Below are 71584 nucleotides of genomic sequence, written 5' to 3'. Positions count from 1 at the left end.
AAGACCCAACTAAAGACCCTCTAATCATAGCTTTCGGTCTTCCTGGTGACCAGCTCCCATTCTGAAGCTATCTGGTGAGTCATCTCTTTAACTTAATGATAGTGTAGTGACCCACAGGGCTCATGAGTAACAAAGGCACTTGTATCACTCGGGAAATCCCAAGGATGTTAGAAGCTCCATGCCAGGAACCTGGGGGCAAAAATCACACAAATTGTTCATGACATAACAAATTCTTTTTTTTTTTTTGTAGCATTTATTCATTTTTTGAGAGGCAGAGAGAGACAGATCATGAGTGGGCAAAGGACAGAGAGGGAGACACAGAATCCGAAACAGGCTCCAGGCACAGAGCCTGACGCAGGGCTCGAACCCACGAACTGTGAGATCATGACCTGAGCCGAAGTCGGACGCTTAACCGACTGAGCCACCCAGACCCCCCATCTATCTATCTGTCTTTCTATTTTTTTCTTTCTTTCTTTCTTTCTTTCTTTCTTTCTTTCTTTCTTTCGTTCGTTCTTTCTTTCTCTTTCTTTCTTTCTTTCTTTCTTTCTTTCACATTTGTTTATTTTTGAAAGAGAGACAGAGAGACAGAGCACGAGCAGGGGAGGGGCAGAGAGAGGGAGACACAGAATCCAAAACAGGCTCCAAGCTCTGAGCTGTCTGCACAGCTGATGTGGGGCTTGAACCCACGAACCATGAGATCATGACCTGAGCCGAAGTCAGATGCTTAACCGACTGAGCCACCCCTACAAATTCTTTTTTTTTTTTTAATGTTTATTTATTTATTTATTTATTTTTATTTATTTATTTAAAAAAATTTTTTAACGTTTATTTCTTTCTGAGACAGAGACAGAATGTGAGCTGGGGAAGGGGCAGAGAGAGAGGGAGACACAGAATCCGAAGCAGGCTCCAGGCTCTGAGCTGTCAGCACAGAGCTCCATGCAGGGCTCGAACCCACAAACCGTGAGATCGTGACCTGAGCCGAAGTCGGATGCTTAACCGATTGAGCCACCCAGGTGCCCCACAAATTCTTTATACCAACTAAGGTAGGCTGGGCAGAAAATGTTATCGAGTGATGGAGAGTTGCTCCAAGTGTAGATTTGAGGGCCACCGGCCTACACTGACCAAAAACTAAGTTGAAGATTTCCCTTGGTCCCTGTACCAGGTAGCAGGTGAACTTCACGTGGATTAAAGATAGCACGAGTCGCCTCTGTTTGTTCTCTCCCTCTTCTTCAGTCTTGATCTCCCCCTCCTTCTGCTGCTGTTCCTTTCCATCAGCTCCCTCAACCTTCCCTGCCTGAATTGCTTAAAGTCATGGCACAAAGCCCCAAACTTCACTGGCATCAGCATTACATCAGAGAGCCCTCATTTCTAACTGCACTCTTCCCCAGGGCTGCGACTTAGATGTCAACCCCCGGAGCCCCATCGCTGCATCTCACACCAGCAGCCGGAGGTGAAATCGTGTGGCAGTCACCGTGGCTCGGATTCTACACTCTTGAAAGTGGCCACAACTCAGAAAGAAAAATCTGGAGCTTTTTACAGAAACCTTAGAAAGAAGGTAGAAAATGACATCCCCCCAGGATCTCTGTGATGTGAGCTCTGTCTCTCCTCGCACTCTCCTCTGTCACTGGATTCTCCCTGTCCTCTTCTGGGAGGTGGTAAGGAATCATCACTGTCCTTGCCTTGCAGATATAAGATTTGTCCCAAAGGATGGCTCTGACAGAAAGAAGGATTCCTGTGATAGCGCACACGCATCCGTGAATTCTCTCTCTCTCTCTGGGGGGTTGCAGTGCTGTTACGGAAAAATTATGAAAAGGGGGGTAAGGTTCGAACTATAAGCAAATAAAATAATTTCTCTCCAGGAGATAAAGATTTTACATCAAAATTCTCATTCTTGGGGCGCCTGGGTGGCGCAGTCGGTTAAGCGTCCGACTTCAGCCAGGTCACGATCTCGCGGTCCGGGAGTTCGAGCCCCGCGTCGGGCTCTGGGCTGATGGCTCAGAGCCTGGAGCCTGTTTCCGATTCTGTGTCTCCCTCTCCCTCTGCCCCTCCCCCGTTCATGCTCTGTCTCTCTCTGTCCCAAAAATAAATAAATGTTGAAAAAAAAATTTTTTTTAATTAAAAAAAAAAAAATTCTCATTCTTCCCAGAGGCATTGTGAGATTGGGTAGGGGAGGAGGAAGGTTTTGTTCTGTTTTCTTTTTTTTTTTTTTATGTTTATTTATTATTGAGAGACAAAGAGACACAGAGCGTGAGCAGGGGAGGGGCAGAGAGAGGGGGAGACACAGAATCCGAAGCAGGCTCCAGGCTCTGAGCTGTCAGCACGGAGCCCGACGCGGGGCTCGAAGTCACCCACCATGAGATCAAGACCTGAGCTGAAGTCGGTCGCCTAACCAACTGAGCCACCCAGGCGCCCCAGAAGAGACTCTGGGGACAGTCTCTTCAATAAACGATGCCGGGAAAACTGGACAGCCACATGCAAAAGAAAGAAACAGGACCACTTCTTACACCATACGCAAAATTAACTCAAAATGGATTAAAGACCTGAATGCAAGACTCAAAGCCATAAAACTCCTAGAGGAAAACAGGCAGTGAGCTCCTTAACATCAGCCGATTTTCATTTTTCGAATCCGACGCCCAAAATAAAGGCAACAACAGCAAAGCTAAACAAGTGGGACTACGTCAGACTTCAAAGCTTCTGCACAGAGAAGGAAACCATCAACAAGATGACAAGGCACACTACCGAGAAGGTATTTACAAATCAAATATCCATTCGGGGCTTACTACCCCCAAAACGTAGAGAACCCATACGATTCAACAGCATAAAAGCAAACAATCTGATTAAAAAGATGGGCAGAAGGTCTGAACGGACGTTTTTCCAAAGAAGACATACATATAGCCCACAGGTACGTGAAAAGGTGCTCAGCATCACTAATTCGCGGAGAAGTGCAAGTCAAAACCACAGTGAGAGATCACCTCACGTCCGTGAGGAAATGGCAAGCGTCAAAGAGACAAGAAACAGCAAGTGTTGGCGAGGGTGTGCAGAAAAGGGAACCGTTGTGCGGCGTCGCTGGGGATGCAAACTGGTGCAGCCGCGGTGGAAGACCGCGCAGAGGTTCCTCAAAAAGTTAAAAATAGACCTACCGTATGATCTAGCATTTCCCCTTCCGGGTATTCCTCTGAAGAAAACAAGAACACTAACTTGAGAAGATCTGTGCACCCCCATGTTTATTGCGACGTTATTTACAACAGCCAGATGATGGAAACAACCAAAGAAACAAACCAAATGATGCGTGAATCGATAAAGAAGTTGTGATAAAGAGGATAAAGATAAATAGATAAAGAAGTATGTAAATATACATACATATAGGTATCTCTATATATGTATATACTTGTATGCGGAATCTAAAACCAAATTAAAAAACCTGAACTCACAGATAGATTGGTGGTTGCCAGAGGTTGGGGGGGGGGTAGGGTGAATTGGGGGAAGGGGTCAGAAGGTACAAATTTCCAGTTATAAAATAAGTAGGTAATAGTCTAAGGTACAGCACGGTGTTAATGCTATCTTGCGTATTTGAAAGTTGTCAGCCCGATAGATCTTAGAAGTTTTCATCACCATAAAAAAATTTTTCTATAACTGTGTATGGTGATGGATATTAACTAGACGTATTGTGGGGATCATTCCGTGATGTTCACAAATAATCATTATGTTGTACACCTGAAATTAATATAACGTTAGCTGCCAATTATACCTCAATTTAAGAAAAGAAGAGAAAAAAGAGGGGCGCCTGGGTGGCTCAGTCGGTTGAGTGTCCGACTTCAGCTCAGGTCATGATCTCACGTTCATGGGTTCGAGCCCCTCCGCATCGGGCTCTGTGCTGACAGCTCAGAGCCTGGAGCCTGCTTTGGATTCTGTGTCTCCCTCTCTCTCTCTCTGCCCCTCCTCTGCTTGCACTCTGTCTCTGTGTCTCTCAAAAATGAAATATAACATTACAAAAAAGTTTTAAAAAGAGAAAAAAGAAAGAAAATGTCAGATAATATACTTTAACAATTTCCAAGATGTTACACAGATACCTTAGGCAGAGCTGAGTTAATCACTGACACATTAAAAAGAAAACACAGAGAGTTTCAGATGTTTATATTAGTAAAGTGAAATAATCCTATATATCCTACCTCCTAGGATATTGCTTTTATTTCTGTAGTAGTTAGTTTTGCAAATGCTTGGGTTCCATGTATTTTTAAAGTTGAAATAAAAATTTATAGTAATAAAAAATAAAAAGGAAATCTCCTGTGCTGGTGAAGCTTACATGCCTTGGAGGGAAGAAAAACAAACTAAAAACCATGATATGGCAGGTGGTGATAATGGCTATGGGGAAAAATAGACCGGTTAAGGGATTAGAGAATGATGAAAAGGTGTGAATTTTATAGAGGGAGATCAAAACAGCCTCACTGTGAGGTGACATTTGAAGTGAGTTGAGACAGTAACAACATTGAGGAGAGCGAGTTCTTAGTGGAGGTGACCAATGCAAAGGCCCTGAGGTAGGACCTAACACAATCCTAGAAAGTCAGTACTATCTTTTTTTCTTTAAGTTTTTTTTAGTTACATACAGTGCAATACTGGTTTCAGGAATAGAGTTCAGTGATTCATCACTTACATACGACACCCAGTGCTCATCACAAGTGCCCTCCTTAGTACCCATCACCCATCTAGCCCATCTCCCACCCACCTCCCTTTATCAACCCTCAGTTTGTTCTCTATTGTTAAGAGTCTGTTGTGGTTTGTCTCCCTCTCTTCTCTTTCCCCTCTTCCCATATGTTAATCTGTTTGTTTCTTTTTTTTTTTTTTAATTTTTTTTTCAACGTTTTTATTTATTTTTGGGACAGAGAGAGACAGAGCATGAACGGGGGAGGGGCAGAGAGAGAGGGAGACACAGAATCGGAAACAGGCTCCAGGCTCCGAGCCATCAGCCCAGAGCCTGACGTGGGGCTCGAACTCACGGACCGCGAGATCGTGACCTGGCTGAAGTCGGACGCCCAACCGACTGCGCCACCCAGGCGCCCCAATCTGTTTGTTTCTTAAATTCCACATATGAGTGAAATCATATGGTATTTGTCTTTCCCTAATTGACTTATTTCACTTAGCATAACACATTCTAGCTCCATCCACATCATTGCAAATGGCAAGATTTCATTCTTTGTGATGCTCGAGTAATATTCCAGTGTGTGTGTGTGTGTGTGTGTGTGTGTGTGTGTGTATACACCACGTCTTCTTTATCCATTCATCAGTCGATGGACATTTGGGCTCTCTCCATAGTTTGGCTATTGTTGATAATGCTGCTATAAACATCGGGGTGCAGGTGCCCTTTCAAATCTGTGTTTTTGTATCCTTTGGGTAAATACCTAATAGTGCAATTGCTGGATCATAGGGTCATTCTATTTTTAGTTTCTTGAAAAATCTCCATCCTGTTCTCCAGAGTGGCTGCACCAGTTTGTATTCCCACCAACAGTGCAAAAGTGTTCCCTTTTCTCTGAGTCCTCACCAACACCTGTTGTTTCTTGTGTTGTTAATTGTACCATTCTGATAGGTGTCAAGTCATATTTCATCGTGGTTTTGCTTTTTACTTCCCTGATGATGAGTGATGTTGAGCATTTTTTCATGTGTTTGTTAGCCATCTGGATGTCTTCTTTGGAGAAGTGTCTGTTCATGTCTTTTGCCCATTTCTTCACTGGGCTATTTGTTTTTTGGGTGTTGAGTTTGATAAGTTCTTTATAGATTTTGGACACTGACCCTTTATCTGATATGTCATTTGCAAATATCTTCTCCCATTCCACCGGTTGCCTTTTCGTTTTGCTGATTGTTTGCTTTGCTGTGCAGAAGCTTTTTATTTTGATGAGGTCCCAGTAGTTCATTTTTGCTTTTGTTTCCCTTGCTTTTAGCCACGTGTCTAGTAAGAACTTGCTCTGGCTAAAGTCAAAGCAGTTTCTGCCCATGTTCTCCTGTAGGATTTTGATGGTTTCCTGTCTCACATAAAGGTCCTTCATCCATTTTGAATTTATTTTTGTGTATGGTGTAAGCGGTCCAAGTTCATTCTCTCGCATGTCGCTGTCCAATTTTCCCAACACCATTTGCTGAAGAGACTGTCTTTTTTCCATTGGATACTCTTTCCTGCTTTGTGGAATATTAGTTGGCCATACATGTGTGGTTCCATTTCTGGGTTCTCTGTTCTATTGATGTATACGTGTCTGTGTTTGTGCCCTGACCGTACTGTCTTGATGACTACAGCTTTGTAGTACAGCTTGAAGTCTAGAATCGAGATGCCTCCAGTTTTGTCTTCCTTTTTCAGGGTTGCTTTGGCTGTTCAGGGTCTTTTGTGGTTCCATGCAAAATTTAGGATGGTTTGTTCTAGCTCCGCGAAGAATGCTGGTGACAGTACTATTGTTATCTTCCCACCTGCCCCCCGCCCATCTTTTTTTCTCCCACCTCTCCCACAACTTTTCCTCCTTCCTTTCCTTCCCTGATTTTCTCCTTCTTCACTTACCCTGGAGTAAGCCCGGTCTCGTCCAGAAAAGCTAAACTTTTTACAAAGTAGGGGAAAAGAACAGAAGGAGAAAAACCTGTCTCGGTGAGTGACACTCAGTCCGCACATAGCCGCCATGTGACCATAACTCGCTGAGAAAGCCCTGCCCTGGCTCAGGGCCACCTGCAGAGCAAACTTCAGCTCTTCAAACGTGGGGCTACACTCTGCCAACGGTCAATGTCTACTGCCAGCTCTGAAGAACATGGGAAGCAGGACAGGGTATGGGGAGGAAGAGACCGCAGAAAATACGTTTCTCTGTCAGCAGCCAAACTGAAAACTCACGACGATCTGCCGCGACAGACTTCCTGGTTCGTGAATTAAAGTCAGAACGCTTAACCGCTCAGCCACTTCCATGAGAGAGGAAAACCGAAGTTGTTTAGTTTGTATACAGTTTGAGAAAATGCATTACATGTTATAAAACAGAGAAAAACAGCTTTTAACAATGGCGTAATTTCTCCATCCCGTTCTCCTTAAACTTATGCTGGAAGATACGCCGTGATCAGAGTCTCTCTAAGAGCAAGCCCCATTCAGGGGCGCCTGGGTGGCTCAGCCAGTTAAGCGTCTGGCTTCGGCTCAGGTCGCGATCGCACGGTTTGTGAGTTCGAGCCCCGCATCGGGCTCTGGGCTGACAGCTGGGAGCCCGGAGCCTGCTTCAGATTCTGCGTCTCCCTCTCTCTCTATCCCTCCCTGACTAGTGCTCTGTCTCTCAAAATAATAATAATAATAATAGTAAATGTAAAAAAAATAAGAAAAAAAAGAAAAAGTCCCATTCTTATGTGCAAAGATCAACATAGCCACGAATACGTTCGGAGCGTCTTTGAAGACTTTGGCGGGGGGAACCCCTGGTGGAGGTGGTTCCTGCCTCAGATGGGGACAGAAGACGAACGGACGACCGCCCTGTGTCGTTTATTTCCTCTTCTCCTTTCTCCTGTTCCTGGCCCCTCCTGATCTCATCTTCAAGCCACCAAACCCACCCAGTCTCGTGTCACTCCCGCTGAGCATCCCACACGCACCCCCGTCTGTACTGGCCGCACTTTGTGTCTCTGCTGACGCCCTCCTCACACTGTGGCACGACAGCCCCTTTCCACGTGGCCTCCCCTACCTGCCTGCAGGCCCCTGTCTGTCAGCCTTCGGGTGTCTGTCATTTCTGGGGGGCCCCGTCCACTGTGCGGGCCCGGAGATGGTACGTGAACGGCTGAGGGGTTGAGCAGGCCTCACTTCTGAGGGGGAATTTGTAGCCCTGTTGGTCTTACCTCTGAAGTTCTCGTGTCACTGCAATAGCTTTTCCCGAGGCATTTCTTGCCCTTGAACTTACTAGTGTCCACCACCCCTGCCTCCCTCACGATCCTCCCCTCATCTTTGTGTTTTGTCTGATTTACGCGAAGGAGCCTGCGTTCTGCCTTGGTACGGCGCTTGATGCGTGTCAAATGGCAGAGCCCAAGTCTGAGTTTACACAGTCAGTGGCAAGGGCTTAACCCCCAGTAGGTGTGGAACCCTCTGCCGGAGTTGGAACGGTGCCCTCGAGGTCCCAGAGGGAAAAAAGGAAGGAAGAATGGGGACTCTTTACAAAGGAAACAGCTGGAAAATGAGTCCCATTTCTTCATTCGCTCGTTCGTGTACTAGTTGAAGAGAAAACGTATTCGCTGAGCCCCCGTTGTCCTGGATATAAGGCACGTAGGAGTGGACGTGGCTTAGGTGGCTGTAGGCCTCAGTGTTTGTGGGCTAGCGCCCCTCAGGAGGCTGGGGACTATGCCTGGCCCAGGTCCCATGGCTGGAATACCTAGCAGCTTTCCCCGGTTACCATGGAGACCCCAGGGAGGAGAGGAGGGAGGTCCTCTCTGGTATCATCCAGCAGCTTCTAATGTTCTTTCCTCTTGGTCTAAGCTGTGGCCCTTCGCCCAGCTGCCAATGCCACCCACACTGGGCCCCTGGCGGAGGAAAGAGGAGCTCTTGACCTCTGGGGGCTTCGGGCTGCAGGTGACCCGCGGCCACAGAGGAGGAGGGAGCGGGCTGTGCCTCGCGGCTGGCCGGGCAGAACTGCCATGAAGAAAATTATGAGGTGAATTAAACTTTAATTTGATTTTTATTTGGCTTCAGCAACCAATAAAGGGACAGCAATTTTCCAAGTCCTGTCAGCGGTTGGAGGAATGCTTTGAGAACATCTGTTTTATTAACAGCGGCAACAATAAAAGCCTTTCCCATGTTTGTAGAGGAGCTCCCTTCTCAGAGCTTCGCAAGGTACGTGGCGATGTGTGGTCGCGGGAAACGAGTGGGAACGCGTTTCTGGTTGGCAGAGAATTCCACCTTTCTGAAACAATAGAAAAATACAGAAATTTCCTATTGGCCCCCAAGCCTTTTCTCGCTTTCCTCCCCTATAAATTGCGGAAGTGCCCGAATTGTTTAAAAAATAGACATCATTTGGGGCGCCTGGGTGGCGCAGTCGGTTAAGCGTCCGACTTCAGCCAGGTCACGATCTCGCGGTCCGTGAGTTCGAGCCCCGCGTCGGGCTCTGGGCTGATGGCTCGGAGCCTGGAGCCTGTTTCCGATTCTGTGTCTCCCTCTCTCTCTGCCCCTCCCCCGTTCATGCTCTGTCTCTCTCTGTCCCAAAAATAAATAAACATTGAAAAAAAATTTTTTTTAAAAATAGACATCATTTATTCTAACTACTCGACAGAAACTATATAGAACAGCAATTTCCAAGTTGACTGTAGGCACTGGAAGTGATGTGCTTTTGCTTCAGAGGTCAAATGGGGTCCACGAAATACTGGATATCCCTGCAGTGAAATACTGTTTGGCCGGGAAAAGGAGTAACATACATGCTTTCTCGTGGATGCCACTCGAAAACACTATGCTAATTGAAAGATGCCAGTCACAAATGACATCACGTTAACTGTCCAAGTTAGGAAACAAGAAGGGTTTAGTTTAACGATGGGATCAATTCTTCCAAACACTGAGTTGGATGAGCAAGGTCATAGAACGCATATGCATGCTGTGGGGGTACACATCTTGGGTCTGGGTTGGAATGATGGTCAGGGATGAGGGGAGGGGTCTTAAATGCATTAAAGATGATAATATATCAGAACTGTGGGGTTTGATTACCTTCGAAGGTTATTAAAATATTGCCAAAAAGATTCTTAGGAAAGAAACTGGGGTGACAAACCATGTAAAGAACAAAATAACGGGACGCCTGGGTGGCTCAGTCGGTTAAGCGTCAGACTTCAGCTCAGGTCACGATCTCACCGTTCGTGAGTTCGAGCCCCACGTCGGGCTCTGGGCTGACGGCTCAGAGCCCGGAGCCTGCTTCGGATTCTGTGTCTCCCTCTCTCTCGGCCCCTCCTCTGCTCGCACTGTGTCTCTCTCTCTTTCTCATAATTAAATATTAAAAAATTTTAAAAAAGAACAAAATAAAGCAAAACGTAACCAAGAATCATGTGTTTCTCAGGTTATAAGTCAACTTTTTACAAAAATTGAAATTATTTTCTCTATTGAAGAGTATTATATGAATTAAAAGTATGAATAAATGAATATTCCGTTGTTTATTTTTATTTATTTATTTTTAATTTTTTAATGTTTATTTATGTTTGGGAGAGAAAGAGAGAGACAGACCACGAGGGAGGGAGGGGCGGGGAGAGAGGGAGACACAGAATCCGAAGCAGGCTCCAGGCTCTGTGCTGTCAGCACTCCTGGGTTATTTTTAAAGTTATTCTCACGGTGCAACCCATATTATAACACACACTTTTCGGTTCAGGTTATAAGAAGGATTTATCCACGTTATTGCAAATTCTTACTAAATATCCCATTAATCGGGCAACTTTCTGATTATGCGTATTGTGAGAAGGGAACAGATTCAAAATGACCGGTAATAAAAAAAAAAAAAATCGTCTCCACAAAGAGCTAGACGAACTTTGATTAGTCTGACTACTTACAGAATTAATTCTCATTTATAAAATAAGTCTCTGCCTTCAAAATCATGCAGTGTTCTAACCAGGGAAACGGCAAATACAATCAAGAGGCACAACAGCACAAAGGTATCAATATTAGCTTTGCTTCACCGGCCTCTCGGGCAATGATCTTTTAAAAAACTGTTCTTAGGATAGCCGGCAGATACGGAATGGGACAAAGGAGTCAATTGGATGGTCGAATGAGGTTGTTTTAAAGTCGCAGCTGAAACAATAGTCTGGAAAGGCAAGGTACCAGAGAGGGGAAAGGGTTTTTAAATTCCAAGAGCTGGCTTTGAACACCAAAAGCCAAACCGGAAGGAGGCTGGGCAGAAGGTTCATCCACAAGCCACAGCATAGGTAGGAATGCGGGACCCCATAGGCTGCCTCCTGAGAACTGTTTATGACTGAGAGAAAGAGCTCAGAAGAGAACGTAAATCACCTTTATCGCCGTGAACACGGTTGGGTTCAGTGGGCACTCTTTTTTTTTTCCTTTTGGTAGCCAGACTTCTTTGATGCGGGAAACAGTGTGGTGATTCATGTGCTAGCATAGCATCGTTCTCTTGTCGTTAACCAGCGCTTTGAGCAGCTTGAGTGCGAAGAGAGAGCTTGCGATCCCACAGCGCGGAGGGAAGAGAGAGACCTGGGCAAGGAGAATCGGAGGAGAGGCGATGGTGCCGCTTCCCCATGAGAACGTTCGGAGTCCTGATCACCACCCCTGCTCCTCTCTCCTTAGGCTTAATCCCGGCGACTGAGCGTGGAACAAGATGGACGGGCCCCTCTGATAAGGTTCAGGGAGGTGGGGCCGGAGCGGGGCAGGCATTTGTGCCTTGCTCCCCAAGGGGTAGCTTAGGGAGGTGGTGAGGCTCTAGAGATAGTTCCCACCACCCCCCGCAGCGTGGCATGGTGCCAGAGCGGTGGTCACGGCCCATGACTAAAGTACTTGAGGACGGCCTCCCAGCCTCTTAAAGTCCTCGAGATCCACAGCTCTGGCACGAGGGGAGGAGAGCTGTTGGGAGAGGGCAAACGGATGCCAGAGGCCTTGGGTTGGGATGAGGAGGGGCCAGAGCGGTGCATCTGGTGTTGGGAGGTCTTGGCTGGTGCTGGACATCCGCTACAAAGGGTGGGAGGACAGTCGCATGGCCCCGTGGGCCCGCAGATGAGAAGGCAAAGGTATCCCCCTGGGCGCCTCTTCCACGGGGGCACTTACCTACTCTTCCTACTCCCTCCACCCCCCGCCAACTGAGATTGCAAACTGGCAAGCAAACCGACCACAGACTTAGATATACTGTCCCCCTTCCCCACTGGACCAGGAGGGGAGCAGAACCTTGAGCTTACCCAGCATTCCTCCCTCAAAAAATGGCTGACCATCCCGTCGAAAGTGAGCAGAGTGGGGAAAGACCCGATCTCTACATTGGTAGAAGTGAGGCCTTGACCGTCAAGCTCAGTCAAGAGGAAATAAAGGTCCGTGCTCGTACTCTCCAGGTCGTTTCAGCCAGGGTAGGCCGGACTGTGCTGCAATATCGACCCCTAAATGTCCACAACACATCTACCGTGGGTCCGCTGGTAGATGGGTACTTGGTTCCTGCTGTTCTCACTTCAGGAGCCGCCGGAGCTGGTCGGGGGGCCGTGCACAGAAGGGGAGAAGGCTCTGGGAGGCCCCATTTCCATTGTTTCCACTCTCAACTCCTGGGCCTGAATGGGTCACAGGGCCTCACTCAACCCTGGGGCGGGGAGGGGGGGGAGTGTGGGGGGGGGGGGCAGGGGGGGCGTCAAGAAGTCTGCGCCCAAAACGTGGAGATCTGAAATATTTGGTGAGCACCACTGATAACTACCCCTGTGGGTGTAAAATTCTCACCCACTATTTGGTTTAGGGCATAAATACAAAAACTAAACTAAACTAACATAACATAACATAAAAAAAAAACAAAAAACAAGATAAACATAGCATAGCTGTTTAGAGCATGGAACCTAGGGTTGACTTCTGGGTCTCCCACTTGCAAATAGTGATAGGATCGTGTCTAGGTTTCTTAACCTCTTTGACCTTCGGGTTTCCCTCAGGTCGGTGCAAAGGTTACTTAAAGCAACTTCCTGGAACAGAGAAGCGACTCAAGAAATGGCTGTTACTTTCATCTGTTTTGTTAACATTTTGCTTCTTTCTTGCCTTTGTAGTTTACAATCCTAATTAAGTAAGAACTCTAGTTAGTTGGATTCCAGCCAATTGAAGTGGTCTTTTTAGGTTTGTTTTCTCCTAAAAATACCGTCAGACTCTCCCGTGTATTTACAGTGCTAGCCTTTGGGGTCACTCTGCATGATAAATATCTTGACCCCCCCCCACCTCCCATCCTGGAATGGCTGTATGCTGTTGGGTGGCACCAGTGGTCAGTGACTAAGGAGTGGTCTGCCTTATGTGCTTTATGGTTGGCAGTAATTGGGAATAATGACCCACCCCCACCCGGCCTGACAGATGTGACATTAAGTAGAAGATAAACAATGTGGGGGGCACACTCCCGTCTCCACTGTGTTCACCTTACACCAGTATTGACGTGATTTGCAGTTAACCCTGAGAGGATTTCCATGAACAGGGGGTCCTGTCGCTTCTTTAGAATGAAGCCAGGGGCACCTGGCGGGCTCAGTCGGTTAAGCGTCGGGCTCTTGATTTCAGCTCAGGTTGTGATCTCATGGTTTGCGTATTCGAGCCTCGAGTCAGGGTCTGTACTGAAAGTGTGGAGCCTGCTTGGGATTCTCTCTCTGCCCCACCCCCACTCGCTCTCTCTCAAAATAAAAATAAATAAACTTAAAAAAATAAAAGAAAATTATTTAGAATGAACCCAGAGAGGCCACCTGCTATAGTCTGGGGTATGAAAAGGTCGCCAGCAGAAATGTGGAAACAGCAGCACTGTTTTTACTTATTTATTTATTTATTTATTTTATTTATTTTGGGGACAGAGAGAGACAGAGCATGAACGAGGGAGGCGCAGAGAGAGAGGGAGACACAGAATCGGAAACAGGCTCCAGGCTCTGAGCCATCAGCCCAGAGAGAGGGAGACACAGAATCGGAAACAGGCTCCAGGCTCTGAGCCATCAGCCCAGAGCCTGATGCGGGGCTCGAACCCAGGGACCGCGAGACCGTGACCTGGCTGAAGTCGGACGCTTAACCGACTGCGCCACCCAGGCGCCCCTGGAATGACGTTCTTTGTAGAGAGCCTTGCTAGCATTTAAGGATATCCCCTGCTAACCCCGATTGTGTTGTAAACTAAGCTCGACCAGCGTGAGGGCACTCCCTTCCCTTAGTAGTGTCACCAGGTTACAGCATTCCCCCAACCACCCCAAGAATAAAACAAAAGACAGGTCTAGAAAGAATTTTTTTTTCTATAGACCAATCCCCAGTACACATTCTGCAGAGGGAATACAAAATGTCCTTCAAGGAAGGACAGCCTCAGAAATTGCATTCTCTTTCAAAATTAATTTTAAAGCCCCGTGGCAGGGGTGGGGAGAAAATCCTTTAGCATACCTTACAAAACGCAGGATAAGGTCAATCACAAATAGCAGAGTCCCTCTCCTAACTTGGTTTGAAAGAAGAGTGAGGCTGAGACTAAAAGATTCCACAAGAAAGGGAACGCTGAAATTAATTAGAGGTACCTGCAGAATGAGAATTTAGACCTCCCTGAGGACACAGATGTCCTCCATGAATCCTGTCTGGAAATGATGTTGGGAAGGTGGGATTCCGGGCTGATCAGAGGCTCTCTGCTTCTCAGAGCAACAGAGCAGAACCAGGGAAAATGTTTCCGTTTGCAAGGTGGAGCCTGCGGCGAGCAACTATCAATCAGGAAGCCAGTAGCGGGGTTGACCAGCGGCCTTGGAAATCACCGGGGTCAAGAGCAAAACGTGTGCTCGTGGGTGAGCACGTGGGGGGGGGGGGGTGGGGGCGCACGGGACCATGCATAGATACGTGACGAGGGAGAGAGGGGTTGAAAAGTCCTTGATCCCAGAAATGGAACCCTACCCACCCTGGTGGACATAAATCTAAATGTGCGTTAATAAAAAGGGCAGGACCAAACCCTACCGAGGTCCCATTCTGAAGGTGCAAACACGGAGATCTTTCCCTGGCCTGACCCCTCGGGGTCGTGGAATCTTGGATGCAACTGTTAGTTGGGTCCAGTCACATCTGGTGTCTCCCGACACCACCTAAAGGGTTTGTGACTTTAAGGAGACAGCAGAAGGACTCATTGACGATGACTGTACCCACACTGCTGTGGGACTGCTGGTGGCAGTGGTCATACCTGACCGTGAGCATCAAGCTACACAAATGAACGTATCCTTTTGTTACAGTGATAGTTTGAAATGCTCGCTCTCTCTCTCTCTCTCTTTTTCATGATTATAAAAGTGGCCTATGTTCTTCCGTGTGGTTTTGGGGCTAGTCCTCGCTTCCACCTCTCTCCAGATTGGTAGGACAAAATATATACGAAAAGCATTTTATTCCCTCTGCCTGCAGCTATTTTGGTTCCCCTTTGTAAGCCTAGAGCCTTCCGCAACTGTTTGTATAGAATATAGACATGTAAAATAAAGCTTCGGAGCCAACTGGATGAATCCAGAGCAGACCTGGGTCCAGCCATTACGCACAGACACTGAAAAATTAATCTCACCAAGGTCCCAGGGGTGATCAGACGCGGTGGCTTTGACCCACACTTTACAAAGCTCATAAAATACAGATGGCGGAAAAAAGATGCCCTGTGATTAATGCACATTTCGATTTATGTCCACCAAGGTGAGTAAGGTGCTCCTGACCCTTGACCTACAAATTCTCTCCCTGAGGGAAAACCACCGGAGAAGCTCGTTTATAACCAGAAGCATTCCAGAAGGATTGGCCGAGACTCACCTGTCCTGCCTGAGGCGGTGGCCGTCTCCACAGTGGGGATGATGTGCAGGCCAGGCTGAGAATGAGACGTCAGCATGACTGAGCGGTGCTGAGAGGGGTTCTCCCCGTGCTCCCTTTTGTCACTCTTATTTCCAACCCCCTTCTGCTTATCACATCTTTTTTTTTTAAGTTTATTTATGTATTTATTTTTTAATGTTTATTTATTTTTGAGAGAGAGAGAGAGAGAGCACGAGTGGGGCAGGGGCAGAGAGAGAGGGAGACACAGAATCCGAAGCAGGCTCCAGGCTCGGAGCTGTCAGCACAGAGCCTGACGTGGGGCTCGAACTCATGGACCGTGAGATCATGACCTGAGTCAAAGTTGGACGCTCAACCAACTGAGCCACCCAGGCGCCCCTTACGTTTATTTTTGAGAGAGAGAGAGAGAGAGGGAGCAGGGGTAGGGGCAGAGAGAGGGAGAAAATCCAAAGCAGGCTCCACAGTCACCAGAGAAGGCTACATGGGGCTCGAACCCATGAACCCACCAACCGTGAGATATGACCTGAGCCTAAACTAAAACCGGACGCTTAACAGACTGAACCACCCAGGCGCCCCTATTGCATCACTTCTTAAGGGAAGCCAAGCAACTTTCCAAAAGCCACTAGACCAGTTTGCTAAAAGCCATGTGCTGGATGACCAATCACTGCAATTTGCTGAGTGACCAACTTACCACATTATTGATTCGCCAAAACCTTGATTCTGTTAACTGCTTACGGAGCTCGCCACAGATTGTATGACGTTGTTTGGATTTGAGGCATCATTTGCGGTGTCTGTGTGGACAGACATTCGTCCAACTCTTCTAGCAATTTGTCAGGCCGGCCCGGTTGAGTTTGGTTTTATGTTTTTTTCCTTTTCAGATCTTTAGTGCACAGCATTTTATATGTTAACGGGTGAGCCCACTCTTCAGCACAGTCTATTGCCTTTCTCTAGTTGTGAGGCCCTTATGCCTCAACTAGGTAACTTAGATTTTATAGGCCACGTGCCTACATTTATACAGACGACTCATTTTCTGAAAAGAACTTTGCTCGTTTCCGCATCGGTTGCGGATAAGCAAAATTAACGAGGAGACAAAAATCTTTTTCCAAAGACTGATAAAGTCGGCAAAAATAGGAAAGGACACATTGTTATAAAACTGGGTTCAAAGGGCAAACCTTTAACCATATTCTCTCGCGTATACGATATCAAAAGTGAAGGGAGTCTGGGGGCGCCTGGGTGGCTCAGTCAGTTAAGCGTCCGACTTCGGCTCAGGTCACGATCTCGCGGTCCATGAGTTCGAGCCCCACGTCGGGCTCTGGGCTGACAGCTCAGAGCCTGGAGCCTGCTTCGGATTCTGTGTCTCCTTCTCTCTCTGCCCCTCCCCCGTTCATGCTCTGTCTCTCTCTGTCTCAAAAATAAATTGGGGTGCCTGGGGGGCACAGTCGGTTAAGTGTCTGACTTCAGCCAGGTCACGATCTCGCGGTCCGGGAGTTCGAGCCCCGCATCAGGCTCTGGGCTGATGGCTCAGAGCCTGGAGCCTGTTTCCGATTCTGTGTCTCCCTCTCTCTCTGCCCCTCCCCCGTTCATGCTCTGTCTCTCTCTGTCCCAAAAAAATAAATAAAAACGTTGAAAAAGAAAAAAAAAATTAAAAAAAAATAAATAAATGTTAAAAAAATTTAAAAAAAAAAAAGTGAAGGGAGTCTGAAATTTGAAACATGCACAAAATATTTGAGCTTATTCACAAGGCCGTGATTAACAATAATAGGAAAAGCAATGGGCTAAATGTAGTTGCAGAGAGAAACCTACCTTACTATTGATCAAATCCTTGACATTGGAGATGTGCGCACTGCATGAAATTTGAAGTATACCAGATCGTCTCATCGCTTAAGGACGTAGACCCAGAGTGCCAACTACACTACCAACTGGCCAGCCTCAGTGACACAACTCTAGCAAACAGTGATCTATCGCAGAGGTCTAAGTTTTAAGGTCCCAGATTTGGCAGTTTGGGGTAAGTTAATCGTTCAGCAAATTAATTTTCAATGCATTGGATTTCGATGAATTGGCCATTGAGTGACTTACCTGTCGGTGAATTGACGTCTGATCCATTGATCTTCCCCAAATTTACCTACAGTTCTTGGGATTCATTCCCACCATCATTAGGTTAGTGTTAAATCTCTAGTGTTAGGCATCTCTAGCTCTTTAAGATGATTTAACAAATCCCCAACTGAATCCTCCTACGTTGAGTGTATAGTTTAGCCTGAGGGCAAGCATATTTTTAATTTCTCGGGAAACATGTCACTAACACTTGCCTATACTGTTCGTCAGTATTTTGGTCTCAGCTTCCATTATGCTGCCGAATTATTCACGCCGTACGCAGAGTTAGGGCATGCGATTTTCTTGTAAATGGTTTCCCGGGGTCTCCCCAGACATTGGTTCTCAAGGAAGGTCACGCCCCTGGGAGTATTTGGGAAATTTATGCGGGCATTTTTGTTTGGCACAATGACTGGAGGCACCACTGACGTTTCAGGGAGGGGACCAAAGATGCTGCACTTCGGAAGGCGCACCAGGTAAATCCTCCATAACGGCAGCTGTTCTGGGTCTCACATGACTCTGGGAAGTCACGCTACACATTTGTGTCGTTGAAAATCCCTGCAGATGATTATCTGAACCTAGAATAGAACTGTGAATCGAGGGAAGACGATGTTGCGTTTTGTTTAGAACTTCACCGAGAGTTGTCCACGATGTACGAAATGCGTGTTTCTGACGATAATACCTCTCGCGATACTGAATCACCAGTTTAACCGCCACGATACCAGTTTGCCTGTGTAGCTGTTGCGCTCACAAGGGATTTATGCAAAGGTGCAAGCTGCCAGCATCTGGCTCTTTGCTGTCGTCTGGTGTAGTTGTGTGCCAACGTCACATATTTAAGTGTGCTTTATTTTATTGCCGACTACTTTCCCTTAATTTTTTTCTTTCTGTTATAGGCAGGACGTTGTATTGATTTTTTAAAAACCATATGTGTAGGTAGGTTAAAGTGTCTAAGAATTTCATCGGCAGAGAGTAAAAGGGATATTAAGAAAGATCTCCTCTAAAAGGGGAGCGCTGCGTCCGAGAGGGCTGGCCTCTGAGGAAACAGGGCCCTGGTGTGGTCAGGCCTTGGGTCTGGTCAAGAAACCCAGCTGCTATGGGTCCTGCAGGGGTCACCTGGAGGGGTGGGGGGGCACGGGCTTTACCAGGGGTTTGTCAAAGGCTCGCCGTCTCAATGCCACTGACGGGGAAGAGGAGAGACAATTTCCCACAGGAACGGGCCTACAAAGCTGACATTATTGCCACATAAAGGTGGGTTTTGCAGTAAGGATAGCAGGTAGGAAGTAAAACCAATAGTTATCTCTGTTGGTGGTATCAGAGGTGACTTTCACTTTCTCCCCTTTCCTTTTCTGTATTTCATAGAAAACGGTGGGCGAATACATAGTGTCCTGGCCGGAGTCTGGCTCTGTGGTCACACCGCTGGGGTGTGAATCCCCAGGCTGCCACTTAGGAACCGTGATCTGAGACAGATGACTCACCCTGCCTCAGTTTGTTGCCTCAAATGCAAAATGGGCAGGTGCCAGAACGGACTTCCCAGAGCAGGTCCAAGTACTCAGTGAGCTGGTGCACAGAGTGCTGTGGCGCTCAGTACCTAGAGTCACTCCAGCGACCGTCCCTTTGGAAGAGTGGGTTCCTCTGGGGTTGATCTGGACTAGCCACGCCTCGAGTGGGGCCTTCAGAGGTAGTCACTGCCTGTGTCACCGGGGGCCTGACTCTCCCACGTTAGGGACACACAGGCATCCTGGTCAGCTCCTCCCCTGCTCTGAATGGACAAATAAATGGACCAGCCCAGCCCAGAGAGCCCAGGAGGTGGTGGCATAGGACAGAGGAATAAGTGGGCAGCTGGCCCAGAGAGGGGTCATCTAGGAGAGAAATGATCATCATGGTGACCAGGGCAGGCCTTGCCCACGGAAGTGGGTCATCAGTGCCCTCTCTCTTCCCCTTCACTACCCCCCCACCATCACCAACCTTGGTTCTTTGAAAGTAATGATATTGTGGGCTAGAGCCAGAGTATTCTTACATGGGACTTTCCCCTTACCTTTCATTAGCTGCCAACACAAATCTTTTTATTTAAAAAAAATTTTTTTTAATGTTTATCTATTTCTGAGAGAGAGAAAGAGAGAGAGAGGGTGCGAGCAGGGGAGGGGCAGAGAGTGAGGGAGACGCAGAATCTGCGGCAGGTTCCAGGCTCCCAGCTGCCAGCACACAGCCCGACACGGGGCTCGAACCCGCAAACTGTGAGATCGTGACCCGGGTCGAAGTCGGATGTTCGACCGACCGAGCCACCCAGGTGCCCTGCCCGCATCACGTTTAAAATACCATTCGCCTCAACTTTCTCACCCATCTTTGGAAATTCCGGCCCCTTTTAACTTTGGTAGGTTTTTTCGTTTTCCGTTAATCAACCAGTATTTGCTGAGCGTGGGTTACATACCGGACGGCAGTCAAGCCCTATGACTAGCCAGTATGGGCTCGTAGAGTTACTGCAAGCCCACCAAATGTCGATATGGGGCGGCATGAAGGGAAACTGGCTTCCCACTGGGAAGGTCAGCATGTCTGTACTACTGACTCCTGATGTTTAGGGCCCTGAGTGAGTTGTGGGCTCCCAGGGCTCTGTGAATATGGAAGTGGTGCCATGGGGGGATGGCAGTTCGGATTTGCATCACGGATGCTGGTGTGCCCCCTGCCGTAGTCCTCGAGAACCCTCCTACCTTTCTGAGTTAATTCTGTTTTATCTTCAAACTTCCCACGGAACCTTCTCTCTACCCCTTTTGCTTAACTCAAAGCTCATCCCAGTTAAAGGACGTTGTTTCCTTTACTGTTTTCCTAAGTAGAATCTTCTCCTTGCCTCATAGGCTTGACATTGCAGGACCCAGAAATTCAAATGTGTAGTTCACTGGGAGTATAGGAGTCTTCGGGAGCTTGTTTCTTATTAAACCAATTTACAGGATCCTGGTGTATACATCTGTACTACCCATTTTTCCTTTGCAAAGGGAGATACATCCAACCAGCAAGCCCTAGGCATTCTGCTTGGCATACAGAGTGTTCGGAATTGTGTTTCGCTGTTAGCAACAGAGCTCTGGGATCACGGTGGTTTTAAAAAGATAGCAGTTTATTTGTCTGTCATGGAAATGAAGGTTAGGTGTTGGCAGTTAAGGGCTGATGTGCTGACTCTGTAGCGTCCCCAATGTTCCTGCCTCCTTCTCCAATCACTGAATCCACAGTTCTAGCAGGAAGAGAAGGAAGGGGACGGCCAATGGGGACTCCCAACAGATTAAACAATCCTTTCTTAGGGGCTTTCCCCAAAGGTCCAACATATCAGAAGCCAGAACTTAGTCACAGAATTACCTCCTCTCTTTAAGAGGAGCTGGAAATTCGGTTTTCATCTGGGAATTTCATCACTCACCCTCTTCCCAACATCTTAATTATGTTATAAAAGAACAAAGGGACAGAATGAATATTGGGTAGACAACTAGCAAGCTCTGCCATTATTGGGGAAATAGGATCAGACTATTTTATTATTATTATTATTATTATTTTAGAGAAAGAGAGCACAAGCAGGGGAGAGAGAAGAGGGAAAGAGAGAAAATCCCAAACAGGCTCCACACTCAGCATGGAACCTGATGCAGGGCTTGATCCCAAGACCCTGGGATCGTGACCTGAGCCGAAATCAAGAGTCAGATGCTCAGCTGACTGAGCCACCCAGGCACCCAGGATCAGACTATTTCAAAGCAGCTGTAGAATCAGAGATCAGCCAGTTAGGTACTCTTTCTTGAGTGAGATCTCATTTGGGCTCTGGAAAAGATGGATGAGCACCCCAGCCACACCCAGGGGAATTCAGGGGTATTCGCTTCTGGACTGCAGTGTCCCTTTCCTCTTGGCGGGATGGAATAAACACGGATTAAGTGTTCATAACATTCTTCCCCCATGTGGACCATGCAGACCACACTGCAGCGGGACTGGTCGGCTTACGCTGGTGCTGCTTGTGTATCCACTGAGACACCCGTATCGGTTATGAATGGAATGTTGATTACCGATCAAGCGCCTGAAGTTCCCTCTCTGACCGATAGTTTCACTCTAGGAAAGGGGAGAAGATAACCAGCGGCTTATGACTCTTCCTCGGAGAGAGGGACCTCTTCCCCTATGCCCTTTTAGTAACTCAGAGGCCAGAAAGTAGGGAAGGAAGGGAGACCAAGAGGACATAGCGGGGGTCCTGGGAGGAGAAGGTGCTAGAGAATTCTGGCTTCCTGAGATATGCTGACAGGAGGAACCCTCCTTAAGGTCCTTTAGAGGGAAATTGGGAAGCTGCTCAAAGCTTTTGTTCATTCCGTTGAGGTAGCTAGAAGCCCAGGCTATTGGTCCCAGAAGTTTGCACCCAGGATGGGGATCCTGTCACTCCTGGTTGTCCTGTGGGGGCGCTCTACCTACCTTTTCAGTACTCAGAGCTTTGCCTTGACAAACAGTTGTTACTTAGAATTACATCAAATTTTCTTTGGCTGCGGTCCACATTGCCAATTTCTGCTTCAACTTCAGAATGCTTTAAGCTTAATGCTTTCTGGGCCAGCCCCTTAGGTATTGAACGAGGTGAATTGGAAACTTGGCACACCCACATAAACACACACTGATAATTATTACAAAGAACATCTTACTCTTCTACAGCAATTCCACAGCAACTTGCCACGGCAGAGTGAATAAAGGCATCCTTCTGGGGACTAGAGTGCAATTTAATTAACCTACTGCAATCAAGGATAATGTCCTTCAGTAATTTGTTTTACCCTAAAAAGGGTTACAAATTCTGCATTTTACTACTTGACGTTGCTATGTTTACATTAATATTTCTAACTCAATAACCATCTTGTAATATCTCTATTCCAGGAAGTTGGAAAGAATGACTTTTCATATTAGTTGTGTACCTCCAGGGTATGCATGATCCATTTTGAGCTTTCTTTGGCTACCTTTTGGTATTGAGTTAGGATCACCTTGACTGGTATTGGGACACTTGCCAATATTTTTTGCAGAAACGTGGTCACTTCTGGTGATGGCAAATCCTTTCACTGTTTGTTTATTATTTATCATATCTATTTATTAATTTATTAGGTTAGGTAGTCAACTAATTAAATGGTATTGTACAGTGGTGATTTATATTTATTTACAAAAACCGATGCTCTATTTAAAGACTGTCTTGTCCATTTTTATACCCTATGGACTTTATTCCTGGGGAATGACTGGCAAATTTTTTCTGTGAAGGGCCAAATAGCAAACCTTTTGGCTTTGTGGGCCTTACGGTCTATACCAAAACTACTCAGCTCTGCAGTTCTAGTGTGAAAGCAGCCATAGACAATGAATAAATGGGCTGGGTACGGATGTGTTTCAATAATATTTTATTTGCAAAAACTGGCAGTAGGTGAGATTTGGACCAATTTATTAATTCCTACTCTATACCCTATAGAAATTGAATACTGACAAAAATTGGCTCACATATTTCAGCCACAAGAACCTAACAAATACAAACGCCAAACAACTGGGCATCTTTACTTTATATTTTATTTTTATTTTTTTACAACTGGAAATTCTTAAATACTCTCTTAATTCCTGCATCAAAGAAAACAATCAAAATTGTAATCACAAAATATTTAGAAAATCATGGTAATAAAAAGAGCAAATAGCAAAACGTTTGAAGACTAGCCAAAGCTATACTCAGAGTCAACTTTGTGGTCTTTAAGAAATTTAATATAAATAAAGATTTATTTAAATTTAATATAATTTAAATATTTAAATTAAATATAAATTAAATAATTATAAGGTTTAATATTACTATTAAATATTAATTAATTATCAATTAAATAATTATTAATTAAATAGTAAACATTAAATATTAATATTTAAATTAAATATAAATTAAATATTTATAAGACAGAACTTATAAATATTTATTTATATTAAATATATATTATATATTAATTTATATAGTAAATATACTCATATATTTAATATATCATAAATATATATTTATATTTATATATTTATATTAAATATATATTTATATTAAATACACCATATATTTATTTAAAAATACATGTAAATAAAAAATGAATGCACTGTGTTCTATTCAAGATGTTAGCAGAAAAATAGTAGAACAAACCCAAGGAAAGTGGTAATAAGGAATTAACAAAGATAAAAGCAGACATTTAATAATTAGGAAACAAATAGTAAAATAGAGTTCCTTTTGACAAAACATAACAAAGTAGATGATCTACTATCTAATCTAAAACAAAAATGAATAAATAGATATAAAACATTAAGAATGAGAAGGAGACTATAGTCATAAATACAGCAGGAATGTTTAAGATTTACAAGTATGCTTCATACAGTACATTTGACAATTTGCATTAACAATTTCTAGAAAAGTAGAAGCAGTTACAATTTCCTCAAAAAGATGTAAAAAATAATAAACCACAGGCCATGGAAGAACCACTTTAAATGCTGTATAGAATAACTAGACGGAAGATCAGCAAAGAACTAGAAAACTTGAACAACACTATAAGCCCACAGAACTAACAGCCATCTACACAACGCTATATCCAACAAAAGCAGGATACACATTGTTTTCAAGAGCACTTCACCTGGTTAGATCATACGGTATATCATAAAACAAGAGTCAGTAAATTTAAAAAGGTCGCAATCACATAAGGTATGCCCTCTGACTAAATGGAATTAAATTAGACATCAATGGGGTGCCTGGGTGGCTCAGTCAGTTGACCGTTCAACTCTTGATTTCAGCTCAGGTCATGACCTCAGGATCGTGAGACTGAGCCCGGAGTCAGTCTCCACCCTGGGTGTGGAGCCTGCTTAAGATTCTCCCTCTCCCTCTCCATCTGCCCCCTCCTCGCTCATGCACTCATGTGCTCGCTCGCTCTCTCTCTCAAAATACATAAATAAACATTCAAAAAAAAAATTAGACATCAGTAACAGACGAACATAGGAAGAAATTAAACAACATACTCCTAAGTAAACAATCCATGGGTCAAAGACGAAATCACAAGGGAAATTAGAAAATTCTTTGAGATGAATGAAAATGCAAGTGGAACATACCAAAGTGTATGGGATGCAGCTAAAGCAGTGCTTAGAGGAAAACTTATAACTGTTAACACCTGTATGTTTAAAAGAATGACTTCAAGGCAATAATCGTATCTTCCACCATAAGACACTAGAAAAAAAAAGAAGAGCAAAGTAAACCCAAAGCGGGTAGAAAAAGTAAGTAGCTATTATTAGAGCAGAAATAATTGAAATAGAATAGAAAAATAATAAAGAATCAATAAAAGTTTGGTTATTTGAAAAGGTTGACTGGAGTAACAAATCTTCAGCTGGGCTAAGCAAGAAGAAAGAAAGAGAAGACAGAACTCACTAAAAGCGAGAATGAAGAAGGAGATGGCATTTCTAACCTTACAAAAATATAAAGGATTGGGGCGCCTGGGTGGCTCAGTTGGTTAAGCGTCCAACTTCGGCTCAGGTCATGATCTCACAGTTTGTGGGTTCAAGCCCCACGTCGGGCTCTGTGCTGATGGCTCGGAGCCTGGAGCCTGCTTCGGATTCTGTGTCTCCCTCTCTCTCTGCCCCTCCCCTGCTCATGCTCTGTCTCTCTCTGTCTCAAAAATAAATAAACATTTAAAAAAATATATAAAGGATTGCAAGGGAAGAATATGAACAACTGTATATATAAATAACTAATTATATACATAAGCCTTCTATTTGTGTGAATTACTGAATAGGAAAAACCGTAAGGAAAAAGACGGAAATTTTTTTGACTTATCTCAAAACAACATTTCTGTATATCTGAAAAATTAGCATTAATAAAACTACAAGAAAATAAACTGAGGAAATAATTTATTTGCAAGATATGTGACAAAGTCCAAGTGCATTATGGCTACAGACTCTATGTAAATTAGTCAAAAGATAAATACCCCAAAGTGAAAAGGGCATAGCAACTGCAAAGGGTGCAACTTATAAATTATGAAATACCAACAGTCAGTAAACATATGGGAAAAAGCCAGATTCAGCAGTAATATTTTAAAAAGTATGAAACAATGAGATGGCATTTTATTATGTGATTTGGGGCAAGCTGCTGATACTTTCTCTACTTTTCTTCTTTAAAATTTATTTGTGATTTTTATCAAAGTAATACATATGTGTTGCTTTACATGTACATCGTTTCTAAAGTTAAATACAACTACAAAGTTAATAACAAAAATCAGGAGACACCCGCGTCAGGTCTCTTCCCTGCTGATTCCTGCCTTCTGTGGGCAACCACCTTCACCTGTTTCTTCTAGCAAATAGGACAGGCGGCCCTGAGGTGTGTGATGAGTAAAGGTATAGTCATTGCCTGGGAAGGCTGCAGCTGAAGCTGGGTCCTGAATGAAGCGCCAGATTTCTTTTAAGGCTAGGAGAGGATGAGGGCAATCGGAGAAGGACGCGGGTCCTCAGGGAGTACCAGGTGTAAGGCAGCCTTTGCAGGAGGGTTTGGATGTGGGGAGTAGTGGGTGCGCGGGCATGGGCCAGGAGGCACAGGGCATCCTGGGAATGATGGTGTAGAGAAGGTGGGGCCAGGGTGGCTGACACTTGAGCATCATCAGATGAAAGAGGGGACTGGGGATAGTGTGGTTTTGGTTCCCAGTCTCTTTGAGGGCTAAACAGTGGGCTGGGACTAGAAGGTTAGTTTCACTTGGCCTGACGGAGGACCTAAAAAATGACAGACTCCCACCAGCTCTGGGAAAACACTGGCACAGTGCTTAGCACATAGCAAGCATTCAATAACCTCAGCCATCGTTAGCATCACACTATTTTCGCAAAGATAAGTGTGTTTGCTAATATCCAGCCCAGGTGGCAGTGTGGAGAACTCGTATTTCTGCTGATACTGAATTTATACAAACTTCATAGAAGGGAGTTGACCGTATGTTACAAAGAGGGTTTGTTTTCGGATTCTAAGTATGTAGGCACGGAGGTAAGAACTTACTTGAAGAAATAGCTGGACAGACACCCAGCCATGTGTGTATAAGGTGATTCATCTCGTTGATTGCAATAGGGAAAACTAGAAAACATAATTGTAAAATGAATGAGGCAGCCCCAAGATAGAATACTATGAAGTTGTTAAAAATCGCGTGGTGGGGGGGGGGGGGGGGGGCGCCTGGGTGGCTCAGTCGGTTAAGCGTCCGACTTCAGCCAGGTCACGATCTCACGGTCCATGAGTTCGAGCCCTGCGTCGGGCTCTGGGCTGATGGCTCAGAGCCTGGAGCCTGTTTCCGATTCTGTGTCTCCCTCTCTCTCTGCCCCTCCCCCGTTCATGCTCTGTCTCTCTCTGTCTCAAAAATAAATAAACGTTAAAAAAAATTGCGTGGTAGGGAAATATCTTCAGTGGGAAAATATCAAGTGGAGATTAAGTTTAAAAATGTATATAATATGACCTCAAATATATAAAATGTATTCATATATACACATAAAAAATATCAACAGTGAACTATGATTACAGGTAGCTTTTCTTTCCTTTTTGTGTTTGTGTGCATGTGTGTTCCAAATTTGCTTCAGTGAAATTTTCCTTTTTATTTTATTATGATTATTACTTGTGGTAATGGAGGAAAAAAACCCTCCAGAATGTTATTGGGAAAAGTGTAATGATTCACACCATCCAAGTTCACATTTCATTATCTACTTTTTAAGTATTCTCAAATTGATTCTCTAATTCGTCAATGGGCATTGGGTTTGTCTTGTCTGGAAATTGTATTCTGATGGGAAACTGCTTTGGCATGGGCGCGTTTCTTATCCTCAATGTTTCTGTCAGACCAGAGCCACAACCCCCGCCTTTAATTTTTTTTTTCAACGTTTATTTATTTTTTGGGGGACAGAGAGAGACAGAGCATGAACGGGCGAGGGGCAGAGAGAGAGGGAGACACAGAATCGGAAACAGGCTCCAGTCTCTGAGCCATCCGCCCAGAGCCCGACGCGGGGCTCGAACTCACGGACCGCGAGATCGTGACCTGGCTGAAGTCGGACGCTTAACCGACAGAGCCACCCAGGCACCCCAACCCCCGCCTTTAAACAGCAGCTGTACTCCCAATGACAGCAGAAGTCTGCAGAAGTTAACTAATCTCACCAAGCCTTTGGCTGAAGCTTCTGTAATTCCGTGATGGAATCACTGTCCGCAACAGGCACAGATCTCTTTTACTGGCTCTGGGGCGAATTTGCCTTCTCTCCTTCGAAATACCTAGAACATCGAGCAGTAGCAATGTAATTAAGTAAGCTGATAGTGGCATTAGCAACAGAGGTCGGTCTCACTTTACACAAACATTCTCAAGCAACAGGTATTAATGATGTTTGTGGCGTGCACCAACAAATCTGACAAAGCACGTCTGATACCTACAGCAAAGCTGAAAGCCAAGTGAGAAAGTTGTTCCAGAAAATAGCAGATGCTCTCAGATCACATATCTCTTCCCAAAGGAAAAAGAAACAAACATCGGAGATGATCCCAGACATGATCAGGACGTCCAGTTGGGGAAATATCAGTATTAGAGACCAATTAAAAACCATGTGCTCAGGGTTGATTTGTGATATTCGTCCTTGATTGAGGGGTCGGGGAATGGTAAAATGAATTAGGAGCATGAGAAGATTCAAACTCCCAAGACTTTCAAAATCCCAAGCCATACCTGTAAGAGCATTTTGCAATTGGGAGGCCAAGTAGGGTGAGAGAGAGGGTGTCGGCTCCAGAGTCAAGCAGAAATGTGTTTTAAGGTCAATCCTGCCAGTCTAGGTGTGTGACCTTGGGCAAGTAATCAAACTTCTCTGAATCTGTTTTCTTAACTGTAAGATGGGCATAGAAATGCCTATCTTGTAGGATTGTTGTGAGTATGAAACAAGAGAATGCATGAAAAGGTTTGGCATAGTGCCTGTGGACATTTCACCCACGGTGGCGCCGAACATTATTAGTACCATTAAGGGACCAGTGCACAGGATCACACAGAGAAGCAAAACAGACTTTGACAAACAAGCAAACACACCCAAATGGGTGCCTAGTCATCCAGTTCCTTACCGGAGAAAATAACAGAATGCTTTCGTTTAAAACTAATCATGGGGTTAAACCAATCAATGTTGAGTTGAACTCTTCCACACTCAAAGTGTGGCAAAAAGATATCACTGTTCCAGAAAAGGCTTGGTGGGAGGGAGTGTTGTCTAGAATATTCTTGAGAAAAACCAGGATTTCATTTAAAGAGAAAGTTTTAAAAATCACCTTAAGGAAATTGATAAATTTCTAAGAAGTTCCTAATGGCTAGAGGATGGGCATTGAAGTAAAAAAAAATGTGAAAAATCATCTTGCTGATCCATAACACTAAAAAAAAAATCTATGTAGTAGTCACATTTGAATTATTAACTAATTATTTTTAAGTAAAACAATCAAAATGCCATCACATATTGCTTTGGATCTAGAACGAAAATCAATTAAAGTGGCCCCGTGAAGAAATCGTGGGATCCAGGCTCAAAGTTACAAGGTGGATTCCCTTCTCTGTCTTTCCCAGTCGATTGCCCTTGTGTAATTTCTTTAACTCCTGAACCTATTTGTCCAGTGCAAAATGGTGATTAAATGCCTTCTTTTGGTTGTTGTTAGGTCACCTAGATGACGTAGAGTCACAAAAGCTGGGATGCGCCAACAATGGCTTACCGTAAGATCTTGGTGAGTCCTGGAAACTTGGGTGGAATACAGGCCCTGAAAGCCAAGTTGAGAGATTTTGTGGAGAAATCAGAGGCGGGGGGGGTAGCGTGGGCTACAACCGTGCAGCTGAAAGTTGACTTAAAGCTTCAGACTTGAAGAAACATAATTTGATTTAACAACAAAAAAGATGGAAGAATAATGTCTGATGCCATTGTATTCTATAATTTTCTTGATCATTTCTTAGCTTTATCATAATGAAATAAACACAGCATGATAGGCATCTTACATAGAGAGATGCACAAGTTAATGAAATGACATTTTATCGGCTAAAGGGAAGGAAAGGAAATTTTGAAGGTTGTCCATGCAATTAAATTGTTCTGCTCACTTGCTTTCTGTAGTAAGTACTCTCGGCTTGGCCAGGCCAGTGGAGACATTGAAGGTGCCATGGAGGGCTGATGGCTGTCCATGCACAGGCATGTAGCATTCATCTGGACAGAACTCAGTCCTACCACTGAGACTTCATTGAGGGTCAGGCCTGCAAGGCCAGAGTTTAGAGGGCCTAGTTCATCTTGTTCACTAGTGTGGTGGTGGTGAAAATATTTTATGATCGTAAATGCAATTTTTTTTAAATTTTTTTTTTTTTACATTTATTTATTTTTGAGACAGAGAGAGACAGAGCATGAACGGGGGAGGGGCAGAGAGAGAGGGGGACACAGAATGGGAAGCAGGCTCCAGGCTCTGAGCCATCAGCCCAGAGCCTGACGCGGGGCTCGAACTCACGGACCGCGAGATCGTGACCTGAGCTGAAGTCGGACGCTTAACCGACTGAGCCACCCAGGCGCCCCCGTAAATGCAATTTTTAAAAACCATCCAGTATACAATCATAGCAGACATGATATTTTTGTATCAAGTAAACATTATCGCCTAAAACTCCACAACTGTCATAATGAAATAAAAAGCTTTGATTGGCTTGGCTGAAATGCTGACACACAGACTTTAAAAAGAAAAGAAAATTTAGGGGCGTCTGGGTGGCTCAGTCGTTGAGCTTCCAACTTCGGCTCAGGCCATGATCTCGTGGTCTGTGAGTTTGAGCCCCGCGTCGGGCTCTGTGCTGACAGCTCGGAGCCTGGAGCCTGTTTCAGATTCTGTGTCTCCCTCTCTCCCTCTGCCCCTTCCCAGCTCGTGCTCTGTCTCTCTCTGCCTCAAGTACCCCAATGTTTATAGCAGCGCTTTCAACAATAGCCAAATTATAGAAAGACCCTAAATGTCCATCAACTGACGAATGGGTAAAGAAGATGTGGTTTATATATACAATGGAATACTACTTGGCAATGAGAAAGAATGAAATCATGCCATTTGCAGCAACGTGGACGGAACTGGAAGGTATTATCCTAAGTGAAATAAGTCAGTCAGAAAAGGACAGATATCATATGTTTTCACTCATATGTGGATCTTGAGAAACTTAACAGAAGTCCACAGGGGAAGGGAAGGGGGAAAAAAAATAGTTACAAACAAAGAGGGAGGAAGGCAAACCACAAGAGACTCTAAAATACAGAGAACAAACTGAGGGTGGATGTGAGGGGGGGCGGGGAAAAATGGGTGATGGGCATTGAGGAGGGCACTTGTTGGGATGAGCGCTGGGTGTTGTATGTAAGCCAATTTGACGATAAATTGTACTAAAACATAAAAGTAAATACATAAAAATAAATAAATGTTAAAAAAATTAAGAAGAAAAGAAAATTTGGAGTGGAGGGCCAGGATGTTGGAAGCGAGCTGTGCGGTCTTGCGACCCACTGCATGCACTGAGATGTACATCGTAAGAGACTTAAAATGATAGAGGAGAAAGGAGGAAGGGATCTTTCTTGATTTGCAAATGGCCCCATGTTCCCCTTGTTATTCCTCTGTCACAACTTACAGGCTCCCAGAGCTTCCGATATTCCTCATCAAACCTTACTTTCTCGGGGTCTGTCTCCTGTCACAGGGACCCCAGCTTATCCATGCCGCTGAGTCACCCCTAATTCACAGACACTGTAAGTACAGCTGGGCCTTAATTCAAAGGAATGAGTCTACTGCTGGGATTTCAAGCCGAAATTGCCTCTGGGCTCCCAAGTGCCATTCTTTGTCAGAGAACCCACCAGAGCATCCGCACTCTTCAGAGGAAGACGCTGTGTTTCATTCTTCTTTGCATTTGCAGCGTCCAGAACAATTCTTGTTCCCTAGAAAGTACTCCCTAAATGCTGCTTGAATGAAAGAAGGAAAGAAGGGATGAAACCAGCGAAGGAGAGCTTTTCTGGCGGGTCCCAACTGTTGTTGATTAATGTATTATAAACCAGGTCAACGGAACGGGTCTAGGATTAGACCCATTTGTCTAAATGTTGGCTGTATGTGAAGTCCTCATGCCCCCTGACCCCACTACTATCGGGCAGGGCGCATTTTCCTTCTGTTTGAAGGACTGTGAAGATGAGTGATTTGCTCTTTCTCTGTCTCTGTTTCCATCTCTGTCTCTGCCTCTCTCTCACACACCCGCACACGCGCGCGCGCGCACACACACACACACACACACACACCCTCCAGCTCTCTGCCATCTCCCCCAGCAGCCTTTGTAATAAATCAAGAGCTACATAACTACCTGTGCCGAACAGCTTTAAAAAGAGAAAACTGTCTGAAATACGCACAAATATTGTGACTCCCTGGAATGAAAGCTTCTCTCCCAGGAGGAGGGAGGAGAGAGCGTGCCGAACACTGAACCTCTTTGAACAGCCGTCCTGTAGGTAAAGCTCCTATTTAAGAGCAGTCCCTGGGGGCTCGGGGCTTGTCATCTTCCCGACACTCTTTTGCGCTGGGCTGTTTATTAGTGAGACGGCTAACACAGACGACGGAGGGAGGCCAACTAGAGCACCGGCTTTGTTCAGGGACTGCGTCTTCTGGATGCTGCCCCGCAGTCGGATTTCAGACTTCTCGGCAATTCTGGTTTCAATCCTCCCTGGGCATAGATCTTTCTTAAAGGCAAAATGGCATGCTAGAAATAGTGGATTTAAAATTAGACGTACCGAGGTTCAAATGTTCGTTCAAATGTTCGTGCTTACATTGCGATCCTGGGCACATCGCTTAAGCCCTGTGAGTCTGACTTTTCACACCTGTGAGATGGGGATGGAAACAGTGGTTTTACACGGGCCCCTGGGTGGCTCAGTCGGTTGAACGTCCGACTTCGGCTCCGGCCACGATCTCGCGGTTCATGAGTTCGAACCCCGCGTCGAGCTCTGTGCTGACAGCTCCCAGCCTGGAGCCTGCTTCCGATTCTGCGTCTCCCTCGCTCCCTGCCCCTCCCCCACTCATGCGCTGTCTCTGTCCCTCTTTCAAAAAGAAATAAAGGTTAAAAAACAATTTTTTTTTTTTTAACAAAAACCACCCAGTGGTTTTACAGAGTTGGATTGGTCAGCAGGGCTAAGTGGGACTTGGCCGAGAGGTGGTCAGCTGCCTGCCTCTCTTTCTAGGCCGCTCTTTGGGGCCAGCAGGGCCAGGAGCGGGAAGCTACCGAATCGTCTTCCTGTCTGAGGGCGCGTTTGCCTTGTCGTCTGGTTCCAGCAACTTTTTTTTTTTTTTTAATTTTTTCAACGTTTTTTATTTATTTTTGGGACAGAGAGAGACAGAGCGTGAACGGGGGAGGGGCAGAGAGAGAGGGAGACACAGAATCGGAAACAGGCTCCAGGCTCCGAGCCATCAGCCCAGAGCCCGACGCGGGGCTCGAACTCCCGGACCGCGAGATCGTGACCTGGCTGAAGTCGGACGCCCAACCGACTGCGCCACCCAGGCGCCCCCCAGCAACTTTAATAAGGCAACAATCCATTTCAGCCACGTCTTCTCAGGGTCCCGCAAAGGGCAGGGAGTCATGCCTGCTGTCTGTCCTTTTGCCGGCTGCGGGGGCCTTTCTTGCTCTCCGTTCCTTTGAGGGATACCTGCGTCTCCCCAAACCGCTCTGAGCGGCTTCACGTGAATGAGGTCAGAGCAGGCCGGCTATCGCTGGCGCAGAGCAGGGCCGGGACCGGTCATAACTGTACCAGCTTTTGGAGTGGCTTTCCTTTCCCCTCCCTTCCCTCCGCGTCAGCCTCAGCCCCCCCTTGGAGAGCGTGGACTTCAGTCAAGACTGGCCTCTCCTGAAGCACCTGCGGTGTCACCATGACTCGGAGAGAAATGCTTTCAGCAGCTCTGGTCCAGCCGTCAGTGTCCGCGAAATGGGGGCTGCTCTCCCAAGCGGGTGCCTGAACTGCTGTGCCTCCCGTAGACGTCCAGAATTCCCTCGGATCTTGAGTGTCCCGGCACATACCCCGTCACTGTCCCATCACACCCTCACGGTCTTGCTCACTCGTCACGGGGAGAAAAAAGGGAAAAGGTCGCTCTGAAACTCGACGGAAACAACCTGACTTCTTTGGGTACTAAAAATGACCCACGCTGAATCATTAATTAACTAGGCCGATCAATAATGCCATGCTTTTAAAATAAGACTGATTTAAAAACTGGCGATCCAGTAGTGGGTGTAAAAGATGCTTATTGAGCATTTATGATGTACCAGGCATTGTCCTAAGCACTTGACGGAAGCCCCCTGCTCTGTAAAGTGTGTAGGCTCTGAAATCAGATGGTCTCCATTGGCATTTTGACTTTGACATGGAGTTGCCATATGACCTCGGGTCACTTATGGTTTCACCCCTCCGGACCCCAGTGTCCCCATCAGGTTCTCTGTGGAGGCTGTCTTTCCTTGGGGTCCTTACCTGACTGGCTCCTTCTCATCACTAGAAAAACTGTCCCCCTGATCACTCTATGGCCACCCCACTCCCCACCCACCGTTGTTTCCACTGTGTTACCCGGCTTACCTCTCTCAGAGCACTATTGTCTTTAGCCAAAACACATGTTTGTTAAGAGCACCTTTGAGCCTAGGCTTGACTTCTGGGTGCCGGGGACACAATGGCGAACTACAGGTACCCCCGCGGGGCTTGCATTATCCTATTTTACTTTATTTTGTTTTGTTTCATTTTTTTGTGAGCTCTACGCCCGATGTGGGGCTTGAACTCATGACCCTGAGAGCAAGAGTCCCGTCCTCCTCCAACTGAGCCAGCCAGGTGCCCCGGGGCGTGCATTTTAGCAGGGAGACAGATAAATAGGCGGGCATCTAATAAATAAACAAGTAATAATCTAACTCTTCAAAATTCCTTGTTCACTGCCTGGCTCCCTTAAGAAGATGATTAGCCCCTTGAGGGCAAGTTCACCCGTGTCTTCGTAGCTCCTGAATCGCCAGTGCCTCTCATTGTGTTTAGTCCATCATGTACTTCAACAAAGCGAAGTAAAAAAGTAAAGGTTTGGATTTTGAAGAGAAGGAGTAGATAATCCATGCTAAAGCTTTTAGCATGCCCGGAGCACCGTAAACACTTAGTAAAGTATCAGCTGTTTTCCCATGAGATTCCAAAGCTGTGTTCTTAACCCACTTTACCACGTCGTGTCTATAATAATTCTAACAGCGGTCACATTATCGTTATAGAATTACACACAACAGCGTACAACTTGCTAAATTCTACAGCATGCCATCGCCTGTCTAGGTACGTTCAAATAGTATCTGATTTAATTCTAACCTCACAATAATCCTAATAGGCCTGGGAATGGAGGGTGAGCTGGCCCGTGATGGCCAAGGGAAGAAATTTAAGTTTCGTCACACAGGCCGGAGGGAGCACTGTCGTTTTTAAGCAGAGGAATACAAAGAACCGGAATTATGGACCCTGGGAAGATTCGTTTGGTTCTAGGCTAGACAGAAAAGAGAGGAAGTCTGGACCTGGTTAGGACCTTTGGCAGTTGCCAAAGCCAGGTGGTGGAGACGGTAACAGAAGGAAGAGGGCAAACGTGGTGGGTGGGGTCACTTGGCCCGGGTAGAGGCAGACAGGCAGGTGTCAGACCAGGTGTCACAGGTGTCAAACCTGCGAGGTGTCAAGCTTTAGGGGATGCTCTCCTGATAGACCCGGCACACTGCTGAGCCTGGACTCACTTGTCATTGGTGACCAATTCTCCCACGCCACCCCAGGGGTGAACGTTTCAGAGAGGCCAGAGACATTCACATCCCTTTTCTGTAACATTCCTGACACCCACAGCAGAGTCTTCACAATCCAGCGTCACCGCTGTGTCACAGGGCAGCTGGTGCACTGGCCCAGCAGCACTGCTGTTGGAATCTTCCCCACCCCCCCCCCCTCACCCTCCTCTGTGCCCACGAGGCTGGTCGGATGCCCTATACGCACCGACTCTCTTGCCTCTGGCTTTTGGTCTGTGGGGGGACCGGCGGGAGACTGGAGGCTGAACACCTCTGGCTCCTTCCCTGGGGGGCCCTGCCAGGCTGGCTCCCAAGACCAAAGGTATCAGCTCTTGTAAGACAGCCCCCTCCGCACAGCCGGCCCTCCCTGTCTCTAGGGCTCCCGTGACAGCTCAGGCTCAGCCTCTTGCCTCTTCAGCCTAGAGGCGTGACGCCTGGGGTGCATGCTACCCCTCTACGCTCTGCTCACCGCTTTGTAAATGGACCTCCCTTTTTGAATTACCCTCATCTGGGCTTTCTGTGTCCTTCCGGCAGGCTTCTGATACACGTTGTTTCTTCACAGCCTCCATGTGTTCATTTCCCCTCTAAGGCCTCGCCTTTGCGGCAAAAAAAAAAAAAAAAAAAAAAAAAATCTGTTCTCTCTTTCTCACCACCCCCTCACCCCAGGATTCTGCGCAGTATGTCCACTCTTGCGGGGTCCCCTTCTGCATACTATTCTCCCGTTATTGTGGGAGTTTTCTCCTAGTGAAGTCTACCCAACTCAGGACTCGACAAAGGACGTCGGTTCAGATTTGTCTTCTCTTTTCTTTCCCGTAAGACAAAATCACTGGCTTTTGGTTGGGTTTGTGCAGCTAAAACGCTGTCCCAATCGTTAATTCTTAAGAGTAGATCGATCCTGTGATCAGGGCATAGTGTTCTCAGTCCTTTAAAACAACATCACTGGGGAGGCTCCAAAGACACGGCCCTTCCACTGAAATCTATGCATCTCTGTGCTGGTTATCCTCTGCCCCTTCAGATTCATTTTTTTGCTCTTCTCCAACACTGGGCTCCCCTTCTGGCTGGATTCCAGGCAGGTTTGGCCAGTGAAAGTTACAAGCATGACACCACATGCTAGGAAGAGAGAGAGGTCAGGGTATTCGTTCCCTCTCCGCCTCTGCCAGGATGTCGGGTGGCCCTTCTCCCGTCGTTGTGGGTCTTCGGGCTCTGCAAACAGCCCCTACACATGGTCCCTTCAGCCCTAGGGTGGTATCCATTTCTCAGGTAGTGCTAGTACCTGGATGCTTTACTATTCCTTCCTGTCCCCTTACCCCTGCCCACGCCTCTGTGCATAGTTCCTGCATTAAACTCTCATCAGTTTCCAATGGGGGCGTGCCATCTACTGGAACCTTGACAGGCAACACATACCTTTTAATGTCATTCAGAGACTGGACGGCTGGAGTGCCACCTATCATTCTGGGTTTGGTCTAAAGCAGACGTCACCGTTGTAATCCTAACCCTCTAAATCCCAGCTATTCCTTCAAGCTCATCAAAAATCACATAAAGTTTCTATTGGTGTCATTTCCCCAAATAAAGTGTGGACTCCAGGACTCAACGAAATTCAGAATCCTAAATTCTCAGACAGACACCTCTCTGACTACAGGATTCTAAAGGAGCTCTCCCTGGAGACACGGCGAGCAAAGGCTTTTCTCCAGGTCTTGACCTCACCCCTCTCTGGTTTCATCGTCTAGTGAGCTGAGCGCCTCCACAGAGCGGCCAGTGTTGCCCTCTAGCCTATGAGTGCAGCTAAAAGCAGGCCAAGGTGGTCTGTGTCCCCCGAGGCTCACACTCAAGGCTGGGGAAAGACTGGTGGTGACTCTCGAAACCAAGAGTTTTCCATGTTTGTTCAACATCCATTCAGGGGCGTATGAGTTGGGAGTGACTAGGTATGTTTTTAAAACAATTGTCTACCTTGAGGTGATTGAGATCACCTTATTTATATTTTTCATTTATGTTAAAAAAGAGAGAGACATGTGTGAAGGCCTGAGTTAATTCGCTCCTATGGATGGGTGGGTGCCGGGGGCAGCTGCTCAGCTGGCCTGTCAGTTCATTTGGTCTCTTCATCCTTGACCTTGGCTTTCTAAGTGTTTATCGTCAAATCACAAGATTATTCAAGGTAAGGGGCGCCTGGGTGGCTCAGTCGGTTAAGCGTCCGACTTCAGCTCAGGTCACGATCTCACGGCTTGTGGGTTCGGGCCCCGCGTCGGGCTCTGGGCTGACGGCTCAGAGCCTGGAGCCTGCTTCGGATTCTGTGTCTCCCTCTCTCTCTGCCCTCTCCTGCTCACACTCTGTCTTTCTCTGTCTCAAAAATAAATAAACTTTTTTTAAAAAAGTAAAAAACAAAAATCCCAAAACAAACAAACCAACAAACAAACAAAACCAACCACAAACAACCAAGATTATTCAAGGTAAGAGGATCGGAAAAGGAAAACACAGCTGTTGTCTCAGGAACATTCTCATCGTTCCCTCCAGAAGACTGACCTCCCAATTTATTGTGCTTGTGCCAGAAACTTCCCCATAGGAGTGAAATGTGCATACCCTAAAATGGGCCACAACTAGTCTTCTTGCTGGGGCCATTTTGAAAGTTTACTTATTTTGAGAGAGAGAGGGAGAGAGCGTGAGTCGGGGCTCGAACCTACGAACCATAACATCACGACCTGAGCCAAAACCAAGAGTTGGCTGCTCAACCAACTGAGCCTTCCAGGGGTGCCTTGCTGGGGGCATATGGAGATGATGTCGTTTCATATGATGAGAATGTTCTATCAGGCTCTGGAAACCAGGGACCAAGGCTCACTGAAATTAAGCGAGCAAAGGGAGAAGGAAAGGGCCAAATGGGACAAAAACTGAGCAGTGTTTTTTCCCAAGGCCTCTCTCTTCCTCTCAGTCAGAGAGAAAAGGCCCATCATCAGATGCCGCTGAACTGTAGCCTGAAGGATTAGAGGGAAGGCAAGCGAATTAAGTCAATTGCTTCGACGGCCACTATGTGCAGTTCTGAGTTTGAGCTCACGTCTGCTCCCTTCTGCCTTAGTGTTTTTATCTTTGTGCCCATTGAAATGTTTGATGCTTGAGTAATAATCCACACAGTAAGGTTACATAATCTCCACATCCCATGAATCTCAGTTAAAAACAAAACTGGTCACATGATTAGCGATCACCTACTATTCATCCCGTTGGTGGGTTCCTTGCCACCCCTCTTCCTTCTCATTAATCATCCTATTGCCAACTGCATCTCCTGAAGTGGATTTTTGCGTTGGTCCAGACATCCTGGAGCCCTGCATGGCACATGCCTATCTTCAAATCTTGCAAGTAACGGCAAGTTGAAAGGAACTGTAGAAACCAACCCACCAATGCTTGTCATAAGAGGCTCAAAACATGTCTGCTGGATTCAGGAACCCAACCTGTGTCCGGGAAGGCAGACGTGCCTCCGGGAATAAAGGGGAGAGAATTCTCACCGACCTAGCTCATCCAGAGTGCGGGAACGATCCAGTGGGCTGTCCACTGGATTGTCCAACCATCCTCCAAGGAATGAAAAGCAAGGGTGACAACGAGATTTCATAAAACCCTGTCTCCATCTCCTTGCCTTGGGCTTCTTTTCTTCCCACCCCCCGCCCCGTGGTTTGCTTTCGTTTCCCTGCTGTTCCAGAGGGACCCCCTCTCCACCTGCATCTCTGACCGCAATAAAACCCAGTCTCGGTCTAATTCACGGTTGCTCTCAAGGGTCCTCCTCATGTCTTCCCACTACGTTGTATCATAGGTGAAATACTTGATTCCTGTTTTAATGTGATGTCTGGAGTCCCAGCGTTATGGAAGGAGGTGAGGCTGGCTCATGATAACCCGCCTCTGTCTTTTAAGGTGGGTTCAAATGAGCTGAAAGTGACCAGAGGGAAGGGGAAATGTTTGACAACATACCACTTTAATGGAGATCCAAAGCACTGAAAAGGAACAACCAGAACTCAGCTTTGTCAGGAGAGGGGAGACTTGCCACAGGAGACATTTCCTGGGTCTCGTTACAGAACCACACACAGAACCACGTCCTGCATTCAGTCCTCCCGCGGACGTAAGCCGAAGTCTCTGGCAAGCTCTGGTTCCATCACGAGCTCACCTCGCCAGTAGGTGACGGACACTGTCAAATACACGAGGGAAGCGTCAAAGGTCAAGAGGACGCCGGGCAACAGAAAACGGTGTCAGGTGGCCTAGCATGCAGACCGCACGCCGACGGCTCTCCTCCTCCCCTCTATCACACCTCTGGGGCCCTGCTGCCTGGTACCTCTCTTTCAGGCCCTGCCCCTCAGGACGATCCTTTCCACATGCCTGTCCCTTGGCGGGTGGTGGCAATGTGTGTCCTGATCCCTGTGCTAAGCCGCGCGGCTTCTTGCCATGTTCTCAGTCTCCCAGGTCCGCCTGGCCCAGCTTAATCCTCCCTCCTTCTCTGCAGCTTAGTCCTGGTTTCTTCCTGCCGACGTCTCCAGGCAGCGATGACGGCTTCGTCGTCCATTTCTTTCTCTTCCTCTCCGTCCGTGCTTCTCCGATACTGGGACCGCCGCCCCGAAGCAAACCTCCCTTCTTCTCTGCTTTCCATCCTCTCTTTCTCTCCCTCCTCCTCGGACCTCATGAAGCTCTGGGTGAATTTCCTCTTGGCTCCGAATTCAGAAAAGTCTGAGTTGGACGACTCTTCCACGTCTTCCCAGTCCCTGGGCCTGGCCCAGTTCCGACGCCGTGGTTCCGGGGACTCTTCCCCTTCCGAGGGCTCAGGGGTCCGGCGGAAGAAGTAGGGCTCCGGGCTCTCCTCCCGGGAGCTCGAGGTCTCGCTGAACATCGCCCGGGAGAATCTGTGCATCTCTCTGCCCTCCCGGGTGGAGGAGGAAGAGATCCGTGAGGTGCTCCTTACGGAGTTGCCACTGGCCTCATGGTAGGAGGACGTGTCCTGTTCCTCCGACTGCGATTTGGAGAACTTGTAGCTGGAGGACTTGGACGCCGTCTCCCGGAGCAGGGAAGATCTGGTGTACCTCCCCCTGGAGCTTCCAGACCAGTCGCTCTGGGGAGGAGACTTTTCCTCTGTCCTGAGGCCACTGAGCCACTTAGCGATACTGCCGTCCGTGTCTTTGCCGACGCTGCTGGCGCTTCCACGGCGATCGGGGCCAGCCGGGGGGGAGGACGTGTCTGTCTCGGGTTTTTGGGAATTGCTGCGGGAAGAGTACCGGAAGCTCCCTATGGCACTGTCAGTGTCCTCGTCCCTGTCCCCCCCATCCTCCTCATCTTCCTTGACCTTCTTCTTCTTGAAGAGGGAGCTCCGTTTGTTGTCGGAGGCCAGCTTCTCTAGCTTGTACTCGGACATCTTCTCCCTCAGCCCCATTTGTATCTCCCTCTCCTTCCGGCCAAGCTCCTTCAGGTCGACGTCGTCAGCAAAGAGGCTGTAGACCGGCTTGCCGGTCCCCCTGACTTTGCTCCCAAGACCTTCGGCCCTGGAGCCCGGCGCCGTGCGGGAGGACAGCAGGGACTGCGAGTCGGGGCCGGGTCCCGGCTGGCCCCGGGGCAGCAGGCAGGCGCCCAGGGAGGAGCTGCTGTGTCCGCTGAGCAGGGACACCTGGTCATCCCCCAGGCAGCTGGCCTCCGGCGCCGCCTTCGCGCTCGCCACGGACGGCGGGCGGGACAACAGCAGCACCTCGTTTTGCTTCTGGGCGAGAGTTTCGCTGACCACGCTGGCAATCCAGTTCTGAATGCTGGCGATGGAAATGGCGTCTCCCGGCCCCACGGGCAGGTCAGGCGGTGCGGGGCCAGGGGCAGAGGCCGGGCATCCGCCTCCGTTGCTTCCAGCCTGAGAGGGGCGGGAGCCGTGGCTCCGGGTGCTGAACACCGATGCCGCGTCCTCCCCGGCACTGACCGGAGGGGCCGCGGACCAGAAGGCGGACAGGGGGATGCTCCTGCCCGCCGCCGAGCTGTCTGCCTCCCAGCTTCCCAGGGACTGGCTCTCCTCCAACGTCTGCCTGCTCCTCTCCAGCAGCTCCAGCCTCCGCTGCCTCTTCTTGGCCGAGGCAGCGTCCTCGCCCTTGCTGAGCTCCACTACCTCCTCCCTGTTCTCGCCGCCCACCTTCTTCTGGTGTTTCAGCTTCCAGGCCTGGTAGGCCGTCAGGTTGACGTCGGAGAGACGCCTCTCGCCCCCTGCCTCCTCGGCCCCTGGCTCGGTGCTGCCGTCCCCGGCCCCCAGCTCTTTCTTGTGGAATCCGAACTGGATTCTCTTGATCTTCCACCTTTCCAGGGCGGTGAGCTTGTCCTTGTTCCTGCTGCAGAAGTTGGAGAACGAGCTGGCCTCGGAGGACACGCTCTCCTCGTCGTCCTCTCGCACCCTGCCCCCCGCCTCGGAGCCCGCGTCCGCCGCCTCCCGCTGGCTCCTGGAGTGATACTCCCGGGAGGCTTCCCTCTCGATCTCCAGCAGCCTCTGGTTCCACACGTCCCAGGTGCTCTCGGTGGACACGGAGTCCGAGCGGCGCCTGCCCCCTCGCTTCTGGCCGCTCGTCTCCAGCTGCTGCTCCAGGACCCGAACGTCGCGACTGCGGACACTCGCCGAAGTGCTGCTCTCGCTCAGGGTGTGCCTGCGCCGCCTCGTCACGAAGCCCTCGGCGTCGCCCGCCTCCACCTCTGCCTCCTCTCTACCCCACCTCTGATGCCCCTCCGCCTGGTACCTCTCATTTCGGCTCTGCCACTCCCGGATCATCCTGTCCACGTCCTCGTCTTCGGGCTCCCCGCCATCCTGGCCGGAGGCTGAGCGCCTGCCGTGTCCCCCCGGGGGGGCCTTGGCTGTGGGGAGGCCCCGCGCCTTCCTCCACTCCTCATACAGCTTCTCCTCCTCGTCGTCGTCAATGAGGGTGAGGGGCTTGGAGGCCTGGCTGGCCTTCCCCAGGGAGGAGCCGCTGAGGTGGCTGGAGGTGTCGTCCTCCTCCTCCACCGTGAGGGCGCCCACCCTGGCCCTGCTGCCGCTCCCCGCGTCCTCGCCCTCCTCAGCCTCATCCGTCCCCCCTTCCTGGCCGGAGTCTTCTTCTTCTCTCTCCTCCATCAGCTTCTCATTGAGCTCCCGGAGCTGCTTCAGGAAGCCGTCGTTGGGGTAGATGGCCCGCTTCTGACGCACAGTCATCAGGGCCTCCAGGATGGCCTTGTTGTGGAAGATCATCAGGTAGGCCACCACCAGCACTGCTGACCGGCTGATGCCCATCTCGCTACTGACCAGGACTTTCCCTGAAAGAAACCACAAGAGATACTAATGTAACCACAGTGGCTTCCTTATAGGTTTTTGTTGTTGTTTTTTTTTAAAGCACTGTTAAAAAGAACTGTTTAGATGTGCTGGATTTAATATATTTGCTTGCCCCCGGCATTCATCTGCGCTCAAGTCCCGTGAGGGATAAGCATCACTGCTCCAGATCACAGACGTCTGAGAGGGCAGGGAGGCCGCCTGCACTCGTGTAAGCGTTTTCTGCCCTGTCCGAACCCGGGCAGAGAGAAGGAGGGAAAGGGAACTAACCAGCATCCCCGCTTTTGAAACACTAGCGTGCACGACTACTTTCTTCTTGCCAAGCTGAGCATCGGAGGGAGGAGAAATAAAAGAGTTGGGGTGGGGGGGGGGGGCGCCTGGGTGGCTCCGTCAGTGAAGCGTCTGACTCTTGATTTCGGCTCAGGTCATGATCTCACGGTTTATGGGATCGGCGCCCGTGTTGGGCTCTGTGCGGATGGCGAGGAAGCAGCTGGGGATTCTCTCTCTCCCTCTCTCTGTGCCCCTCCCCCTGTGCATGCTCTCGCATGCGCTCTCTGTCTCTCAAAATAAATAAATAACATTAAAAAAAAGGGTAGGGGAAGTGGGGAGAAAGTAGAAAAGAAGTGCAGCTAAGGTGAAGAATCACAGACACACGGAGTCTCAGCGTGGGAAAGCACCACAGACATAACAGACACTTGAGAATTCCCTTTACAGAATCCCTGAGGCTGGGTCATTCATCATCCAGTGGAGACTGGATCCTTCTGTGACAGGGAGCTCAGTATCCTGCATACACACACACATACACACACACACACACACACACACACACACCCTTCATTCCATATGTAGATCAATCTACTCTTTTGAAAGTTCTTTCACATGTTAGGGCAAAGTATACCTTTCTGTAATGGGCATCCGGGCATCCAGGTCAATAACGAACACATCTATATGAACAGGGGCTTTTATACAAAAACTACTTAAGAAGATCACTATCATATTCTCCATTAATTTTTTTCTTTTCCTGGCGATTCTAGGTTTTTCAGTCATTATTCAGACACCTTTTCATGTCCCATTACTATACTAGCCAACCTTGCAAATCAAACTTTATCAGTTTTTTTCTTAAGAGTCTGTGTCAGGATGGAGCAGATAGGGACGCCTGGGTGGCTCAGTCGGTTAAGAGTCCGACTTCGGCTCAGGTCATGATCTCCCAGTTCGTGGGTTCGAGCCCCGCATCGGGCTCTGTGTTGACAGCTCCGAGCCTGGAGCCTGCTTCGGATTCTGTGTCTCCCTTTCTCTGCCCCTCTTCTACTCATGCTCTATTTCTCTCTCTCTCTCTCTCTCTCTCTCTCAAAAATAAACATTAAAAAAAGAAAAAAGGACGTAGCAGATGTATTTCAGGTTTGGACTGGCCCACACAGAGCCGAGTGGGCCTCTCTCCACTCTCATTCTGGGCATCGAGCCTTCACGGATGCCATTTAAGCTTGCAGTGTGCATGGCTATGTCCCCAAATGAACTCAGATTATCTTTTATATCAACTGAAACCTGTAAAGCTTTTTTTTTTTTTATTTTTTTTTCAACGTTTATTTATTTTTGGGACAGAGAGAGACAGAGCATGAACGGGGGAGGGGCAGAGAGAGAGGGAGACACAGAATCGGAAACAGGCTCCAGGCTCTGAGCCATCAGCCCAGAGCCCGACGCGGGGCTCGACGCGGGGCTCGAACTCCCGGACCGCGAGATCGTGACCTGGCTGAAGTCGGACGCTTAACCGACTGCGCCACCCAGGCGCCCCTGTAAAGCTTTTTTTAAAAAACTTTTTTTTGTAGCATTCTTAAAGCATAAGGCTAACTTTACAAATTCCTATTCGTGTATTTGGTAGATATAACCGGTTCTTATAAGCTAACCAAAACTTGTACCAAGTCTTGACCCTAGCATTCAACAGATCAATTATCCCCTAGCCTCGCTTTCTGCTTTGTATCCTTCATAAACGTGACAAACACGCCTTCTGTGCCTTTATCTAATGTTTACAGTGCAGCCTGGAGCCACTGGAGACTTCCTTCCAGGCTGTCATCAATCTATTTGCCAACAGCCTTTGGGGATGTTTGTCTAGTCGGTGAAGAGTACTAGCTAACGATATAGGATGGGCGGGGGGATGACTAATGTACGTCTTTGCATCAGTTAAGACCATATCTGTCACACAGGAGGTGGGAGACCAAGGCAAGACGAAAAGGGACCTGAGGCCCAGTGATGCTGAAAGGCATTATTGCCAAAGGCCAGCAGTCACTAGAGGGAGGCAAGTGGGCAGAATCAGAGCTGCTAAAGGTGCATCTACAGATTCACTCTCTCATCTCCTCCCACCCCAGCCCCAGGCTCAGTTTCTCGCCAAGGACCTCCCTTTATTTTTTTTATTTTATTTAAGAAAAACTTTTAAGGGGCTCCTGGGTGGCGCAGTCGGTTGAGCATCCGACTTCGGCTCAGGTCATGGTCTCACGGCTTGTGAGTTCGAGCCCCACGTCGGGCTCTGTGCTGATAGCTCGGAGCCCGGAGCCTGCTTTGGATTCTGTGTCCCTCTCCTGCTCTGTTCCTCCCCCACTCACGCTCTGTCTCTCTTTCTCTCAAGAATTTTTAAAAATTTTTTTAACGTTTTGTTTGTTCTTGAGAGAGAGAGAGAGAAAGAGAGAGTGAGTGGGGTTGTGGTAGAGAGAGAGGGCGACACAGAATCCCAAGCTCAAACCCGCGAACCGTGAGATCATAACCTGAGCCGAAGCCGGACGCTTAACCCACTGAACCACCGAGGCGCCCCACCAACGACCTCTCTTTAACTGGCTGCCCAGGCCACCGTTTGCTACTGCCGGCACCAAAGTCCTCCTTCCTTCCTTTGAAGGAGTTACCAGGCCAGCTGACATCAGGACGCTTCAGGCACGACCAGCCAGGCTTCCTCATAGAGACATCAAATGCCTCTTAGACTCAGTCTGGCAGAGACAAAGTTGGGTGGGCCATGCTTTTCCATGCTGTGGAATGTGTGCCTGGCACCCTGGGATGCCTCCGTGGAGCCTCAGCGGCAGCCTCCGGAAGAAGGGAGAGCCTAAGTGGGTCAGACCCTGGGTGACAGGATTGTCCATTTTCTGTTAGGTTCAAGGTCACACTAGCTAGCACTGTATAGACTGTGCCCTACACAACTCCGGGGGGCGCCTTTCGTGTTGAAGTCAAAGTAGATTTGTTAGGTTATGATGAAAACTTTCCAGCTGTAAGACAGCTGGAGGAAGGTGGTCTTTTTCTACTTTGCAGCCTCCATTTTGATCAGCAGCAGGGCCGCTGCGGGAGGGAGGTTGCATCACGACGTGCTCTCTCTGTTGTAAAAGTTTGAAGGGTGCAGAGAGCACTGGGCTTGAGTGAGTTCTCTCTCCGTTCTCAGTATGCCTTCACACGGCAGGCTGGTGTGCTGTATTCTTCCGATTCGTCATTCTCGTTCGCCTCAGAACTTTCCCTCTCTCCATACCTGAGAAGACCAAGAAGGACTTGCCCAGAAACCACCTTTGCCACCATGGATAGAATTCAGGGCAGACAAAGGACCGGAGTCTGCCAGGCAAATTTTCTCTCTCCGGGCACTTCGGAAAAAAAGTCGCTAAACCTTCCGTGGGTCTCAATTTCCCATGTGGAAAATGTAAGTAACATCCTCTGGCTGCGGGCACGGTGATTGTTACATGGAGCACCCAGCCCAGTGTTAGCTTTCTTCCTTAAGAGCTGTCTCCCAAGCACCTTGGAGGCAATCACAGAAACTAAGGCTCAGCGGCGACTTCTAGGGATGGTGACCACCGTCAGGGCCCTGACGGGAGGAGGAACCACCCCAGAGGCAACCCCAGTAAGGATAAGGTCCTTTCCCTGTCCGGCAGGGGTGCGGGCGGGGAGGGGGAAGGGACGCGGCGGGCTGAATGCAATCGCAGGGGGGCAGGTGTGCCGGCGGGGGCCCCTGCTGGTGACGGGGCTCCCCCGGGTGTCCCCAGCGCCTGGGCCAGGCACCCTGCGCACCGCTCGGGCCACAGGGCGGCCCACAGCGCCGCCGCCCTCCTCGAAGCCCCGACGACACCCGGCTGGCGCAGCTCCGGTCCGCCCAGGCCCCCCCTCTACGCGCCCGGCAGCTTGTCCCGCCGTCTGGCTCTCGCTGTCGCCCCACTTCTGGGGCTGCGCGTCTGCTCCGCTGATAGTCACCGGCCCTAGGGGCTGCCCCAGGCCCGCCCGCCCGAGGCCGCGTCTGCGCGATCTCCACTGCGCCGCCCGCTGGAGTCGCCAGGGCGCTGCGCGCGACAAGCAGCCCAAGAAATCCTCTCCCCGCTGGCATTGGAGACACGCTCAGATCACATTGGTCAGAAGGAATACATTTTTAAAAAGAAGTTGTTGTTTTTAAAGCATTGGAAAAAAAAAGGAGAAAACCGTTTCATATATATACATACGTATGTAATATATATATGTAAAATTTATAAATTTCACTTTTTTAACGTTTATTTACTTTTGAGAGACAGAGCGTGAGCCGGGGAGGAGCAGAGAGAGAAGGAGACACAGAATCCGAAGCAGGCTCCGGGCTCTGAGCCGTCAGCCCAGAGGCGATGGTGGGGCTCGAACTCATGAACCGGGAGCTCGTGACCTGAGCAGAAGTCAGAGCTTAACCGACTGGGCCGGCCAGGTGCCCTCATAAATTTCACTTTAATAAAAACCTATACATATATAAAAGCATTATATGTATAGATATGTATTTATAAATATACAGATATGCATACACATATTTGCAGCTCTTACGTGCGTTTTAAAATTTTACTCCTCACAGCAATTTTAGGACGATTAGGTCTCTTTGTCTCTGTGCTAAACACAAGGGAAACTGAGGCTCTGCTGGAGAACGGAACCGCCCGAGGTCCCATAGAATAGAGAGCGTAGCAAAGCCTGGCCTCAAGCCCAGGTTTGTGACACTCCCAGCCGCCCCCGCGGCATGGGCTGTGGCCCGTCCGCACCGAAGGGTCCTATCCACTCTGCCGGCTCCCACCGCTGTGGTCTCCCAAGCCCAGAGAGTGAGGTTTCTAAAACGCAGATCAGATCAAGGTGCTTTTCCACTCCCTCACCTTGGCGGTCAGCTGCCTGCGTGTCGGGGCCCCTGCCACTCGGCCACTCTGACCCTTCCCCGCCACGCCGATCCGCTCTAGCCTGTGATCCTGAACGCGCCACGCTCACCCCACTTTTGGAGCTTTGTGCTAGCACTTTCCCCTGGCCGGGAATGCTCTTCTTCCGACTTCTCCGTGGGCAGCTCCTTGTCACTCATTGTAAAGTGGCCCCTTCTCAGAGAGGACCTCTCAACCAGCCTCCCCAAGGAGCTGGCCGGTCACTCCAACACACGGCCCTACTTAGTCTCTCTGCCTCACGCTTGTCACGGACATTTTTCTTTGTAATCTTCTCTGCCATCACCACTGTGTGAGATTCAAAGGCCAGGACCCTTGTCTGCATCTTCCACCACCCCACCTACGACAGCGGCCGGCACCCGTTAGGCCCTCAGTCATTACCGATAAGGTGCATGATCATCCTTTCCTTTCCCCTCTTCTTAGAATGAGACAAAAATCTTAAGACAGATCGCCTCCAGACACGACAGATAACCCAGAGGTTTCCATGATCTCTCCTGGTTGCTTCTCCCCCTTGCAGAATTAATTCGAGCAGCCTGGAGCAGGCAGGCAGACTCCCCCCTCCCCCCTCACCTCTATAGGTCAGCAGGGCTTCATCGATGAACTCGGCAGCCTTCCGGAAATGCTGGGAGATGTCCACTTCGGGAAAGTCGTCCACCTCCACACCCAGGTACTGAATCTCCAGGCCAGTGTAGAATTCGGGCCCAGTGTAGACGCCGGTGCCATGAGCGGCATTGAGGATGTGAGTAATTCCCAGCCTCTTCAGCCTCGCCTTGTTCACAGCTACACTCCTGGGGGGAAAGAGGCAGAGACGATGTTTGCCAGAGTCAGAGCTAGAAAGGAAAGGTGCACCGCCACTGAGACCCGCAGCCTGCTTCGGCTGGCTCGGGAAGGCCATGGCTCGGTGAGTGCCTTCTGTGCTGCCAGATGTGTCCCGGGGTCACTGCAAATACAGTCATAAGCGGGGGCCAGAGAGAGAGAAGGCACAGGGAGCCGGGCAGGGGAGGGCAGGATGAAGGGAACAAGACTGATGTGTAAGGAAATCTTTGGTCCACAGATCTCTGGTTTAAAAACCCTCTGCCTTGGGAATGGACATTCATCAAGACACAAAAGTGGCAGGGGAGCCTGGCTGGCTCAGTCGGAGGGGTGGGCAACTCTTGATCTCCGGGTCGTGGGTTCGAGCCCCATGTGGGGTGTAGAGATGACTTAAATAAATAAAACTTAAAAAAAAAAAGACACAAAAGTGGCAGACAAAAGTAGTAATCAAACCCGGTGTGCTTCACTTTTTCAAAGTCCTTTCACCTGCATCATCTTATTGTATCCCTAGTACTAAACTTAAGAGGTAGACAGGGCAACTATTTTTATGCCCATTCGAAGATTCGGAAAATGAATCTGACAGCTTTTTTGACTTCCCAAGACTGAAAGGAAAAAGGACCAAACAAGGGCAGGTGTTTCTGGTTTCTACAATGAATCAGTGAAGACAATTTCTACAATGAATCAGTGAAGACAGGGTTGCCAGAGAAGGAGCAGAAGCCTGGGGCTATCTGGAGGTGTCTGGGTCCCTGGTGAGCATGATGTGAAAGTTTCTGGGTCTGCAGAGCTAGCTGGAGATCACTCAGGACTTGGTGTCCAGCTCTGAGAATCAGGTTCTAGGCGACAGACTACTTCCGGGGCAGTACTCAAGACCCACAGTCCAAACTTCCCTACTGCCTGCCACGGAGGCCCCAAATTGCCTCCTTTGCTTCTGTGTATCTGAGTATTTACACTGGGAGAATTAGTTTCACAAACTAGCCTGTTGGTGCCAATTACGCACTGGCAAGAAGATCCTGAAGGAACTGCTTTGGGTTTTGTTTGGGAAACCACTCATAAACTTAAAAAAATAACATTTTTTTCTGATTATAAAAACAAGTGGTGTTTCCTTAGGAAATCCGTCCGGTTCAAAAGAAACCTAAAGAAGATAAACATCAGTTGTAGAACCATCGCCTAGATGGTTACGCTTTTATCTCGTTTGTTTTGAATTTGTTACTTATGCAAAAGCGCATACACATACACACCTATGTATTGCTCAGGTAGCATCACACTGTATATATAATTTGTAATTTAGCATCATACTATATATATACATATATATCATACTATACATATATCATACTATATACATATCATACTACATATATATCATACTACATACATATCATACTATATATATCATACTATATATCATACTATATATGTATCATACTATATATGTATCATACTACATATATATCATATTATATATATCATACTATATATATAATATATATAGCATACTATATATATATCATACTATATATGTATCATACTATATATATCATACTATACACATACTATATATATATATATCATACTATATATATCATACTACATACATATCATACTACATACATATACTATATATATCATACTATATATGTATCATACTATATATGTATCTTACTATATATGTATCATACTATATATGTATCATATTATATATATCATACTATATATATATCATACTATATATGTATCATACTATATATATCATACTATACACGTACTATATATATATATCATACTACATACATATCATACTACATACATATCATACTATATATATCATACTATATATGTATCATACTATATATGTATCATACTATATATGTATCTTACTATATATGTATCATACTATACATGTATCATACTATATATATCATACTATACATGTATCATACTATACATATCATACTATATATATCGTACTATATATATCATACTATATATGTATCATACTATATATATCATACTATATATGTATCATACTATATATGTATCATACTATATATATATCATACTATATATATCATACTATATATATCATACTATATATATCATACTATATATGTATCATACTATATGTATCATACTATATATATCATATTACATATATCATATTATATATATCATACTATATATACTATATCTATCATACTATATATATATCATACTATATATGTATCATACTATATATGTATCATACTATATACGTATCATACTATATACGTATCATACTATATATATATCATACTATATATATCATACTATATATATTATACTATGTATATATCATACTATGATATATATATGATATATATATATATATCATACATATATGTAATTTGTAACCTCTTTGTCCTCTTGTGAAATGTTTCGGTGGTTGGCAATACATACAAAAATCAGTATCATCACTGGCTCCAAATGTCCCATCAGGCAACATCAACTTGCTGATGGAGTTATTGGGGCCTTTGCCAAACGTGGGGGAGTTTCATCACTCTCGGGCACTGTCCAGAAGGGTAGGACAAAGGGTCGTGACCTCCCCGCAGTCAGACTCACTTCTCTGCTATGAAGATATTGGGCCAGACCTCATCCACCTCATTCCAGGGGGTCTCCTGGCGGTCTTGGACCAAGGCCCGCTGCAAATCCAGGATGCAGGGGGTGTTGTATAGGCTGCTGTCGTCCATCTTCTCCCTAACACGGTTGTACAGGTCCTCCACCAGCAGGTGCTCGGCCGACTCCAGCATGCCTGGACACTCTGCCTCGGCTCTGATCCCCCGTGGCTTGAATTCTAGAAGGGACAGGCAGCATTCTCGTCAAAGAGTCAAGAGCACCATGACGCTCCCTGTTCCTCAGGAGAATCCACTCTTGACCAATCTGCTGCCAGGACTCTGGACATGAGCTCAAATGCCAGGAAGGACTTAATGAAGGCCCGGGGTGGGGAGGGGACCTGCACTGGCCTGGACACTTGTGGTCAGGGCCAGCGGCAGCAGAGGTAGATTGGTATAGGTGAAGGGACACTGGTTTTCTTTACTCCTTCCTGTATTTTTCTCAAGCTGGCTGACAACTTCTTAGACCAAGGTCCTTAAGTACCTGGTATATGTCTGATTCACACTTACAGTTCCCATGGTGCGCCATACAGGGTGGAATCATTTACCAAACGAATAAATGACACTCTTTCATAACGTAAGTCACTTTATTAGTTTGACTCCTCTACATACGTAAGGCAAATAATCTTGGGAAAAGTAAAACTTTAGCCTTCACGTGCGATCACTTTCCCATACACGTTTAATTAATTTATTTCACGCGTTGTCTGCTTCTTCCCACTGGCGTCCGAGCGCCCGTGAGTCTCAGCCTCCCAGCTTTCCAACAGGTGGCAAAGGTTTTGCCAGGAACTCCAATGCCAGTCCCAAAACAGCGCTCAGGGCCTTTCTGCCAACAGCTCAGAAAAACTCAGATTCTAGAGGAGTTCAAAATCCATTCACCCACCTCTCGAGCGCGCCTCTCTCTCCTGCTCCTAATATTTCTGTTCTCAATTGATCAAATCTGGGGGGAGAGTCAGACATTTCTTTCTCTGAGAAAGTCTACAAGAATAGTGGGGGGGGGGGGGGGGACGAATCCTTTCCTGCCACTTAGGAGCCAAAAATCCTGACTAGAGATGGAAGAAAAGAAAGGCGTGTCGCCTGTGTTGGCCATCGCTTTCCCTGATGGGTGAAAGCCACGTGTGGCTTTCATGTGAGAGCACAGCCACGTGTGGCACATAGACGAGGCCCAGCCCCTCACGGGAAAAACAGTACAACGGGCTTGCTGCTCAGGGTCTGCGGGTCCTGGGAGTTCTGGGTTCTAGCACTCCCTTTCCCTAAAGCCCTTCTCTCTCTCTCTCTCTCTCTCTCTCTTCCCTTTCCCACACCACCCGATGGGCCCCCATATCCCTGCGTCAGATCTCAGCTCTAAATGCTCTCTGATCTCCGTTTCAAAAGCAGAAAGAAGAAAACCCGTGCAACCCCAGAGCTTTATTTTGTTTAAAAATAGATGAATCATTCCTATTTTCTCTACCGCTCAGTCTCCCCTGGCTCTCCTGGGATCTTACTTAGCAAATGTAAAAAGCCCCTCTCCCTTCCTCCCCTAACTGAGATGGCTCTCCTTTACTACATGTAAAAAATAAAACTCGCCGATGCTTCATGAAAAATATACATACAGCATTGTCTGCCTCAGCTATTTATATAGCAGGTCGCTGTCTTGATATTTCCCTTTCCAGTGGAACACATGTCCCAGTCCCTCATGCCTGCTGGTGGCCCCTGCTTACAGTAGGTCTCTGGTCCACCCCTCAGCCTGTTTCAACTCCACCCCCCTCGCCCTGCATTCATTTCTCCCATTTATTTCTGCAATCTAAGGTTTCTTCAGAAGAACGCATATGCAGACTTTCATGAGAATGAAGGACTCTTCAACAATCATTTTTATCCCTCTGATCACTGGTGAGCAGGGCGATGGCTTGGAATATGACTTGATACGTTTTTCCTTTCTCTGTCATATACTGTTTCTTCCCCTACTACGCTTCCGCCACTAAGACCGAGGAAACGTAAGCTTAATGCCCCAGACAAGAGGAGAGTAGCTAAACCCTAGAATCGAAGAAAGGCTTTCGATTTCCACCTACGTGTTCAATGTCCCGTAGACGTGTCTATAGCATTCTATAGGCTTGACAGTGACGTTTTCAAGAGGGGAAATGGTTTTCTCACAACTCCTAAAGCTGGATTTTCGCTTGGCAAGAACTCAGGCATGGAGGGGGGCGGGTCCAGAGAGTGAAACACAGAGCAGGGATGATGCAGGCTGGAAGGTGAGGGAAGTTCCCAAACACACAGGAGGAAACAAAAAACAAAACTTCCGGACTGAGGGTGGTCCCTGTGGCAATTTAGAGAGATCTGGACACCGGGTGAAGCTACTTTGGTCTGCCTGGAGCAAGGGAACAGAGACCCCAGATAGGGTGGTGAATTAGAAAAAACTTGAGAGTTCCTTAAAAAGATGGGGCCTCCCACGGTGCCCAGATTGCAAGCAGAGGCAAATGGAATTTCTGGCTCCTCGCGAGGTGAACAGGAGATCTAGGCGTCCTCAGGGACCCTGTGGGGACCCAAAGAGCCCAGAACTGACAAAGACCCGGGATTATATATACAAGCAGCATGCATGGTTCTCACGACCAATGGCCGGGGACGGGATTGTGGCCACCATCAAGTGGATGTCGGATTAAGCCCAAAGCCCAGCAGGGCCCTGTGTCGTTAGCGACATCCCCCCAGCAGTGACAGAGACACCCAGGACAAAGGAAGAAGAAAAGAAATTTGCTCAAAATTGATTAGAGGGGCGCCTGGGTGGCTCAGTCGGTTGAGCGTCCGACTTTGGCTCGGGTCATGATCTCGAGGTTTGTGGGTTTGAGCCCCGCGTCAGGCTCTGTGCTGACGGCTCGGAGCCCAGAGCCTGTTTCGGATTCCGTGTCTTCCTCTCTCTCTGACCTCCCCTGCTCGTGCTGTCTCTCAAAAATAAATAAGCGTTAAAAACATTGTTTTTAAATTGATTAGGAAAAAAAAAATCCATCCAGTCAGGATGAGTATGTTTTCTGCTGGGTGCATATTAACATTTCTCCCCTCCTCACCTTTCCCTACCTCCTCCTTATTTATATTTCAGATTGAAAACCATTTCCAGGCACTAGTGGAAATGCAGATCTAAATCTGGATATCCCTTTGAACAGAACTTTCTGGGTGCTTCTGGTCATTTCTTGGGCTTTCGGGTCTGTGCCTCTAGCATAAGCCACCAGAGAGCTGGCCATTCAACCTGATACGTAAGAATTTCCACCTCCGTCTCATGAAGGTAGATAGTGACTTGTGTCGGCAGAAATGCCTCCTCGGATCTGTTCCTCTTAATGTGACGGGCAGCACCTGGGAAGCACACGGACATCTTCCACGGGGCCCCTTCCGAGGGTCCCCAGAGGAGTCGCGGACTCTCCCTGCTCCCAACCGCCTTCCGATGGCATTACCTTCACCGATGATCTGTTTAGCTGCAACAGCCGAAGACAGGTGAATGGGTTCCATGAAAATGCTTTCTGTTTCTGCATCTGAGACCATGGAGTACCTGAGGGAAGAGGACATCTGTGTGAGAAGGTTCTGGGCGGCATCTGAACGGGAGCCGCTCTGACTAGACAAGACCCCTGGGTCTGACTTCAGGCATAGTACAAAGCAACGAGAGATGAAGGGAATGCCGTCCTCAGGGTAGGGAGCCCGAGAATGCAGAACACCGTGACGCTGTCGCCACCTGTGTTCAGACCGGAGCTGGCACCTGCGTGAGCTGGTGTTTACCGATGAGGTAGTCCAGGCTGTGGACCGAATAGTGTCTGTGGTTGGGGAGAATTTACCCTGATGCGGCCTCACCTTCTATACTGGGTTCCCATCCCTGGCTGTAGTGCTGTTCATTTTTTTCCCTCTCGCCCCCGTTCCCCTGTTGTCAATACCATAGCATGTCCCTAACCAAGGTGCTGCTGGACTGGCGGGCTGGGTAGACGGCCACCGTTCCCTCCATGCCCCACATCTTTCCCCTGTTTGAAAGAGAGCGGGCTCACAATAAAGGGCTGGCATGGGGAAATCCGAAGGTGTGCTCAAATGCACAGTCCTGATTCTCAATATAAGCAATCAAGGTTCAGCCTGAGACCAGGGATGCAATAAAGTTACTTAGGGAAATGTCAAGGCAATTAATTCAGCAGAGATGTCAAAAAGGATCTGAGGAACGCGACGAATTACGGGCAGAAACAAGGGTAGGATGCAGTATGGGGGTGGGTGCCCTCCCCCTTAGTGGGGGGGGGGGGTTCTTCTCTTTCCCAGGTGTTGGGTGAGCTTTGGGTCTTTTTTTTTCTTAGTCTTTCCTTTAGGTCCAGAGAGGTTAAAGAGCAAGTGGGAGTATTTAATTTATACCATGTTTTTTCCCCATCCCCCCAATTCCCTTATGCTGCCCCTTTATTTTCAGCCCCTCCCTGAACCTCATCCCCTGTAAAATCGATGATCTGTTTTCTGTCCCTACGGTGTGGCTTTTTCCCAGAATGTTATGTAAGTTGAATCATATCATAGTCTTTTGTATCTGCCTCATTGCACTTCGTACACGGCATCTATGAGTAATCTATTCTATTGCAATCATCAATAATTTGTTCCTTCTTACTGCCGGGTAATGTTCCATTTTCAGGCACCCCAGGCTACTGTTTCCATTGCCTCCAGTCACAACTGGGTATTCCAGAGGGAAAAAATGATACTCATATTGCTGGTTTGGTTGTACTTTGAATTCTATCTTCCTCAATCTGCCTGCTGCTATTTACTTTCCAGAGTCCTTGAACCGTTGCTGTACCCTTCTGTTCGGGTTTTATAAAGGCAAGCCATGGGACCGTGGCGGGTGTGTTTGCCGACTTGTCCAGAATTGGGACCTCTGTTCTACTGTCTTTTTGCTTTTACAAAGTCTGAAGTCAGTGTGTTTCCTGATCCTTGTAAATTGACTTATTTTATCTTTATGGAAACTGATAGGATCTTTTTTTTTTTTTTTTTTTTTTTTTTTTTTTTTTTTGGTTTTCAGTATTTAGAAACTTCCCAGGGATGCTCCTTGGTCTATTTTCATTCGTTGTGTTGCGAATGGATACCATTTTGGGGCTCCCTTTATGAGTTTCATCCTGGCGAAACTCCCACGCAGCAGGTATTATCATTTCCGTTTATTTTAAATAAGGAAACTGGGGCCCAGATAGGCTAATGAAATTCCCCCACGGCAGCCAATAAGAGGCGGGGCTATGGTGCAAACATAGGGCCATCTTGTTCTGAGTTGCAAGGAGTCCAGTTGAACTGACCGGAGCTAACTCGAGTGAAGATAAGTGTAGCTGAGTCGATTAGCAGGGCAATTTTCTCATAGAAATCCACATTACAGAGTCACCGCCTTGGAGAATGGTGTGCTCAGGGCTAGAAAGCCTACGGAGGAGGAAATCGCTTTGCCAAAAGAAAGGAGTAGCCTACGACTCTACCCAGGACGGGGCTAGACCTGCCCATGCAGCATAAGGGACAGCACAGTGGGCACTGTCGTTGGTAATTCCTGAGGGATTCCCATTCTTGCACCGAGTACTCCCCTGGCACTCCCAGCACTCCAGAAGATGCATTTTTAAGTAAGCGTGACTGGAGAGTGGGGGTGGATTGAAGGTGAGGTGTGTGGGATACGATCCTTGGATGAACTGGAGACGTCCCGTTGTTTGGTGAAGGTAGAAAAGAGTAGAACACCTGGTGGGGGCAGGTGTGAGGTCTGGGTCCTTTCTTTGGCCCCTGTAGCTCCAGACCAGTGAAGGTGATCAGACAGACAGATCACACTGAGTGAAGGGTGGGTGGACAGATGGATGAACAGACGGACGGATGGATGAATGGACGGAATTTGCCAGGTACTGGGCAAGGTGCCCGCATACAAGCTTGGGGAGCAAACCCAGTGGTCTCCAGGGCCTTCCATCTCTGGTCTCTTTCTCTTTTCCAGCCTCAGCTTGCACTGGTTTCCCTTGGGCTGACATCCTTTCGGGAGGCTAATCTTTTGGCCTCCCTTCCTCACCCAGTTTCCTCCTGCGATGGGACTTTGCAGAAGCCCATCTCCCTGTGGACATCGTGGGCCCAGGTTTCAGGGCAATCTCAGTTTTCAAATAGCAACACTTCATAAAACTAGGGTCAGAGCCTCAACTTGTATAAGAATGTGAGTCATGGGGCGCCTGAGTGGCGCAGTCGGTTAAGCGTCCGACTTCAGCCAGGTCACGATCTCGCGGTCCGTGAGTTCGAGCCCCGCGTCGGGCTCTGGGCTGATGGCTCAGAGCCTGAAGCCTGTTTCCGATTCTGTGTCTCCCTCTCTCTCTGCCCCTCCCCCGTTCATGCTCTGTCTCTCTCTGTCCCAAAAATAAAGAAAAAAAAAAAAGAAAAAAAAAAAAAGAAATGTGAGTCACATCCCCATAAATAAACAAACAATATTTACTAAGGGAGTTTTATTCTTTCGTTTGTAAGCAATATTAGTCATACTAGTATTAGTAAAATAACCATTTTGTTTATTAAGGGTCAGTATTACGTCAAACGAGGTGGGGGGGGGGGGAAATCACAGCAAAACCCTGACCAGGTAATGGCAGAGAACCCTTGTGTTGCTGCGGGATGAGAGGGGCTTTCTCCTGGCCCCGCACCTCTTTTCTCCCTCAGGGTGGTTTTCCCTGTGCTCTGCGCTCTGAAGAGGTTTTCTCACTCCTGTAATCGGTTTTCTAAACAATGGGCACAAACTGAAAAGGGACACAGGAGGAGCCCTCACCTGGCAGCTGTGTAGAAAGGCTGGCCAGGGACACCCGGCAGTGTCCCCAGGATCCCCGCCTGGAACTCTCTGCAAAGCCCATGATCACGCCGTTTTTCCCTAAACAACACAGATGCCAGGTCGTCGTGTGGATTTGGTTTCCCCGACAAATACAGGGAACTGAGCATCTGTCCTAAATGGACCCGAACTCTGAGGCTGTGGGTTTGATAGGGGAGAATTTGAAATTCAAATCTGAAAATGGAAATGGGTGAGAGGCATCCTCCCCTCTTGTGGGTGGTCAAGATCGAGAGGCAGCTAACGGGCCCGTGAGTCTGAGACTCTGGAAGACTCTACCCAGTACACTTTTCAGGAGTTGGCGGCTTTATGGTTGAGAAAGGAAGGGGGTAAAGAACAGATTCTTCCCCCAGCCCCGTGATGTGTCTGTTCTTGGCCGCTGAGGCAAGCAGGTGAACCACAGTAAACTGAGCTCAGCAGTATCTAGTGTTGAGGATAGGATGTAAATTATGAGTCATCTGCTAAGAGAAAAGGACGTGTAAACCTAACGGTCCTAAACTGTTGTGCCACAGACGCGGTTTACTAAGTCAAGTGAGGAGTGGGACCCCAAAGAACCTAAGTGGAGAACAAAGTTTAGGCATTGAGAAGCAGTTCCCTCATTTTCCGTGGAGAAGCAGGACCACGGGGAGGAAAAAGGAGAAAGAGAAGCGAGACCTGAACAGCGGGCCCCGTTCATATTTGCAAGGTCAGTGAGATGGTGGCCGGGGAGGCTGTGATTTATGACCACGTCTGTGCCTCCGCCCGCAGATCTGAGACAGAGCGAAATGACACTTACACCCTGATTGGAAAGCAGCAAGGGCTGGCTGCTCGAAAAGACAGGCAGGGAAGGAGAGAATCTAGGATCGATACACACCTCATCACGGGATCACAGAGCAGCAGCTAAAAAGCCTTGAGGGTGATTTGGAAGAGAAACAATAAAGCAGAATTTGATGGACTTCCTAACCAAGAGCAGGAGACTGGTGCAGTTTTCTTTAGACCTGTGTTTTTCAAAATTACAGACTGTGCCCATTAGTGTTTCATAAAATCAATTCAATGGGTCCTGCCCAGCATCTGAAAAAGGAAGGAAGGAAGGAAGGAAGGAAGGGATGAAGGGAGGGGGGAGGAAAGAAGAGGGGAGGGAGAAAGGGAGGAAGTAGGGAGGAAGGAAGATAGGGAGGAAGGGAGGAGGGAGGAGGGAAGAGAGGGAGGAAGGAAGGAGGGAGGGAGGAAGAGAGGGAGGAAGGGGGGAGGGAGGAAGGAAGGAAGGAAGGGAGAAAGGAAGGGGGGAGGGACAAAGGGAGGAAGGAAGAGAAGGAGGTAGGAAAGGAGGAAGGAAGAAAGGAAGGGAGAGAGGGAGGGAGGAAGGGAGGAGGGAGGAAGGGAGAAAGGAAGGGAGGGAGGGAGGAAGGGAGGGGGGAGGAAGTCCCCCCCCCCCCCCCCCCCCCCCCCCCCCCCCCCCCCCCCCCCCCCCCCCCCCCGGCAAGGAGTCCCTTGGGAATGAAATGGAGGCAGAAGCCCAGGAGGGGGTGTCTATCTTGATGTGGCTTTTGCAAAGAAGGAACAGATTTCTGAGTTTCTTCCAAGTGTTCATTCACTTCAGAGAAAGTGACCACACAGGCAAAGTTCAGGCTCCAGAGAAGGAGAGAAGTCAGTAATCTTAAGCAAATGGATTTATGGCCAGCTGCTTCCAGCAAGGTTTGTGAAAGCTGGAAAAATCTTCACGGAAAAAGAAATATAAAAGAGAAAGGGTAATCAGGAGTAGCCATTTCCCAAGGACACACACACCTGACACTCCATGTCCCCAGCTCCTGTCCCACCTGTCGCTACCAGGCACAGAGACCTCGCTGTAGGGAAGGTTGGCACAGCATCGTTAAGGGACTTAGCTGAAGGTGGACAGGAAAATGCTGTCACGAGAGACGGTCTGAGGAGATCATCAAGGAGTTCTAGAAAGTGCAAAGGCTTGAAAAGTTCAGGTCCAAAGCGCCGAAGCAAGAAATGAATTTTGACTTGGAAAGAAATGAAGGAAAACAGAAAAACGCTCTCCAAATCAGAACAGGAGAAGGCTAAAGAAGTCTGATCCTTCATTTGGAAAGGAAGAGAAAATGGGTCATAGCCAAGGAGGAAGAGGAGAGGCAGACGTGGGCTCCAGACCACCTAGAGAGTTGGGGGGCGGCAGTCTCCTTACTAGGGAGGGAGGGCCGGTCTCAGCTTGGTTTGCCGCACAAGCACGCTGACTTCTTAGACTGTGCTCATTTGGGTAAGTGGGGAGGTCTGATGGAGATTATGGAAATGGGTGAGGCCCCACCAAGTCGCCCCACTGGACAGGAGGTTTTAACTTGTAGCGTTAACTCATAAATTACCTAGGGAAATTTGTCTCACTGGGAGATGGTTGAATCTCCAGCTGAAGGCTTTCTTCCAGAGAGAATGACCCACAGAGGCGGGTTTGAATTTAAGGCGTTTGAGGTCAGTGCCTCGGTCAGGCAAAAACGAAGATCTGACGAGCTCTATCCACTGTCTACACATCTTTCTCAGGTTCTTAGTTCACCCCGGGATGAAATTTACTGACGAGGCTGGAAATGTCAAGACTCCCTGCCGGGACAGCAAGCAGACCGTCACCCCTGAATGCGCTCTGGTTGACAGGCAGTGGCTGCCTGCAGCACTGGGTAGACTTTGCAAGTTCCTGTCCGGGTCGCACAGGGGACAGTACGGTTTCGTCTCCCGGGGGCTGGAGCTAGGGCAGCGGTGAGTTGAATGGCGGTATCCCAGAAAGACATGCCCCCCAGAGCCTGTGAATACGGTTTTATTTGGAAAAATGATCTCCACAGATGTCATTCAGTTAAGGATCTTGAGGTGAGATCATCCTGGATTAGGGCGAGCCCGAAGTCCAATGGCAAATGTCCTTAAAAAGGACACACAGAGAAGAGAGAGAAGAGGAAGCCTGCGAAGGTGGAGGCTGAGGTTGCAAGGACACGGCCACAGCCAAGAAACTCCTGGAGCCTCCAGGAGGTGGGAGAGGCAAGGAAGGGGTCCTCCCTAAAGCCCTCGGAGGGACAGCGGCCCTGCCAACACCTTGATTTCACACTTCCGGCCTCTGAAACTACAGGAGAACGTATCTGTGTTGTGTTTAGGCAACTCAGTTTGTGGTCATTGGTTACAGTAGCCGTGGGAAACCAGGGCCAAGAGTGGCTGGTGGGGTATTTGCTGACTCCGTACACATTTAGTCTTAAAAAGACTCAAGCCTTTCACTGAAGAGATAAAGCAGCGGGCGCCTGGGTGACTCAGTGGGTTAAGCGTCCGACTTCAGCTCAGGTCATGATCTTACGGTTCGTGGGTTCGAGCCCCGTGTCAGGCTCTGTGCTGACAGCTCGGAGCCTGGAGCCTGCTTCACATTCTGGGTCTCCCTCGCTCTCTGCCCCTCCCCCACTCGTGCTCGCTCGCTCTCTCTCTCGAAAATAAATACACATTAAACATTTAAATAAAAAATCAATAAATGTTAAAAAAAAAAAAAGATAAAGCAAGAAGGATGGAATTTCAGTCACTAATTAAGTACAGGGAGGACTATTCAGGATGGAGACCAAAAGCAACGGTGACGATCAGCTGCTTAGAATACAGTATTTGCTGACAGCACAAGAGACATGTGCCATTTTTTTTTTCAACATTTATTTATTTTTGGGGCAGAGAGAGACAGAGCATGAACGGGGGAGGGGCAGAGAGAGAGGGAGACACAGAATCGGAAACAGGCTCCAGGCTCTGAGCCATCAGCCCAGAGCCCGACGCGGGGCTCGAACTCACGGACCGCGAGATCGTGACCTGGCTGAAGTCGGACGCTTAACCGACTGCGCCACCCAGGTGCCCCGAGACATGTGCCATTTTAACGAAGGTGGGTGGGTCTCTGGTTAGATACAAGTTCCTTGACATCATTAGTTACTGTCAGATATCTTTCTCTGGAAGGAAAAGGAAAGAGCCACCATTTATCAATACCTGATATGCCTTTCTATGTTATAACAATGTGTGTCATATATTACATGTCGTATATTACAAACAACATACGTTATATCATTGAATTTCCACCACTGGGCAAACCAGCTATTCCAACTTTATGATTAAGTAATTTATGGACGCTCTCATGGCTACCGAGTGGGAGAGCAGACCTGACTTCAACTTTGGCCTCGGTTATACCATTTAAGTTCTTTCCACAGCACTACGCTGTCTCCCGGAAGAGAGTTTTATTTCCCCTTTTATAGTACAGCTTTTTGAGGTATATACTTGTTATACAAATGGCACATACTTAAAATGTGTGATTGGTTAACATTTGACACACGTGGAACCATCACCACAATCAGGACTGTGAACGTATCTATCATCCCCCAAGTTTCCTTAGGCCCCTTTGAAGCCCTCCCTCCGCCCTCCCTCCGCCCTCCCTCCGCCCTCCCTTCGCCCTCCCCCTGCCCGACTCCCCAGGCCACCGCTGATCTGCTTTCTGTCACTATAGAGAGTCATTTGCATTTTCTGGAATTTTCTATAAATTGACTCACGTGGTATATACCCTTTCTTGTCTGACTGCTCTCATTTAGCATAATTATGTTGAGATTCATCCATGTGGTTGTATGAATCAATAATTCATTCCTGTTCACTGCTGAATAGTATTCCAGTGTGTACATCCACCACTGTGTATTTACCCATTCACTGGTTGATGGACATTTGGGTTGTTTCCAGGCTCTTATGCATAAAGTTGCTCTGGACATTCATGTACAAGTCTTTGCAGGGACACGGGCTTTTATTTCTTGTGAGTAAATACCCACGAGTAGAATGACTAGATCATACAGGTGTAGGTATCTGTTTAAGCAGGTGTATGTTTAACTTTTTTAAAACGTTTATAAAATGGTTGTACCATTTTACGTTCCCACCAGCAGTGGGACTAGGCCTTCCACATTCTCACCAATATTTAGTATGGTCGATCTTTTTAATTTTACATATTCTAATAGGTATGGAATGGTGTCTCCTTGTGGTTTTAATTTGCATTTCCCTAATGACTAAGGATTTTGAGGATCTTTTCATGTGCTCGTTTGCATTTCATGTATCTTCTTTGGTGAAGTATCTGTTCAAATCTTTTGTCCATTTTTAAAATTTTTATTTTTCATTTTTTAAAATTTACATCCAAATTAGTTAGCATCTAGTGCAACAGTGATTTCAGGAGTAGATTCCTTAGTGCCCCTGACCCATTTAGCCCATCTCCTCTCCCACAACCCCCCCAGGAACCCTCAGTTTGTTCTCCATATTTATGAGTCTCTTCTGTTTTGTCCCCCTCCCTGTGTTTATATTCTTTTTGCTTCCCTTCCCTTATGTTCATCTGTTTTGTCTCTTCAAGTCCTCATGTGAGTGAAGTCATAGGATTTTTGTCTTTCTCTGACTGACTAATTTCACTTAGCATAATACCCTCCAGTTCCATCCACGTAGTTGCAAATGGCAAGGTTTCATTCTTTTTGATTGCCGAGTAATACTCCATAGTGTGTGTATATATATATATATATATATATACCACATTTTCTTTATCCATTCATCCGTCGATGGACATTCAGGTTCTTTCCATACTTTGGTTATTGTCGATAGTGCTGCTATAAACATGGGGGTGCATGTGCCCCTTCGAAACAGCACACCCGGATCCCATGGATAAATGCAATTCCTGGGTTGTAGGGTAGTTCTATTTTTAGCTTTTTGAGGAACCTCCATACTGTTTTCCAGAGTGGCCGCACCAGCTTGCATTCCCATCTTTTGTCCTTTTTTAAATTGGGGTGTTTGTTTCTTTTTTATTGGGTTTGGGGAGGTTTTTAAGCATATGTTCTGGATACAGGTTCTTTATCAGATACATGATTTGCACATTTTTCTTCTAGTCTGTGGATTGTCTTTTCTTTTTTAAAGGTACTTAGACTCATTCATCTGGGCTGGTTTAGGCCTGGTTCTGTAATGCAGTGGGATTGACTGAATGATAACTCAAAAGCCAGCGGAGCTGTAATAGTTTATATCTCAGGTTTGATGATGATTATTGTAGAAAGAGATGGCCCACGAAGTGTCTCTGTGTTTGCCTCCCTTGAAACTCTCTGAAAAGGGCTGTAGCCAATTTGGGGTCCGCTTCAAAAACCAATTGCTAAGGAATCTATACAAACCACGAAAAGCATCAAAACCGACAGGATTCGGCAGGAGTCACCGAGAACCTGGGGAACATGAGGTCTGTATGTGCGACCATGCTTGTAGGAAGCTCAGCCGGTTCCGTGTAAGGGGGACTTGCAGGCTGAGCCTGTTTTTGCCCAGGACGGGGACTGGCAGCTGGAAGGACTAAGGATTGAATACCACTGGAACTTCTTCTCTTATAAACAGATGCTTTTGTCCTGTGCGTGGCAGGCTAACTTCATGTGAAACTGTGCAAGCAACACGATTGGCCTTGCCTGTCTCCCACCTTCCCTGACGGTGACCCACTTTTCACCTTCACAGCCAGTGCTCACCGTTTGCGCGCCCCAACCAATAATCCGAGAAGCTCAGTGACTAACGTGATAAGCACGTAGTAAAAATATTTATTCCCTAGGGCAGTATCTCAAAATATATATATACACCAGACTTTATATATCCAGCCTACGGTTAATTGGACAGTTCATCCTGTTATTTACACATTCTATACCCTTAATGACTGTTAGCTGCTAAAACATTCCAGGACTTCTCTCCCGGTGCACAAATGTACTTATTTCTGTCAGGTACGTATCAGCAGTGAGCCTGCTGGGTTACAGGACTAAACATATGCTTAGCTTTAGTAGATACTATGAAAGAGTTTTCCAAGTGGTTGTACTAGTTTCCTCTCTTCCTAGTTATGGATGGAGTTCTGATTGCCTCCCATCCTCATTAATGTTTGCTATCATCAGGTTTTGATTTTAGATAGTCTGGCGGATATGTAGCAGTATTGAGCTGTGGTTTAACTTAGAATTTCTATGATGTATTTCTGTGTTTATCGATTTCTAGCTGAATTCTCCCAAGGTCAAATAACATATTTTGTACGATTTCAAGCATTAAAAATTTGTTGATACACGTATGGCCCAGCATATGATCTATTTTGGTAAATGTTTCATGTGCGTGTGATAAAAATGTATATCCTCCACTTCTTGGGTACACGTTCTGTTAATGCCAAACATCGTTTATCATTTTGTTTAAACTTCCTATATTCTTTTTTTTTTCAATATTTATTTTTGAGAGAGAGAGAAAGAGAGCACATGAGCAGGGGAGGAGCAGAGAGAGGGGGAGGGAGAGAATCCCAAGCAGTCTCCTCACTGTCAGCACAGAGCCCCACGTGGGGCTTGATCCCATGAACCATGAGATCACGACCTGAGCCAAAATCAAGAGTCAGACGTTTAACCGACTAAGGCACCCAGGCGCCCCGAAACTTCCTATATTCTTAATGATTTGGCACGGGGGGGGGGCTCATACTATAACAGTTGCTGAGGTTGTTTTTAAAAAATTTTCCCATTTGACTAAGATTGTGGGTTTTATTTTTGTCTTTAGTTCTGTCAATTTTGGGCTGTATATATTTTAAGGCTACATTATTCGATCGTCGAAATCTTAAATGATGACATCTTCCTGGTGAACCACACCTTTGGTCATGGTGAAACATCCTTCTTTGTCTCTGGTTACGTCCACCTTAGTCTTCCCTGTCTGATATCAGTAACTGGCTTTAGTTAGTGTCGGTGACTGTGGCCATTTGTATTTTCCAAAGGAGGCCCCAGCGTTTCCCATCTGGCTCGTTCTCTTTACTCCTACAGAGGTAGCAGAATTCACGTTGCCTCCTTTTGAGCCCCTGTAGTCCTTTGTATGATTTCTGAGGCTAGCTCATGAGCATCAGTGCACTTCTGTCTTGCTTTCTTGAATGCCAACCCCTGGAATTCGGTCACCAGGCTATGAGAAGCCCAAACTGGCTCGCATGGAGAGACATGTGACAAGACCACGTCAGGCGCTCTAGCCTACAGCCCACCTAAGGCCCCGGCTGATGTGTCAGACGTGCGAAGATGCCACGATGATACCAGCCCTCAGCGGCCGAGTCTCCCTCAGCCTCAAGTCCTCTCGGACCTTCAAGTCTTTCCAGCCGAGGCCCTAGACATCTTGGAGTGAAGAGAAGCCACACCACTGTGTCTTGTCCAGGTTCCTGATCGTGAACATTAAAAACGGTTCTGACACCACTAGGTTTTGAAGGGGTGAGCAATTGTAACTGAACGGGGTAGTGTAAGTTTTCTATCCTTTGTTAATCATTGCATATCTCTATGTTTTTAAGGCGGGTCTCTAGTAAACAGTAGGTAGGCTTTTAAAAAAAAAACTGAGTCTGATAATACTGGCTTTTTTTTTTTTTTAATGTTTTTTTTTTTTTTTTTTTTTTTTTGAGACAGAGGGAGACAGAGCATGAACGGGGGAGGGGCAGAGAGAGAGGGAGACACAGAATCGGAAACAGGTTCCAGGCTCCGGGCCGTCAGCCCAGAGCCCGACGCGGGGCTCGAACTCACGGACCGCGAGATCGTGACCTGAGCTGAAGTCGGCCGCTTAACCGACTGCGCCACCCAGGCGCCCCAATACTGGCTTTTAATTGGAGTGTTCAGTTTCTATTCTGTTTAACGTAATTATTTCTCCACGGCTTTGAATCTACAATCGGACTATGTTCTCACTATTCACTATACTCTCGCTCTATTCCTTTTCTCTTTTCTCTTGCCTTCTTTTGGATTGACTCTATTTTAGTTTTGCACCGTCCCCTCATTAGCTTGTCAGTGACACACTCTGTTGTCAAACTTGTAACACTTGCACTGCACGTGGCAACCTGCATCCTGGACTTCCCACTCACATTTAAAGTCCCAGACACCCTCTCAAGATAACAGTCTTAAGCGTAGAGTGAAGTATGCAGACAAGGAGGCCAAGAAAGAAATCAAGAGCGAAAATTATATCTAGGAAAGAGCTTGGTGCGTGGTTTCTGACCCAGGAGGCCGTCTGGTCTACGTCCATCGGAAACGTATTTAGTTTCTGAAGGGATCATGTTTGCAAAGGAACCATGAGCCCTAAAAAAGCCTTTGGCTGTTTTCAGCCAAATTTGGGCCCCCAAATTTCCATAAGTAGGACACAGTCTGCCAAAGCAACAGCCTTCAAGGAAAACACACTCTCTCCAAGGGCAGTTCAGATGTGGTTTGATAACACACAAGGAAAAAGGCCCAAACGGGGAAGCTAGAGGCCACAGAGAACAACAGACAAGGGAAGGCTACCCTGAGAGCCCAATCAAGGTCGAATCTGGGAGATCTTCCTGCTTCTCGGGCAGACATGCTCATTACTTGTATGGACTGATGACTGTACCTCCTGTTCCTCCTTTTAGCAAATGGGGGCTTGTCTTCCTTCACCCTGGCCAGCCCGTGACATGCTGCACTCAGACCTGGGCAGCGGATGCAGACCTTCTGGAGAACCTCGCCCCTTTTTTTTTTTTTTCAAGGTTTTATTTAAATTCCAGTTGTTAACATACAGTCAGAGAACCTAGCCTTTGAACTGTATGCAGCGGTTGGTAAACTGCTTTGGGGGTTGTCTCCCCTGGGGTTTCACGAGTGGGGAGAAAAATACCATGAATATTAACCGCCTACAGGGGTATACTGCAGCTGAGACTGGTCTGTATTACCAAACCCATTTCCTCTTTTTTCGGGGCTCACGGACCTCATTCCCCATCCTCCCTTGTAAGAAAGCACGGCTTTGCGGAGTTCTAGCCAATGGAAAATGAATGGAAGAGAAAGGGCCATTTTGAGGCCTGGCCCATAAAAACCTCCTGAGAGATTCCGTCCCATTTTGTCTTGATGCTAAGGGGCACGGTGACTTTAGCAGCCTGCCTTAAGAGGGACGAGCTACAGGCGAGAAGGAAGGAGCCTTCTTTCCGGAATCACTGCTCCGGCACCTGTTGTGGAATTTATGTGAGTGGGAGAGAAATACCCATTTGCTAAAGCAAGCTAGCCTTACCCTAACTACCACACAAAGCCTTTCTTCACCTACGTCAATCACACACAAAACTCTCTCTGCTTTGTCTGGTAGTTTAGAGAGGGGAGGGATATGCTTTAAACACTCCGTCCTGATAGTGTTTCTAAGTGGGAACAGAACGCCGCATTTTAAAGGAACAGTCCCCAACTCCATTTGGACAAAGTGTCCTGGCCCACTGAGCGGTAACCCCTGCCCTGTTCCCATCTCACTCCAGTGGGGAAGGCTTTTGAACCCTGGGAAGCAGGAGCCGGCAAGACCCCAGGAGAACGGAACAAAAGTGGAGTCAGGCAGAATCACAGATATGTTGAGGCAAAGTTACCTTGAGGTATCCTGGTTGGGTCCTTCCTCCCTTTTTTACAGATAAGGAGACACAGGCTCAAGAATTAAAGGGAGTCGTCGCCTAAATTTGGTGACAGGGCTAAGATTAGAAGCCGGGTCTCCTACTATTATCTATGGCAGAAGAAAATAGATAGGCACACACCATTGCTGCAGCCGGGGGTTAAACATTTCTTTGATGTCTCGTGGTTTTCCTGAAGATTTCATGCCACTTCCCCAATCGATACCATAACATACGCTCAATAATTTTATGTAAAAGAAAGTTTTAAATTACTCGTCATCAACTAGAGAGGGCTCTCCCGGAAGACGCACTATATTTCTCTACCCCGGGATACACTACCACTTACCTCCAGGCATGCACATACCCCAGGCTGAAACCCGTGGCTGGATCGCAGACGCAAAATGATCCTAGCACAAGGGCCTGGGCCTGAACTCTTCTTGTCCTGACTCCTTCCCTCTATGGTCTAGCGCCCAGATTCAGCCTCAGTCCTAGAGAGTCAAGCCTCACCCTCCAGGTGGGCCGGTCGGACTCCTACTTGTCCTTCGAGGGTCAGGTCCAACATCATCTCCTCTAGGAAGCCTCCTATGACCCAAGTTTCCCTGCCCCACCCCCCACGCACGAGGCCCGAGGCAGCCTAATTCCCGCACTTCCCACGCCACGTTCCAGGGCCGTCTGTTGGCATGTTTGCCTCTTCCAGGAAGTATGACACACAAAAAGTACTCAGTAATAGAAACGAGTGACCCGAAGGCGGTGCCTGGGCCTCCCTGGGGCCCACATCTCGAGCTCCCCGGCCCACTCCTGCTGGGGCCGCCCGGGTAGGGAGCTCGGCAAGTGCACACTTACTGGCTGGGGGAGGGGCTCCGGAGGTAGTGGGCCTGCACGGCTCTCACACTGGTTTCATCCTCCTCACTTGGGACGACCTGCTCCTCCTCTGGGTCCCCGCTGGTCGCCATGACAGCCTGCCAGTCCCTGTGGCTTTGGCAGGAGAAAGGTGGTTAGGGAATCCGCTTCTGGAGGTTTTGTGGGGGGAAGGGGTATATCCGCGGCGTTAGCGGGGGAAGGTCAGCGCGTACGACCCACCCCCGGGAGGGAGACGACCCATGGGGAAAGCCCGGTCTGACTTGGGTTCGGCAGGACACCGAGATGCACGCCCCAGCTGTGTCAGCTGTCCGCCTTGGAGTCACAATATTTAAGAAGCGACACCCTGGCCCCTTCCTCAGATCCCGGCAAGGAGGCAGCGAGGCGACCCAGGGCTCTGCGTGGACTAAGCTAAAGCCGTTGGAAAGCAAGAGATTCCCCAGGCCAGAAGGATCTTTCTGTTGGAACTCCCGGGTGTGCCCTCACATACACACAGGCACGTGAGCACACACACGCACGCGTGCGTACATATATGTAGGCACACGCCCCACTCGTGCACAGACGCACGCCTTGGCCTCTCCCGGGGGAGGGGCGGCTGGCCCTCTTCAGTGCCTCTCACCAAGGCCGCAGGGGTCATTGCCTTTGGCTCAGGCACCACCCTGATTAAGGGACATGAAATCCCTCCGGAGCTGGTCCCACACACACGGCTGGGCCTTGCCACTCCAGGCAGAGTTGCTGCCCCTCTGCTTGTGAGTCTCGGGCTCACAGGACGCAATGAAGGGAGAGGCACACTCACCTCGGCTTTGCCTAGATCTCCACACCAAAGGGCAGTCACCCAAGGGCTGAGGGACCCGGATAAAAGGGCCAAAATTTCCGATCAGCGAGAGGGACCAACCTCTCTCCTCTCTTCAGTGCTTCTGCTCTGAGGGACAGGACAGCTGTTAACGGGAAATCTTAGCTGCCTTCTAAATTTAGCCTCTGGCCCCATAGCCTGGCAGATCTCTGGGAGGACGGAATGCAGTCTCAGGACCCAGACCTGAAAGCTGGCCCCATTTAACCCTTTCCCTCCTGCTCCTGGCCGATTCTCTGGACACCGGACACTGACATTGAGCAGCAAAGTTAGAAGACGGTCAGGCTTCATAGATGGAGAGGCCTGAAGAAAAGGTTTCCTTTGGACTCTCTCTCTTGCCTGCAGCTACCTATGCAAAGTCTTCCCAGAAGGCGGTCTAGTGCCACAAATCTAGAAGAACGGAACAAATTGTATCCCAGCCCCATGTCAGTCTAGAGGGTGCTGGGAAAAAATACCCAATATATAGATTGGGGCAGGGGCTCTGATGGATGTCAGGAGAGGACCATGGTGCAGCGAAAGGGTATAGCCAACGGCTTGTGGCCAGGGTTACGTTTCTTTGAACAGCGATGACTCTGAATAGTAAACGAGTAGTTGTGTTCACCCTCTACAGTCCCTCCCCGACGACACTCACATTCGTGGGGATGGTCAAGTGGCCAGCCTGGGTGGTGTAAAAATCCCACGAGCTTCGGGGCTCCTGGCTGGCTCAATCGACTGAGCGTTCGACTTCGGCTCAGGTCATGATCTCACGGTACAGTTCTGTGAGTTCGAATCCTACATCAGGGCTCGCTGCTGTCAGCACAGAGCCTGCTTCCAATCCTCTGTCCCCCCTCCCTCAGTGCTCCTCCCCCACTCCTGCTCTGTCTCTCAAAATATAAATAAACGTTAAAAAAATTCCACAAGCTTCATAAACTTCAAATGAGCTCATAGCCCACCTTACTCCCCTTTGTAAACTCCCACCATCACCATGACCAAAGCAAAGCCCCAAAACCCAATAGTTCAGCCCCTCATCTCACACATTCTATAATTACACCTCCATCCATCCATCCATCCATCCCATCCCATTGGTCTACCCATTCACAAATGCTTATCTACTATGCGTCACATAATTATATGCTCAAAATGGTCCTTCTCCTTGGCCAAATGGAACAGTGTCTTGCACATAGTACCATCAAAAATTGGCTAAATAAATGAATGAGCTCATGCTTTATTAGGAGGAATGAGACACAGATCAAAAATAACTCCAGCATAAGGCAGAATGTAGTTAGTATCCTAAGAGAGATCCAGAGTGCTGTGTGAGTTCACAGGAGGGAAGAGCCCTTCTGGCTGAAGAAGTCAGGAAATGCTCCATAGAAGAGGTAATGATACACACATTGGCCTTTTAAAAAACAAGTTGGATCACAAGAGCAGACATGATGGGGGAAGAAATGCCAGAGGGGAGAGCATGAACGAAACTGGGGGATGTCAGTGGTTAGAGCTGGGAGAAAGCAAACAGGTTGTGTGGCAGAGACTGGGCAGGGCTGGAGTTAGGGGCTCCTTTGGAAAGAGTGGTCAAGGAACACGTCTCTGAGGAGGAACATGGCACCACCCCTGGCCAGTCACCAAAC

The 71584-nt window shown here is 47.8% G+C and overlaps 1 protein-coding gene across 1 annotated transcript; it reads right to left on the bottom strand.

Annotated features, from left to right (window-relative positions):
• Nucleotides 1-39180: 39180 nt before the first annotated feature.
• Nucleotides 39181-70372, bottom strand: STYXL2 (serine/threonine/tyrosine interacting like 2). Its single transcript, XM_043567680.1, has 6 exons — nucleotides 69927-70372; nucleotides 69116-69241; nucleotides 54566-54660; nucleotides 51103-51334; nucleotides 48262-48479; nucleotides 39181-42516 (listed from the first exon to the last, which is right to left on the bottom strand). The coding sequence occupies exons 2-6, from the start codon at nucleotides 69223-69225 to the stop codon at nucleotides 39698-39700; spliced, it is 3474 nt and encodes a 1157-aa protein (XP_043423615.1). The 5' UTR covers nucleotides 69226-69241; nucleotides 69927-70372; the 3' UTR covers nucleotides 39181-39697.
• Nucleotides 70373-71584: the final 1212 nt, after the last annotated feature.

This window comes from Prionailurus bengalensis, chromosome E4, assembly GCF_016509475.1.
Source record: "Prionailurus bengalensis isolate Pbe53 chromosome E4, Fcat_Pben_1.1_paternal_pri, whole genome shotgun sequence".
NCBI classification, from domain to species: domain Eukaryota; kingdom Metazoa; phylum Chordata; class Mammalia; order Carnivora; family Felidae; genus Prionailurus; species Prionailurus bengalensis.
Note: the sequence above shows the minus strand (reverse complement) of the source record. Positions and strands in the feature narration are given on the sequence as shown.

Coding starts and splice junctions, on each gene's coding strand:
- STYXL2 (XM_043567680.1), bottom strand. CDS start 69,225: ATGGCGACCAGCGGGGACCCAGAGGAGGAGCAGGTCGTCCCAAGTGAG. Junction 48,480..51,102: donor AATATCTTCATAGCAGAGAA/GTGAGTCTGACT, acceptor CTTTCCCCCCAG/GAGTGTAGCTGTGAACAAGG. Junction 42,517..48,261: donor AGCCCTGCTGACCTATAGAG/GTGAGGGGGGAG, acceptor GGTTTCTTTCAG/GGAAAGTCCTGGTCAGTAGC.